Below are 55,844 nucleotides of genomic sequence, written 5' to 3' on the forward strand. Positions count from 1 at the left end.
TCAAATGTTGCTTCAACAAATTCAGTGTAGCAGGGCAGAAATTATCTCAAGAAATAACCTTTCACAACACAACATAAAGTCATTCCACCCCGTTCAGCAGACTGATCACAGGCACGTGTCCAACTTGGGACCATTTTTGAAAATGACTAATTTCTATCAACTACTGCTCAGTAAACATTCTCAGTGAGACACAATAAGATACCCAATAACACCTCTGTAACTCTGTGTTATGTTAAAAAAAATGTCCTCTGTCAAAACACATGCAGTGGTTTTGGCTAGTTGAGCGCCTGGTTTCCAGTTTTTCCATGATTGCTCTTTGTTTGAAAAGGCCCAGTTCTCCTGTTTTTTGACCTGGTGAAGGAGCAGACAAGCTTGTGTTATCTCTCTGACTTCATACCAACCTGACTGCCACTATCTTTATTGTATATTTTATGCATCGTTCTTCTGGTTTCATTGTAGGATGAGAAGCAGCAGGGTCTGTCAGATGAAGATCTACGAGCAGAAGTGGACACCTTCATGTTTGAGGGCCATGACACCACCGCCAGTGGCCTCTCTTTCATCCTCTACTGTCTGGCCTGCAACCCAGAACACCAGAAGATTTGCAGGGATGAGATCATGCAAGTTCTGGAGGGCAAGGACACCGTGGAGTGGTAGGCTCATGAGTTGAAAGTATTGCCATTTGCAATGCAAGTCTGTGCTAGTTGGTCTGTGTCACAACAGCTGGTTTCAGTGTGATTTTGGCCATCATTGTATTGTTTAAGAGTATGGACAACTAACAACATATATCTGTATTATTTTAAGGGAGGACCTCAGTAAACTTCCATACACTACAATGTGCATAAAAGAATCCCTCCGTCTTTACCCTCCTGTACCAGGAATATCCAGAATTATCACCAAACCCATGACTTTTTTTGATGGAAGGACTCTGCCAGCAGGTTTGTTGTCAGTGTTTTCAGGCAGTTCATGTACATAAGACAGCATTCTGTTGCATAGTGTAATAATAATGTTTACCTCACTGGTACAAGATCAACTATTAACTTGTATTATCTGAAATTGTTTTTCATAATGCACCTTTGGCCTATAGACAGGTATATACAGTATATAATGTACATTTCTTCCCTGTAAGCAGTTTTAAAGTTTCATCATTTCAGACACATTTTTTCCTAAAGTTATGTGAGTTTGACTGTTTGAGCACATAGTGAAACATTGGCCAACAGTCAATGTCTGAACCACTGACTTGTTGGTTATTCATGCTTTAAGTGGTGGTGGCAGCTTTATGTGTCTCACACTAAAATATTTTCAGTTTGTATCCATACACCTTGTATGTGTCCTGTCTCTGAACAATCCCAAACTAAAACACACGTTTTTCTTCTTTTTTGTAGGTAGTCTCATTGGGATAAATGTGTATGGGATTCACAGGAATGCAGCTGTCTGGGAAAACCCTGACGTAAGTCCAGTTCTGAGCAAATCTGTGAGAAGTGAAGGCTCACCTTTGCCAACTCATGTGCTGTGCCATCCATATTCATGCTACCTGCACTCAAAAGACCAAGATTCCTTGCGAATAGAACATGCAAACACAAATTAATGTTCCGTTCGATGGGGAAATTCCGATAGGCGTATACATGGCCAATAATTCAGGTTAGAAAAGGAGTAACCCAGGGGTCATATTCGGGTTTTTAAAAAGGGTTTCAAAGGGGTTATTGGTGTTTACATGGCCATGCGCAACCGGGTTATTGCTGATATTCCGGTTATGAAAGGGTTACTTTACTGCATGTAAATGTAGTGACTGCCATCTGTTCCTTCCATCTTGTTTCAACACAGGTCTTTGACCCGTTGCGTTTCCTACCAGAGAATGTTTCCAAGAGGTCACCTCATGCATTTGTGCCTTTCTCTGCTGGACCAAGGTTTGTCTCCACCTGATAGCACTGGGGAGGGAGGTTCTTACCTGACAGCTTCTCAATGTCTTTTCATTTTTCTTACAAAAGTCTGTAACGTGTAGATGTTTAACTGAGCACCAGCCCCCTTTCCACCAATCCGGAAACTGTTTTATTAGGATTTAGAGGAGATGCTTTTTTAGTCCTCTGAGTACGATATCCTGCTTGAGTTATGTGGATTATTCAATGAAGTCAAGGAAAGTAATTGCAGACTGGAGTCCACAAATAGAAAGAGACTTAACATTTAATTGAGCTTCCAAATATGGTAAATCAGCAACTTTTCAGTCATTCAGCATCTTTTGTCCCTTACCGTGGATGTTTATACTTTGCTCTGAGATGTTCTGTACATCAAAATCTGCTTGGAAAGAGGAAAAATTAAACAATTCTCATTCATGCACTTCTGACAAACCTTAATGAGATGGACAAAAGTCATTTCTCTCTCCTGATTCAGTTTAAAAGTAAAGAAGTTGTCAGAACTTATTTGGTGAAGGTTATAGCTCGTTAATCATGTGCTTCATCATATTGACATTACTGCTGGGTTGTTGACATATCAGTTCTAATATAATGTCAATCCACAGTGATAAATGAGAATCTGTTACTGATTACATGTTACTGTCCTGTTGTTGCTTAAAAGCATTTTTTTGTTTTGTTTTGTTTTGTTTTCCTCCCTCAGAAACTGCATTGGTCAGAACTTTGCCATGAATGAGCTGAAAGTGGCGACAGCCCTGACACTGAAGAAATACGAGCTGATGGAAGACACCACTCACAAACCCAAGATAATTGGTCGGCTGGTGCTTCGCTCAATCAATGGCATCCACATCAAGATCAAATCTGTTGATCCACAAGCATAAAGAGAAATCCCTGCAGGAAATGCAGTCGACCTGGAAGACACATTATTGAAACAAGGGAAATCTGAAGATCTGAAGTGTCTTCATTTTTAATATTTTTAAGTTTTAATGGTTCAATGAGTAGAATTTAGCGTGATCTATTGGGAGAAACTGAATATTCAAAGGGATGCTTTCATTAGTGTATAACAACCTGAAGCCTTTTGTGTTTGCTGCAGCCTGTAATGTCACTGCTGGATGCCACTAAATCTACACACAGGACCTTTAAGTCTGCTTTTAAGCCTATACACTGAAATTGAATCACAATGATCAAATGACAAATTGTACAGTTTTTTCTTTAGCAACTATTTTCAATGACTGATAACTTGATGAAAAACTTGTAGTTTGTGATCATTTTCTCACACTGGGAGAGATTTTAATGAGACATGCCTGCACTTTATAATGAAAAGGCAAGAGGACCTGCAGAATATTGTGGCAGGAAATTTGTAATAAATCAGTTTAAAATAAATGTTTGAAAAACAACATTTTCCTGTCTTCATTTGTAAATGCAATATGCAATAAATGGAGCAGTTCTCAGCTCTGAGCATGTTCAAAGAGCCCATAACATTATCTCTGCACTTTTTGTTCCATAAACAGTGCTTAAATTTTGACAGAGTTTACTGTCACTAGGTGAAAAGTCACATTTGAACAGTCGTGAAAGTGATTTACCTGTGCCACATGAACTCATTCACAGCCAGGAAAAAGGCATCCAGGTCAACGTTTATCTCCAGAACAGTTGCAGGACTGTGCAGTACACACTTAGAATACAGGCAGTTATCATTTGTGGGTCAAAGGTAATTAAATTTTTATTTACAGCCATATGATTACAAAATCCACACGGCCACGACACAGTGTTGAGTAAACAGTCCAGTAATTGCAAACATAGAAAACTTACAAGGCCAACAAAACATGTAAAAGTCAATATACCTGATAAGGCCAAAGGTCAAATAAGAGCAACATAATGTTTGGACAGCGCAAATGGCTTTTATCTGCAGACGAATCCAAACAAATCACTCAAAGCTGATGCCACCACATTCATGGGATGCCACAAACAGACTTTGGACAAGTTAAAGTTGTGTGCAACAGGCCTGTCACTGTGACTCAGGGAAATTGTGTGGTGCCTTTTTGCAATGATAATGAATAACACAACCAATAAAAAACAATTAAGAGGTAAATGATTCCACCTCTGTCAGGTCACAGTCCCTGACAAATCTGCTGGTAACCTGAGAAGCCTGGCCAAGCTTCTTTATCATACTTCTTTTTACGTGGCTCTTTGTGGGTCTCTGATAGATAGGGGGCTGTGACAGGGATGGGGTTAAGGGTGACAGGTTGATAGCAAGTTTCTACCCACGTCCATGACATCCATTTGTTCAGCAGGTGTATTTCCCAGCATCTGCTTTTTTGATATATATAAGTGTGATTGTGGTCCTTGTAGTGAGTCTCTGTCATGTTACTGGCTGTAAAAGTCAAAAATATCTGGACGGCCCAACTATGTTCATTTTTCTTGTAAAACCATCTGAAAGAGTTTGAGTTACCTGTCATGTTGACATGGTATCACAACTTGACATCCCAGCAACAATGGAAGGTGATTTGTGTCTGCTAAAATAAACCTTGTTTTCTGTTTTTACCATCACTTTCTCCTGTTTCACCTGATAATTGTTTCTTCACCTGCTGTCTATTTTGAACTCAATATAATTTTCCTTTTTTTGCTTGTTTATCATCAATGTTCTCACTGATGATAAACAAGAGGAAAAATTAAACAATTCTCATTCATGCACTTCTGACAAACCTTAATGAGATGGACAAAAGTCAAAAGTCATTGTTGCTTTTATGTTAAACACTGTGTGTTGTAGTTTATGCATGGGTGGTGCTGCACAGATAAAGTTTATTATCATGATTGCTATTCCTCCTACATTGTGGTTCACATGGATTTCTTGACCTTAATTTCACACCCTGGTATCTTGGTTACCATTTCATAAAAAAATTCTTATCTTATCTATCTTATCTACCGCCTTGCTGCTGGACGCACATTATCATTTGACTGGCAGGACCGAGCAGATTCTCCGCCCACTTACACCTTACGTAATGCCCACCCAGCTGAGAGTTTAAATTGCGCTTCACTGGTCAGCAGCAGCCATCTGTCTGCAGAGGTTGTCCTCCAGTGAGAATCAGGCACCGTCGCAATGGGGTTAACTGAGGATTTTTTGAAACTGCAGTTGGGCTGGCCTCGTGTGCATCACTGGTTTGCGCTGCTTTGTCTTACTGCTGTCGTCTATAAGTTAATTGTCTTGCTCGGCAAAAGAAGGGCCGCGTTTCTTAACTATGACGTTTTCCCAGGACCACCCACCCACTGGCTTTTTGGAAATATAAATGCGGTAATTCAGTGGCTCAGTAACACATCAGCAACTTTACGTTAGTTAGCCTGCACGATGCAAAACTTGATTACTGCTCATTAGAGGAAGGCAGTTGGCAAACATCAGAGTTCAAGCAAAGGCACAGTCATGCCCATTGAGTCATTCACAGTGAAAGGAGTTGCAAAGCATGCAGGCCTCATGATTGAAAGGTTTTTGTCTAACTTCCTGTGTGTTTATTTTTACTTTCAGCTTAAACAAGATGGGACAGGCATGGACTTGTTGGTGAAATGGGGACAACAGTATCCTTATGCCTTCCCAATATGGTTTGGTCCCTTAACTCCTTCCCTCTACATTCACCATCCAGATTATGTGAAAACCATACTGGCAACGGCAGGTGTGTGAGCAACTATTTTTGTCTTTCCTGAAGTGATACACTATTATAACATTGCAGTCAATTCAGTGCTTTTTATAGCCTCTTATGTTTAAAGGACATACGTTTTTACTTTTGACACCTGCGTTAGTACTTGTGTGTTGTTGATATTTGTTTTACACACTGTTCTTTGTCCCCTGTGGTTCATTGGTGTACTGTTGCTATGACTTTACACCATAGGGATAAAAACAGTATCTACTTACCTATATAGCAATGATTCTGATGGGTTTATTGGACATTGACTACACTATTGCAGCTAAAGGTCAATGTAACAACATTTTCATTTGTTTGCTCCCTAACAGAGCCAAAAGATAATCTGTCATATTGGTTTCTTGAGTCCTGGATAGGTAAGACTGCCTTGTCTGTCTCCTGCTGCATATTTTGGCATTTTGCAGAGTTGTTTGTTTAGCTGCTTTACTCACACACAAACTCTTCATTTCTGTCTTCAGGGGATGGCTTACTGGTGTCAGGAGGCCAGAAGTGGTTTCGTCACAGAAGGCTCTTGACCCCAGGTTTCCATTATGATGTTTTGAAACCATACACAAAACTGATGTCAGACTCTGCTAAAATTATGCTGGTATGTGAATGACAATTCATACTAAGTACAGAAAGACCATAATGGTGAAGTAATGTGAAAGAATATCGGCTTAGACTGTCTCCATGACATTTTGTGTCAGAGTTGGTGAGTGCATTGGAGTTTTTCCCGTCTCCTGCAGAGATGTCACATCTGTTCTCTCTCTGTTTCCAGGATAAATGGGAACGTTATGCAGATACTAACAAGTCCTTTGAATTGTTCGAGCAAGTCAGCCTGATGACACTGGACAGCATGTTGAAATGTGGCTTCAGCTACAACAGCAACTGTCAGACCGAGGGGTGAGTCCATGCAAACCTTTTCCTGCCATTTCAGTTCTGTATGTTCTTTACTGCTTCAGCTGTCTGAATCATGAGTGGAGAAAATATGTCTCTGAAAGTTTGCCTGCATTCTTATTTCAGTGGAACAAATGCATACATCAAAGCAGTGTATGAGCTCAGTAATCTGATTATCATGCGGCTCAGGAACTTTCCATACCACAGTGACTTCATTTTCTACCTCAGCCCACATGGCTTCAAATACAGGAAAGCATGCAGGATCGCTCACAGTCATACAGGTAAAACCTGAACACATAATTTGATTAACAGCAATCCGAAACAGTTGGCAAATGGCAATCATACTGGATTTTATCAATTTGCAAATACTCATCTATTATCTTGTCTTTTAAAGTGGAAGTCATCAGAAAGAGGAGAGAAGCTCTAAAGGAAGAGAAGGAGCTGGACCGCATACAAGCCAAGAGAAACTTGGACTTTCTGGACATCCTTCTCTTTGCAAAAGTATGTTCAGTGATATTTGCTCCAATCTACTGACTTTCAGAAAATTCTTGTTGAAAACAACACACTGACACCTGACTCACCTCAACTGGTTTTCTGGCATACGAGCCTGTCCAGTGTTTTCTCACCAGATAAACAAGATAAGATAGTTTTATCAAATGTTGATTAAACAAAGTCAGTGTAGCAGGGCAGAAATTATCTCAAGAAATAACCTTTCACACCACAACATAAAGTCATTCCACCCCATTGAGCAGGCTGATCACAGGCACGTGTCCAACTTGGGACCATTTTTGAAAATGACTAATTTCCATCAACTACTGCTCAGTAAATATTCTCAGTGAGACACAATAAGATACCCAATAACACCTCTGTAACTCTGTGTTATGTTAAAAAAAATGTCCTCTGTCAAAACACATGCAGTGGTTTTGGCTAGTTGAGCGCCTGGTTTCCAGTTTTTCCGTGATTGCTCTTTGTTTGAAAAGGCCCAGTTCTCCTGTCTTTTGACCTGGTGAAGGAGCAGACAAGCTTGTGTTATCTCTCTGACTTCATACCAACCTGACTGCCACTATCTTTATTGTATATTTTATGCATCGTTCTTCTGGTTTCATTGTTCCGTACTTATATTAAAAAGTTCTTCACAAATAAATAGTGACTATCTCTGGTTGTTGTAGTTGTGGCACTTAGCATATAGTTGTTTAATTCTCATTTATTTTGATGTTTTTGTCTGTAATTCTTCCTTCAGGATGAGAACCAGCAGGGTCTGTCAGATGAAGATCTACGAGCAGAAGCGGACACCTTCATGTTTGAGGGCCATGACACCACCGCCAGTGGCCTCTCTTTCACCCTCTACTGTCTGGCCTGCAACCCAGAACACCAGAAGATTTGCAGGGATGAGGTCATGCAAGTCCTGGAGGGCAAGGACACCGTGGAGTGGTAGGCTCATGAGTTGAAAATATTGCCATTTGCAATGCAAGTCTGTGCTAGTTGGTCTGTGACACAACAGTGTGATTTTGGCCATCATTGTATTGTTTAAGAATATGGACAACTAACAACGTATATCTGTGTTATTTTAAGGGAGGACCTCAGTAAACTTCCCTACACTACAATGTGCATAAAAGAATCCCTCCGTCTTTACCCTCCTGTACCAAGAATATCCAGAATTATCACCAAACCCATTACTTTTTTTGACGGAAGGACTCTGCCAGCAGGTTTGTTGTCAGTGTTTTCAGGCAGTTCATGTACATAAGACAGCGTTCTGTTGCATAGTGTAATAATGTTTAGCTCACTGGTACAAGATCAATTATTAGCTTGTATTATCTGAAATAGTTTTTCATAATGCACCTTTGGCCTATAGACAGGTATATACAGTATATAATGTACATTTCTTCCCTGTAAGCAGCTTTAATGTTTCATCATTTCAGACACATTTTCCTAAAGTTATGTGAGTTTGACTAATGTTTGAGCACATAGTGAAACACTGGCCAACAGTCAATGTCTGAACCACTGACTTGTTGCTCATTCACACTTTAAGTGGTGGTGGCAGCTTCATGTGTCTCACACTAAAATATATTCAGTCTGTATCCATACACCTTGTATGTGTCCTGTTTATGAACAATCCCAAACTAAAACAAGTGTTTTTCTTCTTTTTTGCAGGTAGTCTCATTGGAACAAGTGTGTATGGGATTCACAGGAATGCAACTGTCTGGGAAAACCCTGATGTAAGTCCAGATGTAATTCTGAGCAAAGAAGTTAAGGCTCACCTTTGCCAACTCACGACATGGTGCACATTATTCATATAATCAGTGATAAGAGTATATAAAAGTATATATAATATGAGTATAAAGTATATAAACATATGATCCCTCTCTGCTGTGCTGGCCCAGCACACTTTACATACAAGTGAAATGTGTGTAAAAGGTGACTGAGTCATGAAATTGGTGAATAATTGATTAATTTATGATTCAACCTGGAGAGGTTAGCGGGCCAGCACCCGGATGATAAACGCCACAATGGCATTTGTTCTTTCCATCTTGTTTCAACACAGGTCTTTGACCCGTTGCGTTTCCTACCAGAGAATGCTTCCAAGAGGTCACCTCATGCATTTGTGCCTTTCGCTGCTGGGCCAAGGTTTGTCTCCACCTGATAGCACTGAGGAGTCATTTCTCTCTCCTGATTCAGTTTAAAAGTAAAGAAGTAGTCAGAACTAATTTGGTGAAAGTTATAGCTCGTTAATCATTTGCTTCATCATATTGACATTACTGCTGGGTTGTTGCCATATCTGTTCTAATATAATGTCAATCCACAGTGACAAATGAGAATCTGTTACTGATTACATGTTACTGTCCTGTTGTTGCTTAAAAGCATTTTTTTGTTTTGTTTTGTTTTGTTTTCCCCCCTCAGAAATTGCATTGGTCAGAACTTTGCCATGAATGAGCTGAAAGTGGCGACAGCCCTGACACTGAAGAAATACGAGCTGCTGGAAGACACCACTCACAAACCCAAGATAGTTAGTCAAGTCATACTTCGCTCAATCAATGGCATCCACATCAAGATCAAATCTGTTGATCCACAAGCATAAAGAGAAATCCCTGCAGGAAATGCAGTCGACCTGGAAGACACATTATTCAATCAAGGGAAATCTGAAGATCTGAAGTGTCTTCATTTTTAATATTTTAAGTTTTAATGGTTCAATGAGTAGAATTTAGCGTGATCTATTGGGAGAAACTGAATATTCAAAAGGATGCTTTCATTAGTGTATAACAACCTGAAGCCTTTTGTGTTTGCTGCAGCCTGTAATGTCACTGCTGGATGCCACTAAATCTACACACAGGACCTTTAAATCTGCTTTTAAGCTGAAACACTGACACTGAATCACAATGATCAAATGACAAACTGTACAGTTTTTTCTTTAGCAACTATTTTCAATGACTGATAACTTGATGAAAAACTGACGAATGACGAAAAACTCAGCTTTAAATAAATGTTTGAAAAACAAGATTTTCCTGTCTTCATTTGTAAATGCAATATCCAATACATGGAGTAGTTCTCAGCTCTGAGCATGTTCATAGAGCCCATGACATTGTATCTGCAATTTTTACTCCACAAACAGTGCTTAAAATTTAAGAGTTTACTGCCGCTGGGTCAAAAGTCACATTTGAATAGTCATGAAAGTGGTTTACCTGTGCCGCATGAACTCATTTATAACCAAGAAAGAGACATCCAGGCCAAGGTTTATTTCCAAAACAGTCGCAGTACTCCTCTCCGGGAACCATCACCATACCATGGTGGAGAGGTTTGTGTGTCCTAATGAAGCTGAGGGATATGTTGTCTGGAGCCCAGTTCTCCTGGTAGGGTCTCCCATGGCAGATTGGTCTCAGACAAGAGTCCAGACTCAGATTGTTTCATACAGACCCTAAGAAAAAATGTGGAAGAAGAGGTGATACCTGGCCCGGAGGAAGCCCGGGGCCCCCATCTGGAGCCAGGCCTGGATGGAGGGCCCATCAGCGAGCGCCTGGTGGTCGGCCTTGCCACGGAGCCCGGCCGGACACAGCCCGAAAAGACAACGTGGCACCCTCATCTTCATCCTGTGGGCCCACCACCTGCAGGAGAAACCGCTGGGGTCGAGTGGCAGTGAAGGCCGGGGATCTCGACGGACCAGACCTGGACGGCAGAAGTTGGCTCTGGGGATGTAGAACGTCACCTCTCTGTGGGGGAAGGAGCCAGAGCTTGTGCGTGAGATGGAGCGCTACCAGTTGAATCTGGCAGGGCTCAAAAACAGTCCAAAGGCGAACTAAAGAACTAACAAAAGTGAGCAAAGTAAGAACAACTCAAAAATCAGCCAAAAAACTGGGGAATAACAAAGCAGAACCAAAAGCGACTATGAAAAAACTCACAGTGATAAATTCAACAAAGTCAGCAAAAGACACTGGAGGCAGGAGGAACGGGACAAGAGTTGAGCAAAATAGCTTAGGAGCGAGGTAGGAAACGACTGGTAGACAAAGAGAATTGTCTGGCACGGGGGAAGAGCATGAGGTGCCTTAAGACGCCGAGTTGATTAACAGATGACCTGCAGGTGTGTCTAATGATGTTCGCTCCAGGGCGATTTGGCCCCGCCTCTGCCCCACTCCAACTTGCTGAGAGAGAGTGAAGGAAAACAAAGTATCAGAAAAATAAAACACATGATGAACCGAGACCACAGCCATCACAACTATGTTCATTTTTCTTGTAAAACCATCTGAAAAAGCTTGAGTTGCCTCTGTCATGTTGACACGGTAACATGACATCCCAGCAACAATGGAAGGTGATTTATCTAAAATAAATCTCATTTTCTGTTTTTACCATCACTTTCTCCTGTTACACCTGATATTTGTTTCTTCACCTGCTGTCTATTTTGAACTCAACTTAATTTTATTGTTTTATCATCAGTGTTCTTATTATTTGCTTTTATGTTCATCACTGTGTTGTAGTTTATGCATGGGTGGTGCTGCATAGATAAAGTTTATTATCATGATTGCTATTCCTCCTACATTGTTGTTCACATGGATTTCTTGACCTTACTTTCACACCCTGGTATCTTGGTTATCATTTCATAAAAAAATACTTATCTTATCTATCTTATCTACCGCCTTGCTGCTGGACGCACATTGTCATTTGACTGAAGGGACCGATTACATTCTCCGCATTTATCTGCAGACAAATCCAAATGAATAACTCAAAGCTGATGGTACCACTCATGGGATGCCACATACAGATTTTGGGACAGTTCAAGTTGTGTGCAACAGGTCATAAACAGTGATAGCTGGAAGTCTGCAGTCAAACCTCAATAAAAACTGTGACTTTTATGCACAAATCACCATCTAGTGGCCTGTAGGGCAAATACAAAACACTTCAGTTGACATAATATTGGCCCAATACCTGTGATTGAAAAGTTTCATTGAGTAAAACACTTTATCACACTTCAACGGGTTTTCAAAATAAAAAGCAGCCCTATGTTTTTTTAGAAACTGGCTTCATGTCTGGATTCTGACTTTCCTGACTTCTCACAGCAAAATATCGTATTTAAAAGTATTGTTTTGTCATTTGTTAATAACAGCATTATCAAAGTACTACAGGAGTGAAAAAAAAAAAGTTGAAATGTGTTTAATAAAAAAAAACAACAGTACATATAACACATCAAAAATGGTGCTGTCTATCTTAAACTAAAATTCATTTTCCTTGTTTTTATTGTTTTATCATCAATTTTATTATTATTTGTTTTTATGTTCAACACTTTGTGTTGCATTATATGCACAAATGGTGCTGCATAGATAAAGTTTATTATCATGATTGCTATTCCTCCTAAATTGTTGTTAACATGGATTTCTTCATCTTAATTTCACACCCTGGCATCTTGGTTATCATTTAATAAAAAAAAAGTGCTTATCTATCTTATCTACCGCCTTGACGCACATTGTCATTTGACTGACAGGACCAAGCAGATTCTCCACCGCTGAATATAGCTCAAATTTGCAAAAGGATATTAATTTTTAAAACATTTTAGAATTGTCGTCTCAGTTTCTTAAATTATCCTAAAATGGCTAAGCTACACGAAAACTGATACATTTGTTCTTAATGACAAAAAATGTCCCATTGAAAACCATTGAAAATGCCATTTTTGATCCCACATTTATCTTAACATAAACTAATACATAAGTTAACATTTCATTTTGGATTACAAGCTTTAAATTTTTAATTTTTATAGTTGCCTACCAGATGGCACTACTTTTAACCCTTCAAAGCATGCAGCAAAATTTCACACTTGTTACTGTTTTCTGCGAGGGTGCCTTGCCACTGAAATGATTAGTGTGTGTCCCTTTGATGTTGGATAATGGTGTTTGTGTGTAAAAAGAAAAAAAAAAGTGTGTGTCCAACTTCAAAAGTCTTTTCTCTTAGAGCTTCTCAATGTCTATTCATTTATCTGACAAAAGTCTGTAATGTGTAGATGTTTAAGTGAGCACCAGCCCCATTTACACCAACCCCGTAACTGTTTTATTAGGATTTAGAGGAGATACTTTTGTTAAGGTTGTGAGGAAGGCAAGGACCTAGAATGCAGAGGGAGTTTAATAAAGTTTATTGATTAAAAAAAAAATGGGGGGAAAATGCAGCTCAGGCAGACAGAAAAGAAAAAAACAATTCACTGTGGTGGGGGCTAGCACAACTCACGTGAACAAACCAAAAGCACTGGAGAAGACTACCGCATCAGCTGAGGAAGTGTGGCAGAGACAAGGAGATACTTCTGTAGCAAGACACAAAGGGCAAGACTGAATCATCTGGCACAGGAGTATGGGAGAAGCCAGCTTAAAAGGAGAGTCGTGATGAGGGAGGATTAGAGTCAGGTGTGTCGAGTAGCCACTCGCTTCAGAGGAGATCAGCCCCGCCCCTACCACACTCCAGCCCTGCAGAGATACAAACACAGAACCAGAGCAGACAGAAAACACAGCCATAACAACTTTTTTAGCCCTCTGAGCAAGATATCCTGCTTGAGTTATGTGGATTATTCAATTAAGTCAATGAAAGTAATTACAGACTGGCGTCTACAAATAGAACCAGACTTAATATTTAATTGAGCTTCCAAATATGGTAAATCAGCATTTTTTGTCCCTTACCATGGATGTTTATACTTTGCCCTGAGATGTTCTGTACATCAAAATCTGTTTGGAAAGAGGAAAAATTAAACAATTGTCATTCATGCACTTCTGACAAAACTTAATGAGATGGACAAAAGTCATTTCGCATGGCTGCCGTGGGGTGAAGTGTGTCTCAAAGCTCTGGTCTGCTGGCTTAGTTATTTGTCCGTGGTGCCCATGTGTGCATGAAAAAGCTACTTCATCTCAACGGTAACGTAAAGGACTATCTGGGCCTGTCACTTTAGAGGTCTATTTAAGGACTAATCACTCAATTCATCGGGATCAAACGGCTGCTCCTTTGCCTTCACAATGAATCAGGAGTCTGCCGTGTTCCAGTCCATTGCTGATGGGATGCAACAAATTCAAACTGAACTAAAGGGGATGAGAACAATCAAAACTGACCTAATCACACATTTTGATGCCAAAATTGAACGCATCAAAGGGAGTCTTAACAAGATATATGTCTCATTATCCACACTTGGAGACCAAGTCTCCGAGCTGGAGCGGAGGGTCGGCACAAACGAGGATGATCTACAGGACATCACTCAGCGTGTCAAAATGCTTGAAAAAGACAACGCATACCTGAAACAACGAGCCGAAGATGCCGAAAACTGAAGTCGGGCCTCCAATCTCCGTTTCATCCATATCCCTGAGAACGCGGAGGGCAATAATATCCTTGGATTTATTAAACACCTGATTGTCCAGCTTTTTGGTCAGACCAACTTCCCCACTCCACCCAGCATTGAACAGGCACATCGCTCCCCAACTTTCACCAGACAAAGCTCCAGTGCTGGTCCAAGGCCGATCCTGGTTAAATTCTCCCACTTCCAGGATAAGCTGAAGATCCTGAGGCTCTCCAGGGAAAAGAGGGAGCTCCTGTTCAATGGATCTCGAGGCCACATATTTCCGGATTTCAGCGCCAACCTCGTTCAGAGGCGTCGGGAATTCGATGCACACAAGAAGAAACTACGCGACATGGGCCTCAAATACTCTCTTCTTTTTCCCTGCACGCTTAAAGTGATCCACGAGGGTAAAACGAGACTTTTTCGCACTCCTGATGAAGTTGATGTTTTCCTTGGAGACTTCTCTGCTACCTCACCGTAATATTGAACTTATAAAATGACAGTCACTTTTGTTGTAATGACACTTATTTCTCTTTGAACTAAACATTTTACTTTGCTGGTTGTTGTAACTTATTTTCAGCAGGCGTATTGCCGTCATGAACTTTGATTTTGTGCTAATCTACCCACTTGCAGATTTATTTAACCTGTCATTATCTACTAGTGCACTCCCATTATCTTGGAAATGCACCAAGGTCACCCCAATTTTTAAAGGGGGTGACCCGCTTGATCTTAATAACTATCGCCCAATTAGTATTATTAGTTCTGTTGTTAAGATTTTTGAAAAATTAGTTTTTAATCAATTGTCTCAACACATTTCTGACTATAATATTTTGTCTCCATGCCAATCGGGCTTTAGACCCAACCACTCCACAACCACAGCTTTACTTAAATTTACTAGTGATGTGCTATCAGCACTAGACAGTGATAAATTCACTGGTGCAGTCTTTTTAGATCTGAGCAAAGCTTTTGATATTGTAGATCATTACCTGTTGCTGGACAAACTATATACAATAGGACTGTCTCGTCATGCTTTACTGTGGTTCAACTCCTACTTACATAATAGACGTCAATGTGTGAATTGCGGAGGAAGTCAATCTGATTATCTAATCATAGAAAGGGGTGTTCCACAAGGGTCATCTTTAGGGCCACTTTTGTTCTCCATATTTATTAATGATCTTCCTTTATCCTCTTCTGGCTGCCATACTCAACTGTATGCCGCTGATACAGTCCTCTGCACATCAAGCACCTATATATCAGAAATTGAAACATGCTTGCAGTTTGATTTTATTAATGTACAGGACTGGCTCAGCCATAACAGATTATCATTAAACAAAAAGAAGACAAGTCTTATGCTGTTTGGTACCAGTCATAAATTAGCACAACACTCTGCTGAATTGAATGTTTGCTTTAATGATGGTATCCCTCTTGAAAAAGTGGACACATTCAAACACCTGGGTCTTTGGATCGACACTACACTAACATTAAAGCCACACATTGAATCTGTAGTAAATAGAATAAATCGTAATCTCAATATACTTCATCATTCCATAAACTGTTTCACTCCTCAAGTAAGGAAAAGAATCTCCACCCAACTGCTACTACCAATAATGGACAACGCTGACACCATATACCATATAAAATACACCAGAGAAATATCTACATTCTCTTGATGTTGCATTTAACAGTATTTGTAGATTTGTGTTAAGATGTCCCTACAGAACCCATCACTGTATCATGTATCAAACCCTTGACTGGCTTCCACTTAACAGTAGGTGACGATTTCATTGGCTACAGTTTATTTATAAATGTGTCCACTTTAATTATCCACTGTACCTAAAACAATATTTAGTCCCCTACCAACCATCTTACTCTGTCAGACACTCACATCAGCTGTTTTTTTCTGTCCCAAGAACCTCAAAAGAAATTGGTAGATGTGCTTTCATATATAAAGCCCCCTCTGACTGGAATAATTTACCGCCATCTATTAGATCTGTCACTTCCCTCCATCTGTTTAAGACTTCACTATTATCCTTGTTTCAGACCCCCTGCTGTTGTTATTAGTTTTTTTTTTTTTTTACTAATTAATTAACTACTATTACTATTTCCTTTTATTAATTTTTACTTTTCTTTTTTTTTTTGTTGCCCTTGTGATCGGATAAGGGGCTGATGGGGTATGGTGGGGCGGGCGGGAGGGAGCTGTTGTGCACACTGTAAGTGTATGTTTTGTGTTGTGTGTAAGTGGTTGTATTGTATTGTTTGATTGTTTTGATGTATAGGACCCCCTGGAAGACGAGATGATGCATCTCAAGGGGTTATCCCTTATCCCTTAATAAACTGCCTGACTCTCCTGATTCAGTTTAAAAGTAAAGAAGCAGTCAGAACTAATTTGGTGAAGGTTGTAACTCGTTAATCATTTGCTTCATTATATTGACATTTACTGCTGGGTTGTTGCCATATCTGTTCTAATATAATGTCAGTCCACAGTGACAAATGAGAATCTGTTACTGATTACATGTTACTGTCCTGTTCTGTTATTGCTTAAAAGCATTTTTTTATGTTTTCCTCCCTCAGAAACTGCATTGGTCAGAACTTTGCCATGAATGAGCTGAAAGTGGCAACAGCCCTGACACTGAAGAAATATGAGCTGATAGAAGACACCACTCACAAACCCAAGATAACTGCTCAGCTGGTGCTTCGCTCAATCAATGGCATCCACATCAAGATCAAATCTGTTGATCCACAAGCATAAAGAGAAATCCCTGCAGGAAATGCAGTCGACCTGGAAGACACATTATTCAATCAAGGGAAATCTGAAGATCTGAAGTGTCTTTATTTCTAATATTTTAAGTTTTAATGGTTCAATGAGAAGGATTTATCATGATCCACTGGCAGAAACTGAATATCCAAAATGATGCTTTCATTAGTGTATAACAACCTGAAGCCTTTTTTGTTTGTTGCAGCCTGTAATGTCACTGCTGGATGCCACTAAATCTACACACAGGACCTTTAAGTCTGCTTTTAAGCTTATGCACTGACAATGAATCACACTCATTACATTTACATGCAGTCAAGTAACCCTTTCATAACCGGAATATCAGCAATAACCCGGTTGCGCATGGCCATGTAAACACCAATAACTCTTTTGAAACCCTTTTTAAAAACCCGAATATGACCCCTGGGTTACTCCTTTTCTAACCCAAATTTTTGGCCATGTATACGCCTATCGGAATATCCCCATCGAACGGAACATTAATTTGTGTTTGCATGTTCTATTTGCAAGGAATCTTGGTCTTTTGAGTGCAGGTAGCATGGATATGGATGGCACAGCTCTGGCTCCATTTCCTATTTCTTCATGTTCTCACCTTCCATGAATGAAGAAAGTGAGACAGAATAGTGTCAAGTACTGGTGGTGGGTCAGCACCAGCCCCGGGCTGGTCATTATGCGCCGTGCTGCTGTTGTTGTCGCTGTTTTTGGACACAGAAAGAAGAAGCTGAAATGAAATGCATTGCGTCATGACGTTGTCCGTGCGTCGCTGTTTTAATCGGGATATCCCAATTGATTACCCCTGTTTGCTCACGCATGTAAACAGGTTATTCCGAATGTTTCAGAAACCGGAATGTTGACCATAACCCGAATATTGACTGCATGTAAACGTAGTGAATGATGAAATGACAAACTGTGCCGTTTTTTCTTTAGTGACCATTTTCAACCACTGATTACTTGCTGAAAAACTTGTAGTTTCTGCTCATTTTCTCACACGGAGGGATTTTAATGAGGCATGCTTGCACCTTATAATGAAAAGGGAAGAGGACCTCCAGAATATTGTGGCAGGACCTGTGTTATAAATCAGTTTTAAATAAATATTTGAAAAACAAGATTTCCCTGTCTTCATTTGTAAATGCAATATCCAATACATGGAGCAGTTCTCAGCTCTGAGCATGTTCATATAGCCCATAACATTGTCTCTGCATTTTTTATTCTATAAACAGTGCTTAAAACTTAACAGAGTTTACCGCCACTGGGTGAAAAGTCACATTTGAAAAGTCATGAGAGTGGTTTACCTGTGCTGCATGAACTCCTCTATAACCAGGAAAGAGACATCCAGGTCGAGGTTTATCTCCAGAGTAGTTGCAGGACTGTGCAGTACACACTTAGAATACAGGCAGTTATCATTTGTGGGTCAAAAGTTATTCATTTTTTATTTACAGTCATATGATTAAAAAAATCCACACAGCCACAAGGACGGTCAGTAAACGTGTAACGCCTCGTCTACCACTGATATCAAACCCAGACGATTGATTAACCAGTTAAAATGTTTCACCTGTTCATCACGTTTTTCTGCTTCTGTGCAAAGACAAAGTTCTTATGTCTCATGTCAGTTCAGAGCAAACAAAATATGAACAATATAGTGTATGAACTTCACACTACATGACCATTAAAATGTACTAAATCCAAACCTTTTCTATTTTGCAGCAAAGCTGCTATTTGTTACTGTGTTGCCATTCCTATTCTGCTATATTCTGTTGCTAACTAAACAGTCCATTAACTGCAAACACAGAAAACTAACATGGTCAGCAAAACACTTAAAAGTTAATATACCTGAAAAGGCCAAAGGTCAAATATGAGCAACATAATGTTTGGAGAGCAAAAATGGCTTTTATCTGCAGACGAATCCAAATTAATAACTCAAAGCTGACAGCACCACTTTCATGGGACGCCACATACAGATTTTGGACCGGTTTAAGTTTTGTGCAACAGGCCATAAACAGTGATAGCTGGAAATCTGCAGTCAAACCTCAATGAAAACTCTGACTTTTATGCACAAGTCACCATCTAGTGGCCTGTCGGGTAAATACAAGACACTTCAGTTGACAAAGCATTGGTCTCATACCTGTAATTAAAAAGTTTCATTGAGTGAAACACTTGATCACACTTCAACAGGTTTTCAAAATAAAAAGCAGCCCTGTGTTTTGTTAGAAACTGGCTTCAGGTCTGGATTCTGACTTTCCTGACTTCTCACAGTAAAATATTGTATCGAAAAGTACTTGTTTTGCCATTTGTTAATAACAGCATTATCAAAATACTACAGGAGTGAAAAAAATGTTGAAATGTGTTTAATAGAAAAAAAACCCAGCTTTACATCCAACACATCAAAAACGCAACTCCATGGCCCACCCTCTCCATGTAGCCTGTCACTGAGGCTCAAATGCTCAGTGCCAAGTCCTTTGTGTTAATTTTGCTCGCAACCGACAAACTTCTGCTTTTTAATGGCTGATTTATCAACTGCTAACTTAGTAATGGAGATGATATCGTGTGACAGACCACAGGGAAATCGTGTGGTGCCTTTTTGCGATGACAATGAGAAACACAACAAATAAAAAAAAGAACTGAGAGGTAAATGATTCCACCTCTGTCAGGTCACAGTCCCTGACGAATCTGCTGGTAACCTGAGAGTCAACAGCTTTAAGAAACTGATTAGATGAGTAGTGAAGGGGTGGGTTTCTTGCCCGGCCAAGCTTCTTTGGCATACTTCTTTTTGCGTGGCTCGTTGTGGGTCTCTGGTAGATAGGGGGCTGTGACAGGGGTGGGGTTGAGGGTGACAGGGGGCTGGGGAGCCTCTGGGGCCAGATCCACCTCTGGTGCTGGATTGGGGAAGGGCAGAGGAAGTCCTCCCTGCATAGCGGCACCTCCTGGTGCTCCAGTCGGCTGGTTCTCATGACTGGTGGGAGGCAAGTCCCCATAGAGACCACCACCCAAGCTGTAGCCATGGATGCGTTTTGAAGTCAGGTCATCAAGGCCTAAAGTGTTTTGGCCTTCTGATCTGCGTTTCTGCAGCAGGGATGACAAAGTATTCACATCATACATTTAGCCCCTGACGTTACACCTTTCATAACTTTGCAGGCCACAGACCTATTAGACTGCTAATTATCAAACTGTAATCATTTTTGATTGAAGCAGATCAGAACCACTCATTTTGAGATTACTGGTGCCATGCTTACAGAGTGAGCTGCACAGGAGTTATTTGTACTTCAACACAGCACCTTAAACTGCTTAGCGCACAGTAATACCTGTAGTCCGAAATACATGAACTACATCAGACATTTGGAAATGACAAGACCAGAGCTTACCTTGATGGGGATGACAGCAGTCTGCACCATATTTCTAAAGCGTCCCACCGAGGGGTCTATATCCTCTGCAAGTATTAAGAGTGTTTCAATTAAAATATATATACTCAAGCCAAGAGTAAACTTGATTGACTTGAGTACACTTAAAAAGTAGCTGAAATGTGTTTTCCTACTCAGTTACTGTTGTAAAATACTTTGGTTTGGGGTCAGTAAAAACAACAAAGTTGTTTCATAGCATGATTGATTCTTTGTGTTTCCTTCAATACGGTCTTCACTTTGATTTGTACCTGGGTTAATGATGGAGTCCTCCTCATTGAAGGTAACCCTGGAGTTCCTCCGTTTCCTCTTAGGCCTCTGGATTTCCAGGTTGCCCTCCTCAATGGTCAGAAGGGAGATGCGCTTGTTGTGAGCTGTGTTGAACTCTGTCAGATTCTGACAGGATACAAACAAGAAAACAATGTGTGTCATGTGGTTGCACTGATATCAAAATATTACTACTTCAAAGCACGACAGTAAACCAGACTGAGTAGGAGAATAACAGCTTGCATCATAAAAATCAGGGAAAAAGTTAACATAACTAACCAATTCTTGATTAGACATAAACAGGTCTTATAATCAATAGATCATATGTTCCTCAAATCTTTGTGCAATATTACACCTCATAATCATATCTACTAAAATAACTTAGAAGGATGACAAATACACTTCAAAACATTGTTAAGAGTCTCTAGCAGTTTATCTAAAACAGCAATTTATGGCTCGAAGGGCAATAATTAAGACACAAGAAGCCATTCTATTTCCCTTTCATATAGTTTATCAAGAAACTAAATGTAACATTACCTCCAGCTCTGTCTCTTCCTCTGGAAGTCCAAGCAGTCCTTTCAGCTCCTCATCCTCTCCCATCTTACTGTCTCCTGTGCCAGCGGTGCCTTGGGTTTGGGGTTTCTCTCTGATGGTGTAGGTCCGCGTTGAGGCCCCAAAAGATATTGTCGAGTCAATGGGAACCTGCTGAGGCTTGTGTGCCTCCAGACGGATGTGCCCGAGGAAAGTACCGTGTGCTAAAGCAGCGTCAATCAAATAAGGTTTGCTTATGTTAGGATAGGCTATACTGTAGTTTTAGATTGTTCCGCTATTATGGAACTGAATCAAACATGATTCAGTATCAGTGGCAATGCCTGTGTAGCTGTCACATGAATCCTAAGAGATGGAGCAATAGTAAAAGAACAATACTTCAAGACGGCTCTGTGGCTCCAAACAGAGCAAACAAGTATAGTGGAGGAAATGATTCAACTTGCCATTATTTTCCATTATTGTAAATGTAATTTATTATTAGTCACTTCTGTATTTTAATGTGAGGTTATTTGCTATTTTATTTTATTTGACTTTATAAAGTCAAAAATCGGTACCTGGGCTGCAACCAATGATTATGTTCATCATCAGTGAATGTGAAAATGATTTTCTCAATGAATCGCTTTGTCTACAAAATGTTTTGTCCAACCAACAGTCCAAAATCCAAAGATCTTACATTTACAGTGACACAAAACAACAAAGCGGATATTTAAAATGTTAACATTTACGAGGCTGGAGCCAGATAATACAATGCTCACCTTGTTTTCCTTGGAAATCCTTGTCTATCAACTTACTGATTACTCAAGTAATCATTTCAGCCTCAATGTGTTACTATCTGTACATAACTGTTACGAGTAAAAATTATTTTTTGCAGATCAGTGTCATTAGTTTTTCAGCCCTTAGCATGTATGCCAAATCTTTATAGATACTGGTCCTAAATATAAAGTTAGTATACAAGTGTGATTGTGAATGAGGTCTTACTGCTGTTGAGGTCTATGAGAAAGAGCCTTTTCAGGTGTTTGTGGTAGACCAGGGCAGCATGGACACGAGAGCATGACTGATGATCAATGGTGAAGTCACACCAGTCAGGGTTCCTCCCAAACAGGTAGTACTTCTTTTCATCTATGATCAGTTTCTGAAGGAAGAGACCATTTCAGTGAATAATGGTCATGAAAACAACTGATGAAAAGGTCTGTGAACAATCTGCAGTGTCTCTGTGCCCCAGAGCCATAACTCAACAGTGTTGCTTCCCACTGAAAAGCTTAAATCTCGGGGCTGATGCTGCTCTCGCACCGTTTGAAGCCATGCAGCCATAGAAAATCCCCAGTGTAGAACACATGTGGGACAAAGTGGACTGTCAGGCTCGTATCTGGTGCATTCAACGATCTTACCTCCCGCAATAACAGCCATTTCGTGCTTTAACACAAGTATACAGTAACGTTAGACTGATGTCCTAGAGTAAAGATCCCCAAGCTTCCAGTTACCTCCATCAGTTTGTCTCCCTTCATCACGTCTAGATGGAGCCCCGGGGGCGGCTTGCCTGCCCTGAAGGAAAGCAATTTTGTGAACAGTTAAACACCCCACATTCTACATGTATGCAAAGTTGATCTTTTCAAATAATGAATTAATGTCCTAGCTTTGTTTCTGTGGTGTTGCTTGAAGATTTGTTCCTAAAAACGAGTGCTACAGTCAGCTAACTTAATGGCAACATTTACGTCGTCATCTATTGCAAGAGCAATGCTATCACATATCAAGGCTAAACATGTTAAATGTCCCATCCACAAGGTGCTATCTATATCGCTGAACGTCGTATGTCCATAACTGGCACTCTCGAAATTGAATATATGAAGCATCTTCCGGAAATAAACGCTAAAAAGCACCCTATCGCCATTTGTTAGCTTGCTAGCTAGCTTAGTTGCTAACGTTAGCTACAGTGACTACAAGCTTCTCTCTTCGTGTGGATGAGCGATATACAATGACGAAAGTTGCTTTTGCTCCTTTGAATCAGATATCACATTACAAAGACAAAGTTACAACTTATGCATGTGCATTTTCTCACCATGATGGACAATCAAAAGGAGGTGGACCCTCTTTGCTTGTTTTAGTCGCCATCTTGCCTCATCTTCTCAAAGCCAAGCTGCATGTTGGGTAAACGTCATTTTGGGTTCTTGGGAGTTGTAGTCTTCCAATCCTAACACGTTACATCCAAATCAGACCGCCAAATCAATTCAGTATAATCTATTATGCCCCTAACTTAAACCAAAACAGCGTCATGTCATGTTCTCATTTTGCTGACATGAAGTGAGAGAAATCACAGTGAACGCAAGAGCAACTTTGAGGTCCCTCAACAACCACTAGGGGTCAGACCCTTGATATCTGACTCAAATTAGCTATGCTTTTTCATGTTGTTCTGGAGAGCTAGACAACCCAGGTTATCAAATATCTGCTGCACCTAATGAGGTGTTGTGTATTGTTGTATTTCTGCATTTTCTCTACACAAGTTTTGTCAAGGTTGCATCGTCAGAGGCATTACTGAGTTGGATCATGGAAAGGAGGGGAAAACCCTCAACAAGTTCAACCAATGAACCAGGCTAATCTTTCAAACTGCTGCAGGGCTCATTAGGAAAGTGTTGTGGGTTTTGTCAGATGCTGTGAGGGGCTGCCTCATCATGCCACAGAGGTGGGAGGATGCTTTGTTTATTCGACAGTGCAGATCGGCAGAAGGAAATGAGGGTGCTGTCTTTTTCTATCTCAGAGAGAAACAGGGTAAATTCCCAGTATGAAGGATGTGTCATGGGCTGTGAAGGGCACTGGGACGAGGATATATTTAGAAAGAAGGGTATTTAAAGGAAGGCAGTGACTGAAATCAAATGTCCCCCAGAGCTCAGGGAACCCTTTCCAGGCTCGGCTGGGTGAAACACATCTGTCCTTCCTGTCAAATATCATCAACGCTGTGTGAAAGACTGGGGTATATTTTTCTCTATTCAGAATTGTGTAATCTGTTCACACAGTTGTTATGTGATACAATAACTGTGTTTGGCCAGACCAAGCAAGAGCAAGCTGTCAATCTGTTTGACGTGCTAAAACAAGGTCAAGTGGTCTTGAGACATTTCCTTATAAAGGTAAAACAAGGTCAAGGTCTTTCTTTGGGTGACAGCAAACCAAGGCTATGATGCAATCAATTAAATAATAGAATGATAACTAATTTCGTACATGTTCTTTCACAACTTCACACGATTACAAGGCATAACATAAGCCTGGCCTCCATCTGAGAATGCAAGCATCGTGCAAACTGCTCCTGTAACTTCCTCATTCAGTTCTGTGGTTTTTGACTGAGAAAGCATCCCCCTTTTATGTTGCTCTTGCCATTTGCTGCCTGCCGTCATTTTTGACTGCAGCACACAGAGGCAGCAGTGATGGCAGGCACGACGACTTTGCCACTTCAGCAGTTCATGGCATCATTGGACAACGCTTGTCTGCCAAAAATTCTGCAAGTGTGCTCTGGAGTGTATTTCCAAGGTGGGTCTTTTGTTATTTTATTCATTTTGACTTGAAACTGGGAGTCTAGATGAGGACAAAGCTGAAGAGATTCGAGATTACCCGAAGAGATGAGATTGCTACAGATCGGAACATGTCTGGATTTCTGTATTGCGTCTGTTTGTGCATACACTTGCATCAATATAGCATCTACGTTTCCTTCCTTTCTTAACCCCAAATTATTATTGTCACCAAATAAGGCAGTGAGCATTTGTTTTAATTGAAAAGTTTGTATTGTTCATGATTGGTGACTAGAAATATTTCATCTTAGAGAACATAAGATTGTGTACCAGAAAAGAAAAGTAAGAAAACGTGATTCATGCTTCAAATGTCTGGTCATTGCTAAACTTTGTTGCCGTTTTTTTTGTTCCTTCTTTACCCCATTTCTTACTTTCGGTTTCAGGGTCCATATATGAAATTTCAGGGAGTGAAGTGTGTTTTTCTACTGGGGATCTGATAAAGGTCATAGGCACTGAGCTCCTGTCAGTTTGCTGTGAAGACATCAGCAACAATAAGAAGTTTGAGCTGCCTATCAGCCACACAGGTCAGTTTGAGCTCTGGACAAAACTCTCATGAGAACAGGAAATTTTTGCTCTGTAGCTGACCACTTCCACTTGTTGCTCTTTCTCAGGCTTGTTCAAGGTTGTTCCAGAGGAAATGCCGTACAATACAGTCGAGGAAATGGTGAGCCTGAGGCCTGTGGGCCTGGAGTCCTGCCTTCCCTTCACTTTCACCTGCCGCTCCAAGATGACCTTTGACAATTTCACACTGGGGGCCGGGAAAGCTTTGACGGTGCTGTCCATCGAGCGGCGTGAGGGTGAGGAGGATCAGATGCGCTGCCATGTTCAAGGACAACAGGAGACCTCTGCGGAAGTGTGTATCCCACTTTCTTGCCATGGGGAGTTCTACGAATGTGAGAGTGACGAGTGCTTCACACTGCGGGAGATCATGTCCTCGGCCACCCTGCGCAGTCGAAGGTTTCGCTTCATCAACACCACCAAGTGTGAATGTCCACTTGTCCTCACTCCAGTGTACCAGGTCCACGCTATCATGAACAGTGAGAATAACCTACTATTTTATTTCTCCCTTAAAAACATCACACAATCTCACACAATCAGAATCAGAATCAGAAATCAGAAAAAGCTTGATTGGCAAGTACGATTTGACACATACAGTACGAGGAATTTGCTTTGGTGAAGTTGGCGCGTGACACATCTACTAAAAAATACTATTAAAAAGTAAAAAATATAACAATATAGTCAGAAACACAGTCAGTTTTTTCCGGAAAGAAATCTGAGCACAAACTGTCATTTGTGTGCAAATAACTTATTTACTCAAGTACTGCACTTAAATATAGATTATGAAGCAGATTATAAACTATTTGTAATTAAGTGTTCCCATTTATACTACCTTATACCTCACTACATTTGAGAGGCAAATTATTTATACCACATTTTCTTCTCAGAGTAGAATTCATATTTGTTACCCACCAGAGTGGAAATATCAATGCATCAGGAAAAAAAAAAAATCCATGATATCTTATTGCTGTATATAGTGCAGCGATTCTTCTCGACTCAATGCTGGGAGGGTGTGGACGACCAGGTGAATGAAATGGAGTGAAACTAAGCTGGATGAATATGATTTATGGAGGGAAAATAAACAAGCAAATGTTTGTTGACGTTAACGTGCTGATCTTTATTTCACTGCAATTCAACTTGGAACCCTATTTTTCAACTGTTTCCCTGTCATTAGCTGCATTTCCACCAAAAGTACCCGGAACTTTCAGTCCTAGGTACAAATTTTCAAGGAACTAAAAAGTTCCTTCAGCCCATTGTTGCCTGCTTTCTGTCCGTGCTCAAAAGACATGCGAATGTTAGGCAAATTAGTCCAATGGCATGCGAAAAAGCGTGGCTGTTTTTACACGTCATTCTTGTGCATGACTATATGTTCATCTTCATCCATCTGTTGCATGCTTTCTTCTGGAACTCCATGTTGATGTGTTCAAGTACACTGAGCAAAAAACAAGCAGGTTTTCGGCTGCAGATTTTTAAAAATTGGGGCTGAAATAAAATGCTCAGAGTACTCAACCAATCAGAAATGTGCAGCACTGCAAGCCCCACTCCCAATGGTCCTGTACTTTTGGAAAACACGACCATCCCAAGTGGGAACTTGTGAAATTAATTCAGACCCTGGTTCAAGTACATTTTGATGATGATGATATTGCTGTACATTTCCTTAAGTTTGAGTATTTTTACATTGTTCCTTTTGCTATTTTTACCAATTGTACTTTTGCTTCTCCTTCCTCCATCCTGAAAACGCATTCTGTACTCTGGTTTTAGTTCATTTCTTTTAATCAAGTGCCTCTACTACATTTTCTAACACAATTTCTCCCATTTTTTTGTACAGTGAGGAAGAATGTACTGAAGTTTCCGTCCAGCTTAGAGGTGGATGTGGTTGATGTCACTGAGCTGTGTAAGGATGTGAATTTTGTGAGCCCACTCAGTCTGACAGAGGTCCACTCCAGGCCGGATGAATCCTTCCCTGCAGTCGTGGAGCTATTGGAAGGCCCAGAGACCCGCTCTCTGTTCAAGTGCAGCTGGTTGCCAGGACTTAGCCAGAGCGGCCACCTGGTTTTCCACAAGAAAGGAACCTCGGCCATGATTTTATTATCCAGCTTAAAGACACGAAAGGCACAGCAGTACTTCCTGGTTTCTCAGGAATATGGTGGACGATTTCGGAGGCGGCCCAGAGAGTTCAATTCAGTATACGAGCTGTATGTTGCTTTAATCCAAACACCAGGTCTGATGGTCAGTGTAACAAGGAACTGTGAAGAAGTCGAGGAGGAGGGCCTGCCTGCTCTCAGTGTGGGCGAACAGCTGGTGGTTGTTTCCTGTGAAAGGATGGAGTTGCCTTGTGAAAGCAGCGTAGGACAGAAGCAGTCCGTCGAGGCTCTTCTGTGTCAGCGACTCCAAGAGCCTGATGATGGGGATGATGATGATGAAGAGGAGGTCAAGCAGGAAGATGAGAGAGAGGAGATTTTTCTGCCTCTGTACATGCAGGGTCACTTTGTGGAGGTGCTCGCTGATAACAAGAAGTACAGTCTCAGGGACCTGGGTAAGGCATTTAGTTTGCCGCTGGATATTAAAGTGGTGAGCCGTGATAATGAACTGGAGGCTGATCCACTTGTTGGGTTTGCATGTCTCAGAGTAGAGGGGGCTATGTTGGAGCCCACCATCCAGGCAAGCTTTCCAGACACACCAGACCGCTGTTTCGAGATCCCAACCCAGTGGCTTTCTATGTCTGTCTCTTTTACCAAGGACCCCCTGCCATGGCCCAACGGCCAACCACCTAAATGCCATGTGGATAAAGTCACTGAGGTGACAGATGCGTTCTTTTATGAATTTCGCAAAAAGGGAAATTCAGATGCAGCTCCTCCTCCTCGACCACCAAAGAGAAATCTGTCATCTTCAAAGTCTTGCAAAAAAACAGCAAAATCCTCAAAGAAATCATCTAAGGCAGATAAGCCCAAACATCGACCGAACAAAAGCGTCCCAACCGAGGAGTTAGCCAATTTGACTTTGAATACCAAACGAAGGCCCCCAGCTCCCCCACCTCCGGTAAGTATAGCGTCTCAGCTATTTAGAATCTAGTGTGGTTTTATGTCTTGTCTCAAGTTAATCAGAAAAGCAACACAGTGCAACTTTCAAGAAATCTAAAACTGGCGAGATATACCAAACTATGCAAATGTTTCCTCTTTTTTTCTTTTTTTTTTCTGGTTAAGAAGGCATAAAACTGAATGCTTCTTTCTCTTTGTCTTACTGTGCAGGGCATTTTGGATGATCAGCCTCCACCAGTCGTACCCCGAAAGCACTCAGGGGCTGAAATGACAACTGGCAAGGCTCTGCCAAACACTTATGTGGCAATGGAGGACAAGAAAAAGGGTGAGGCTCTTTATTGCAATCTGTATCACAATTCTATTTCTATCACTGTTACCAAATTCCACGAAGAGACACAAAACCAGCAGTGCTTTCCAACTTCCCCTCCCTGTCTGTGGCAACAGAAAGTCGAAATGATTAAAGCAGTTCACAAATATAGTTTGTTTTTGAAAGGCAAAGAAACTAAGAATGCAAATAAATAATGCATTTGTTTGGTACTTTTTTCAGCTGTGGATTAACACACATTTAGTGCTCTAGGAAGTATTTATGACACCAGGACAGTGCATGTTAGATCGACTCATTTTGGCTAGGCTTCGTAAACACCACTGGATCAATTCATTGTTGATTGTTGTCTTTTCATTGCATTTGCTGGCACTAAGAAAAATACTGGATTGATGATTCGTTCCCCTCTTTTCCCCCAGTGCCACTGTGCAGTGTTGCAGCAGATGTGGACAGCGACCATGACTATGAGACTGTGGATGAATCTTTGGTGACAATGATGAAGGTGGCGCAGGAGAATGTGATGTTCTACTAAAAATGACGTTCTACTGCAACAGAAAAGTATCACACATCGGCAGAGGGAACTGAACAGTAACTAAAACAATGCCACACTGCAGTTATTAAGCTCTCATCTTGAATGTTATGCTAGTGTACCGCGGCATAGTGTTACATGAAACTGTGCTGTGTTGAAACTCTGTGGTTTAATTTCATGCTCAAAATAACTGGTTTAATGGAAGTTAGATATTTCAGTTAAACATGAAATGATTCAGCTATTAATTCCTGACAGCATACTGCATCTGTGAGGACCGAAAAGGTGGTTTGGAAGATTTATAGGATGCCATGGAGCTTTTGGTGACGAGTGAACAGCAGAGAAATGTTCAGACGAATGGGTTGTGCTTTCAGGGGCTGTCGTTTGTGGTTGTATATACATTATAGTGCAATACTAAGCAGTTACTGCATAGAGTCCATCCTCGAACAAAACAACAGCAACACTCTACATTATAATACAGTCCAATATGAAATGACAAACAACAGCCTTAAAAATGACCTCAGCTGAATCAGTACCTTGTTAGCTTTAAACAATTTACTTTTCCAAGCTTCACAGATGTAGCAATGGATTACCTTTGATTGTACAAAGGCATTTGATGTATATTTCAAACTCTAAACAAAAACAGCTCAAACTAATCATGCAGACAGGCAACAGTTCTAATCAGCAGAAACTCTCTAAGCTGTCTATGCAAACTAATGATCTGAGGAGTACAAAATGTGCCACATATTGTATCAAAGTTTTTTTTATTTATTCATTGAAAGGACTCATGGGCGGACAACTTCTTTCAAAAAGAAAATACAGGTTTTGCACCTTTTTTTTTTGGCCATGGGCCATTCATGTTGCAAGACTTGCTGCCAAAGACATGAGGAGACAACGCAGCAGTTTGTTTTGTGTGCCATGTCCATTTCTTTAGGGTCGACAGAGAAGACTCACGTTTTCACTCAGGCACTGCTGAGATCTGAGAGGTCGTGAGTTACGTAATAGCTTTCAGTTATAAAACCTATACTAATGACTCTCAACATGTCTAAATTTATGCAAGCAACCCCAGTGGTGCGAGGAAGGCGAAGGCGTCTAATCATCATTGTCTGTCGATTTGTAGTGGTCTTCGTCAATGGTGGAAAAGATGTGGCCTTCATTGCTCAGGAACTCCACTGCTTGCCTGTTGGAGAGAAATATTAATAGTGTTTTTGAAGGTCTTTTTTTTTTAATTTGTGTGTGGGGGGGGTTGCATTGACGTCAAGCAATTCAAATTAAACTTTTCAGCTTCCTTGACAGTCCGACACGCCTGGTTTGTTTTGACACATATACAATTCAAACAGGAACAATAAATCCATAGGGAGAGAAAATTAACAAGCAACTTTTTTGATTGTAACGAATCATTTGTCATTTTTCAAGCAAAATGGCAAAGATTTGATGATCCTCTCGATGGTTATCTTTAACAAAAGCAGTCCAACGGTGAAAAAGCACCCGATGCACATCTGTGATCAAGACAGCTTATCTGAACAAACAGTTTCAACAACCTGAGATAAACTGTCCTCAGCTCAGTTTCTGTCTCTTGAGCGGAACTGACAGAGAAGCTCATCAGACCACAGTGCGAATTACACATTCGGTGTCTCCAAAAGCCTGATAAAATTGTCGATTCGGTGTTCTGCTTTTCAGTTTAAGGGTTCCTGTGGGTGCAACACTGTAAAAAATCTCACTGTCCAAACTCACCAGAACATCACAATGAAAATGTTATTCTATGGCGGGTTATTGTGTTAGGGCTTAAAGCGGAACATCTCTTACTTGATGACAGGCAGACTAATGCCGCTGAGTCTCTGCTTTAGGTCCTGAATGCTGATGCCCTGCGGGAACGGGCAGCTTCTTATCAAACTCAGCACCTTGTGAGACGAACAATCACGTTAGAACATGCAAACTGAAAATGCGGATGCATCCTTCAACTCAAGACACCTCTTTGTGAACACATGACAGCCATTTTCATGTAATCACATTAAGTCAGGACAGGAAGTATGAGATGATGAGCATTGTGCAATGCAACATGATTTTCTGTGCAAATGTGAAAATAAAGCTTTTGGCCTGATAATTTTATATCTAATCAATGCTCGTGTCCGTTTCATTTGTTGAAAGCTAAAAACTGAACAGCTGAAATTTTTATGGCTTTCTGCATTAGCTGTCTTTAAATATATTTAATAAATTAGATTGATTAGCATGTTGTGTATGTAACAATAGGGCCAACCTTTAAAAGAACTGTATTCTAAAAGTCTGATCATAATATATCACTTAGGCTCACCTGATTCTGGTTTGCACTTAACCCATTGTTAGTCATGTCATTTGCCCCTGCGTAGCTCCCTCTCATGCTGTCCATGCCGGGTCGTGACATGGGGGTTACGTTAGTGCTCATTCCTACTCCAGCACCAGGCTGAAAGAGAAGCAAAACTAGCTGGCTTTCACAACTTTCCAGGTAACAGCACAAAGCACATCCTCAAAGCTAAATACAACAGCAAATTTGACTAATGTGTGTTCAACCGTGGAAAAAAAAAAAAAAAAAACCCAGTGTCATCGCACACTGAAGCCAGATAACATCAGATAAAAGTTAGGAAAGTCAGCACTTGTCAGCTTCACACTGATGTTTCTGCCAGCTTATTTTTGAGTACTGAGTAGACTTTCTCAATACCAACTTAAATGAAGCTTTCTTTAACATATTTCTAAGAGCTGGTGGCTAACCTGATTTCCTCACTTAGGGTTTTGCAACATTAAAAGCAGCTGGTCGACATTTCTCACCATGGTCTGAGGTTTGCTGAGAACCATATGTGCTTGAACAACCTCCAGCATATGTGAGGTGATTTCATTCATGTCCTCCAGGGGCCTGACGCTGAACGCCACAACAGACCTGTGGTTCTGAGAAAGGAAGACAGACACGCAGCCTCAGTTAATTTTCAAATGGCTGAGTGCACAGAGGAACTACGGGGTGTGAAAGAGTATGTGAGACCTCTCTACACATCATTTTCACAGCGAACTTTATTGCATGTATATCAAGAGAAAGAAACAAAACATATTGGTCAGTAATATCAAAGCCTTCTACAATGGAGCAAAGTAACATTCAGACACACCGCACACCAAATCGTGTGCTACAATGTGAATAACTCTTCCAAAGGATAAAACTGCAAATTAAATTACACACAGTCCTGCAGCCTCACAACAGATCATAAAGCCAAGCTCCTACTTGTTTCTGGGTACTATGGAGGGGATTTTAGGACAGTAATCTCACCTGAAAGGAGCGCAGATTGCCCGAGACTTTGACATATGTGCCTGGAGGCAGGACGGTGCTGTCCACACTGGGGTCCTACACCAACCAAAACAACAGTGTTACCAAGAGGCTTCATTTGTGGAGTTTACCAAACAACAATATGCTACAGCTTCTGAGCAAATGTCAGTTATTCAACGGCAATATGTTGAGTTAGTTCACACTTAAAGCAAAAAGTCTTGGATTATCACCACAGTGTGTTACACTTGCGCTGCATTCTTAAATGGGTATTTTACTGCTGGAAAGTTGGTCTTTTTATAAAACTGGGCTGTCTATTCAGTAGAAAGATGACCAGAGAAAACAGAAAGAATGGCTGTGGTATTTTCTTTTGCTCAAAAAGTAGAAAACCACATCGCTTCCACTGTGAAGGAGGTACTGCGAGCTGTGTGGTACTTCGTTTTGGCTCGTCCGGCTTCAAGCAATGGTAGCCTAGACATACTCAACTGAACGGAAAACCACCAACACTGTGGCCTTCTCGGGATTTGGTTTTATTTGTCACACATTAATATTTAGACAAATGGTTAACACTTATCTCACAAGAGATTAATACAACAGCAGACGATTAAAAATAGTTTGTGCGTGTAAAAGCATAAAAGCCTCCTCACTGACCTCTGTGTCGACCCACTGCTTGACATCCATGGGGGCACCTGTCATGTCATCGACCTTGTACTGGATGTTGGTCATGGATTTGTCTGTGCTCCTGATGACCCCCACAATTGTAACCTATGACACAGAACATGAACTATTATCCAACAGTGAGACCAAAAGTTACACGGTGACATTCTTACAATAGGTGTGTTAATTGTGCTGCAGCGTTTACCTCTTGAAATAATTATTATTCAATTACTTATTTCAGCTCTACCGGCAACAATCCTGATACTGGATTAATGAATTCTCAAACAAAAAGGATTTGGATTTGGCGCTTCCTTTTTTATATACTATAAACAGAGTATCTCTGGGTTTTAGACAAAACCGGCTTAAAAGCAATCAGCAACGCAGTATTGATTGCCTTAATTCTTCTCTCATATCTTCCTGTAGAAGCCAAATCCAAATAGTTTCATAAAACAAAAAAAAGATCAACTAACAATTATCATAATTAGTGTAATTAGTCTCTGCCCAGTTCAACTCTCATCCCACTTGACATTATTGAGTTATTTTCACATTCTGCCACCGTGCTGTCCTTCAGTTTACCTGCGCAACTTCCACATCGCCTACTCTGAAGGCCTCATCGGCCTGGGAGGCGGACATCAGCTGTGAAACTGTGCAGGGGATGATCTGCGTGGCACGGCTTCTCTGCAAAACATACACACACACAGGTTGACTGCTGTGCCTCACCATTCAACAGGAGGTGATGGTCAATCAGTGTTCAAGGAAAATAATAAAGAAGGACGAGTTATTCACACTGCTCTCCGTGTAGTTAGCCGCTCAGTTTCACAGGCTGTCAATCTGAGTGATGGAGGCACCAGTATTTTGTCATTTAGCTGGTGTTTCTTATGTTTTCAGGGTACATTTTGTTTGGCTTGTAGTTCACTCAATAATTTATATGCATGCAAGTTATGTAAATGTACGTAAATGTGTTGCTACTTTTTTTGACAAGTTTCTGATAGCCGTGACATATGAATTTATTATACTATAGCCAATGGTTAGTACACAGCCTACCGATGCACAATGAATAATCAGAGGAGGTTTGTAAACGTTTCATTTGAATATATGATAACATTAGATATTATTAGCCACATTAGCAGCATCTGGATCAAACTAAAAGGAAGAGACAAGGTGTGAAAAGATTTCATTGACAATATTTATTCATCAAGGTCATGTGATGATGATGATGCTGTGTTTTGTGTCTGGCATCAAGCACTGCAACATCAGTATTATGACTCTTCCTTCTTTTATCGTTTCCTTGTCCGTGTTCCCATCAGAACACATAATTATGTGTACTTATGTGTAAATGGGAGAGAGTGTCAAGTGAATGACAGACTGATAAACCTAATCTATTTAAGTATAGAAGAGCAATTAGGGATAATGTTGTTTTGATGGCTTATTGCTATGCATCTGTTTCGAGTTTCCAGAGGATTATAAAGAAGTTGTGGTGCAAACAAACCCCTTTCTTCTCTCCTCCCTGGGACAGGGAAGGTGATGCAAAGCCTCCCGGTGATTGAGTGTAACCTCCAGCCATACCCGACTCACTGTAGCCTCCTGAAAACGCACACAGGCAGTGACAGTTGAGATGAGGAGACGTTTATTCGCCCCGCTACCCATTCGAAACACTTTTTTTCACCAACAGACGTTAGCATCAAAGACGCAACAACAACAATGACCCCAGTGAGTAGACAAGCTAACGTTAGCCAGAGCCAGAAGACGTTAACAAGCCGACGTGACCACTTTATGAACACAACAGTGTGGGTATTAAACTCACCCTGATTCCACATGTTGCCACCTTGTTGTTAATAAACTCAAATGTGAAACGCTACAGACACCGCAGAGAAATCACAACAAACACGCGCAGGTATGGTCTGTTGACTTCTTCCTTGTGCTGTCCCGCGCGCCAAACTCAATATTCAACGCATGCGCGCAGCGGAAGTCCCGCGAAACCTGCACGATAGGCTCCGGGTGTTTGAGCCCTGATTCTGGCTTGTCAGACCGTCATTGCTCTGTTTGTCGATACGAATCCCGAAATGTCGGAACTCTAGATCTCAGCAATGACCCTAAAATACCGTTAGCGCTTATCTACCCGACATTTTGGCTCATGCAGCTTATTGAGGAGGTACACGGCTTGGAGAAAGGAGTGCCTACAAGGCAAAAATCGGGGCAAAAGTGCAATGTCAAGGGAGCAGAGCGCCGAGTTACAGCTTTGCTGCCTTCAGGTCCTGTTGGAAAATTGAACGTAGCGACGATCTATTATATCTACTGTTTTAAAAGTTGATCTGCTTGATTAACACCATACTATAAAAAATCAACTGGAACGAGATATATCTGCTTTCTGTAACAATTTCAAAGAAATGAATTCTTTACCGGTATAAGTCCATGAATTACATCCTTTCCTACACGAATTGCGGGCATCACCCAAAGGTAGCATACGCGCCACAGGGCTTGTTCGGCCTTTTTATGTTCAAAGACATATGGCATTTAGAATTTGAAACAAACAGAAACACCGACTAAAGAACTGTTAAGGTGGACTTCTGGTTTTATTTTTATCATATATAAAAATAGTTCGTCTGCAGGGTTATGGCAGTCCTGTGCCCTGATTGGTATGGCTGATGTCTTTTTATGGCCTCTCAAATATGTAGCCTATAAATAAATATGGTCCATTACACTGTTTCAATCTCTGAATTAAATCTTTGGAGTAATTCCACATGACAAATACGTGTTTGCCTTGAAGCCCAGTGGTTTACTTTTTACTAGTTTTCAGGCCCTCCTGCCAAAAGTCTGTTAAAATAGCGTCTAGGCTATTTTATTTAAAAGTTAAAGGTTAACTTTAAGCCATGTACAGCCTGTTAGTCTTTCAAAGGAAAGCTGATAATCTTTGTTTTGTATTTCACATTTGAACAACAAACGGAACTTGCAGAGAAATGGACCACCTTCATGTCACGCGTCATGAAAATCTATATCTTATCTTGCTTTGCCTTTTATAGACTTACCTCTCGCACCTGGACATGACTTTTGTATCTTTGCTTTCTTCAAAGACTTCATCATGTTCACAGTGAGGCTGCTCCTATCTTATCTGCTTTTCAAAGAAGCTCTTGCGCTGTCAGGTAGGTATCCAAAATAACATAATGTAATATACAACCTTAAAATGCTTCTTGAAGAACTCCTTTCATAGTGCAAAGAAAACTTCATGTGCGCAATTACGCGTCGTTTTCATCCAGGAAACTTCTGGCACATCACGGACCAGCATTGGGACCCAACATACAAACTGACCGATAATCCTCAGCTTGTGTGCGCATCAAGCGGTAATCAGCCTGCAACCAACGCGGGGAAGTTTGGAGACTATGTCTGTGACTCGCCTTGGCACCTTATTAACTCCTCTGTGTATGCTATGAAGGATATTCTACCAGACCCGGACTTCATCGTATGGACAGGGTATGTGCTTTAGGCTGATTGTGACATTTCTTCATGATCATTGACTTGAGTCCCAAGTAACATCGACAGAGAAAAAGATGCTTCATGCTTCATAATCTCATGCACTAGGGGCACAGCTTGAAACCACTGTCCCACTCAAACACCATTGACAAGGCCTCCGTTATAAATCACAGTATAATTCTCTTCTATTTGGTGGGAACTTTCCAACTGTGGAACCCTAGAAATCATCATTATCCTCAGTTTGTTTTGCTTCTCAGAGATGACACACCACATGTGCCCAATGAGGAGCTGGGAGAAGAAGCGGTGCTCCACATTATCAGCAACCTTACCGACATCATAAAACAGGTGTTTCCAAGTAAGTGTGAGGTCCAGTGACATAATGTACATTTAAGGGGGGGAAACATTGGATATCAACACTTTTTGTAGTATAGATATATTCATATTAATGACAAAATCTTTCCATTTACTGCTTTCCATAGACACTAAAGTGTACTCTGCCCTGGGCAACCATGACTACCACCCCAAGAGCCAGCTTCCTGCAACCCCAAACTACATTTATGACCAAATAAAAGAAATGTGGGTGGACTGGTTGGATCCAGGGTCCCGAGAAACATTTAAAAAAGGTGGATAGAGCCTCCTGTGATACGCTGAGATTTGTTCTTTTAATATTAACAATAGTTCCTTCATAAGAATGAATAAATCACCTCATAAATAAAACACAAATTATACATGTTAACGCACATCCCATTGTGCTGTGCATTCTCTGCAATATTTGTCCTCACATAGGTGGATATTACACAGAAAAGCTGCTGAATCGAGCAGGTTTCAGGATGCTGGTCCTCAACACAAATCTCTACTATGACCAGAACAAGCTGACGGAGAACATGGAGGACCCAGCGGGCCAATTGAGCTGGGCGGACCAGGTTCTTACAGAGGCTGCCAAGAACAAAGAAAAGGCAAAGAATCTCGTCTATCCTGACTTCTTTTAATTCGCTCTCATGCTCGAGGGCAATAAAATATTCAGTGCACAGTAATTCCTCTTTTAAGGCAGGTTGCCAGGGTAAACGGGAAGATTACTTTCAGTTCAGTTTTTAGTTGAGTAATAACCTCATAATAAAGAGGATAACTCTCACAACCAGACGCTCCAAAAATCTGAGCTCTGGCTGGCCAATTTAACTTAACTAAAAGATGAACTGACTGTTTGCTAACTCTACATTTGTTTCTCTGCCAGGTGTACATCATTGGCCACATTCCTCCAGGTTTCTTTGAGAAGAAGAGAAGTAAGCCGTGGTTCACAAGTAAATTCAACAAGCTGTACTTGGACCTAATTCAGAAGCATCACTCAGTCATACTTGGACAGTTCTTTGGCCATCATCACACTGACAGCTTCCGCATGTTCTACAACTCAGAGGGTAAGATCAGACTGTTGTGGTACTGCTGATCTCTTGACAGTGATGCACAGTGACTGTCCTGACTGACCTATTACGTTTTGCACACAATACTGTGGTAACCAGAGGTGATGCCCCCTTTGCTGCTATAGGCTCTCCTATCAGTACGATGTTCCTCGGCCCAGGTGTCACACCGTGGAAAACAACGCTTCCTGGAGTCGTGAACGGAGCCAACAACCCCGGGATCCGTGTCTTTGAATATGACACGCAAACCCTCCTCGTCAAAGTAAGTGTTGATCTGTATAACTTACATTCAAAAATGTTTAGCGGCCTTTCTAAGATGGAATAGACGTCCTTTGTGCTTTTTAACAGGATGTGCGACACCCACAAAAGCGCTTAACACTTCTGTTCTGGTTTCTGTTTTCTAAACCACGTTTGAACATACTCAGGATGTGGTAACCTATTACCTGAACCTGACTTACGCTAATGCAGCCCGTGGACGCTGGGAGAAGGAGTATCGCCTCACAGAAAGCTTCAGACTACCAGATGCCTCCCCAGCCTCCATGCATCAGGCCCTGGCGCACATTGCTGATGACGACTGCTACCTACAGAAGTACTACGAGTTCAACTCTGTCAGCTATGACCTGACAGAGTGTGACAGTGACTGCCGTGTTGATCACGTGTGCGCAATCAGAGAGGTAGACTTTGACAGGTATGAACACTGTCTGGAAAAAGAAGGAACAGCAGCCATTTATGGTGGGTTGCTGCCAGTCCTCTCTGTGGCTGTAAGTCTGGTGCTAGCCAACTGCTAATCATCATCTATATCACAGATGTTTACAGTATATTATTATTTAAAAAAAAGAAACTGAAGATATTTGCAGAGCAATTGTGCAGTTAAAACATCTGTTTTAACTGACAATATTTAACAGTTACCTTTTAAATTATATGGCATCTATAATTCAAGTGAGTCATGCATGAGATGTACTTCAGCAGGGAAAAAAACAACCTTTGGCTTCAGCTATCTTTGGTGCAGCCTCTTTACTTTGGTTTATTGGTACTGCTTCATTATATTTCCAGTCATTAGAAAAACTATGTGCAATGCATGTGGTTCAGGGGGTTTAAGTACATGCCACCCAGCTGTTCTGGATCAAATCCAGACTTTTGTAAAAGACTTTTGTCTAATTCTACTATTTAATAAAATGTGAATATCAGTATGATTATGGCAGTAAATCTGTTGATTAATATCAATTGCACTTGATCATGCCCGTACAACTTGGAAACAACGCAACTTGTTACTAAACCCATCAGATAAAGCTGCATTATCTAGGTTCTCTAATGATTCCTGTACTCCCATATTACCATATAAAGCGTTTTTAATAACTCACAACATGACAAATAGTGGACTTTGAGCCAGCCGTGAAGACACATTTATTGAGTATGTGCTTGAGTGGTGTATTTGATTAACACATCAACAACAAGGTGGCAGTCCTGGGGTTACAGGTGTTATCGTTGTTTACTGTGCTCACATAATCAGGACCTGTTTAGCTGAAGTGAAAGGCTGCATGGCTGCATCCAGAGCTTTGCTGTAGTCTTGGAGGCCCACCTCTGTGCAGACAGGAGCTGTCAGCTTTCCCTGCTGGATGAGGCAGCACAGTTCATCCAGCATGGCTCTAAATGCTCTTCCATCTAAGGAGAAAGTCTCATTAATTCATTTTAAAAGACTTATTTGGGTATCTTGTTCTATGAAACTCAATGCCAACTCACCATTTGAATGTTCTTTCTTCCACTGTGTGACCCAAAATCCCCGAACCTTCACGTCCTTGAAAATGAGAGCACTCTGGAGAACAGGTTTAGAGAGTATACTGAGAGGAAAAGTGTCTCTATTAAAAGTAATCTTAAATCTGGGAGTCTGCAGGAGCTTTCATCTCACCACAGGGACAGTAACAGGCTGTTTGGCCATCCCTCCGTACGTCACCATAGATCCTCGAACCCTGGAAGGCATGGGAATTACAGCATTTTATGATCAGACTTTCTCTTCAGTGTCAGATATTAGATCACTACAACAAAGATCAGCATTCTCACTGTAGATGACGGAGCAGTTCTGTTGCGCTCTTGCCTCCGACTCCATTCAGTGCCAGCTTAGGCCTTGGGCAAGTCTTGTTAAAAGAAAGAAGTGAAACATGATTATATTGTATGTTTCTCCAGTGGCTAAAGCCACATGATAATATCTTTTTACCAGCAATCTGACTCACAGACCTTGAACAGTTCCTTAATCTCAGGCCGCCTCAGCGCCTCTTCTTTGATCACATGAGTTGCACCGATGGCCTTCAGCCTATCACTGAGCTGGGTGAACTCTGGCCTTTGAAAAGGATGAAGAAGTTCATTACGGTCATACATTCTAGCACATTCTAGCAAACACTCACTCTGTCTGTTACCCATGGACAAGACCCCACTATCTGCCAGGTGGCTTTCAGGAACAGATCGATGACCCGAGCCACTGATCAGGACTGAAAAATTTCACTTCCTGAAAATCACTCATACTTAGTCAAATAGAGAGCTGAAGTGTAAACCAGTCAGTTGCAGTATATACCCAGAATAGCCATTTCGGTTCATCGAAAATGACAAAGTTCACCTGTCTCTGATGACGTTAATAGTGTTTATTCCCCTTGCGGCAGCAATCTGTATTACAGCCTGGCCGACTCCACTGTTGGCTGCATTCTGGATCACAGAATCACCTGCAAGGGCAGCAGATTGAAGGACACGGTCACAGCTGCTACTGCACAGCATGCCATGTTTTTAGAGATATCTTAGGCAGGAATAATTTCCATATACATTTTTATGTCATCAGCACTCTAATCGGTTGTGTTGTTCTCATTATTTGTGTACCAGCTTGCTTGTTGATTAATGGAGCTTTGAAGGTGTAGGATTTGTTCCAGTGCAAGTTCACACTTTAAGTACCAGCCCATAAACCTGAACAAGGAAGTGGCTTTAATTCATTGATCGAAGTCAGGACTACTTCTGTAAGTCACCTGTGTTTTGTGGTCATTTGAAACACAACTGCTAACTAAAAACTAAAAACTGGTTGTTTCATTATTACTGAGAGTTTCTACAACCAGGGGGTGATGGTTTCATCAATCTGTTGATAAGAAAACAATGTAACCAATATTTCCTGGAAGCCGAAATAAAAGGATGTGTAAACCGAAAGTAAAACAATGTTCTGACTGTGTGTAGAAATGATTACCTGGCTTGAGATCCTCAAAATCAGAGAGCATCCTGAAGGCAGTGCAGGGATTCACCCCCAGCGTGGCAGCAGACAACAAAGGAATGTCATTCGGCACTGAGATGACATCATCCTCAGCTAGCACTGCCTCCGTCCTCCATGTCCCTGCTCTCACAAAAGCATAAAATCCTTAAGATCTCAGACAGTTGTGATCCTATGAACTCATTCATGTGATTCAAACTGTAATTTACCTAGACCAGCATCTTTTGGGATCACCCAGTCTCCTGTTTTGAGCGATTTCACCTGATCGCCCACCTCCACGACCTGGGCCACTCCCTCGTTGCCCCCAACAGCTGGGAGGTCAGGCAGGATAGCATAAATACCTGAAAAAACACTGTCAGATAAACAACCGACCTCAATACCGTACAAATATAAATACTGTGTTGGGTTTTTTGGCTGTCTTGCTCAGTGGTCTCGTGTGGAGGGAACCGACAAACCAAATACCTTGAATCATGTTGATGTCTGATGGGTTTATTGGAGCTGCTAGCATTTTAACCAGGACATCCTTTGCACCAATGGGGGGCAGATCTACATCCTCCAACCTGGCAACCAAAAAGACTAATGTAATTCTGTTCTTGTTATTTTTGTCATTTGATTGATTACCACTGGGTTTTATACTATTGGTTGGACAAAACAAGCTATTGAATGTGATAATCTTGGGCTGTGGGACATTTTGATGGACCTCTTTTACTGACATTTATATACCATGGCATATATACTGCTAAAAAGTACTGTTTGAAAGATTTCTGATAAATGATAATAATAATAATAATAATAATAATAATAATAATAATAATAATAATAATAATTAAATGTCATCTCTGTGTGGAATGGGCCACCCGTCAAATACCAGCGGGTACTTTTGTACTCCGACGTCAGAGGGCAGTAATGAGCTCACCACTGCTTGGCACACAATAATAAGGCGAAGAAGTCGCACTAGCAAACCTATTCGGTCAAGCGGCAAAAGGTGAGATTTGTGCGTTATCAGAAGGGTTTTCAAACAGTGTTTTCCAATTTAACAACTGAAAAGACTTAAAGAGTGAAGACTAAGAGGTTGGTTCGGAAAATGTACGTCCGGTTAACCGTCCCGCCTCTGTCAAACAGCGGCGTACAGCCCCTTCCCTGAGCCTTACTGTGGGATAGTGGGAGACGTACGCAGTACGGGGACGTATAAACGATATGCTTAATGTTTATTTAGATGGGGACTCTTACTTAACGACTTGAGGAGGGTCTCCGTGTTTTCTGTACTGAAGAGCCTTGCACGTCTGTGCTCGAAGTCCAGCTGCATGACTGAAGGGAGAAACATTAGCATTAGCCCTGCGCCTTGTAAACTTTAAGAGAGCAGCGACGAAGCTCCTTCTGCAGACTGTTTGGCTTCTTAAACACACTGTGTGAAGTGGCAGCCACATCGCGGCACGAGAGTTGACTTCAAAATATAAAAATCGATACCCCTACTCAATTATATTTGTCATTTGAAGGCTGAGTTTTGATAGCATCCCTCTTACTGTGCGGCCATATTGGATTTTACCCGTGAGGTTGTGTCATTGAAGATATAAACAGAGAACAGCGCCCCCGGTGGACAAGCACGGTAACTCGCCGCTATTGCTACTAGAACCACTATACCGCGCGATTTTGTTTCACGCGGAAAGCGGAACTGGGTATTGGGTCGATATTTCACTTCATGTCGTGCAACACTGTGAGAGTGAGCGTTTTTGTTGTTTCTCATTTACAGCCTGTGTATGTCCATGGTGGTCCAATTTTGTGGTGCCTCTACTCATGTATGTCCACACATGTACTTCCACTACATTTCAGGAAGTTAGTACTATAATACTGTCTGCAGCTGACCAAAATGTCGTTGTCTGTTTCTTTGTGTTTAGTCTAGAAAGTATCTAAAAATAGAAAACGCACATAAAAAGTTCTCAGTATTACAAGTTCTCACTATTACATCTTCATATGTCTTATTGCAGAAGAATAATGGTATCAAACTCAAATATATTCAGTTTCTATTTAATTGTGTTGAAACAACAGGTGCTCACATTTTACAATTTGGCATTTTACATTTTCCCGTTCCCTGGTTTTGCGCTTTGTAATACTTGCTGGCTGTGATGACTTAATTTCCCTGATGTGGGATCAATAAAGTCTTATCTTATTTTGTGCTCAATAAAGTCCTTTTATGATCAGTCTATAAGCCTATCCAAATTGTTGCCAGTTGTGTTTCTGTTGATTGACTTACCAATAAATCCATTTAAGTTCCAGTACTACAATATTGCTTTATCTTTTATTACACCACACACCTATTTGAAAGTTATAAGTATTTACCTCGACTTAAGATATTTCAATTTAAAACATATTTAAACTATGACTTGTAGAGTGAACTTCTCTCCACTACATAAGATGTTGGGTGCCATTCCCTATCAAAGCCTACTTTAGAAATGGTTTAAGTGTTTCAAAGAATGGCTTGCATATATTATAGATAATCAGAAATTAAAAGGGAAAACATATGGGTTCCAAAGTATTACAAAAATCCATGTGGCTGGCTGGTATAGCTTCCTTTGTAGGGAGCAATTCTGCATGAAAACTTTTACTTCTGATACTACCAATCATTTGCTTGAGGGGGATTTTGAATGCCAGATTTTTAGTCCTCGTGAGTTGTTCACGATCTATTGTAAGAGCATGAAGGAAAGAGAAAAAGACACATGATTATTGACATATTTACTAGGAAATGGAGCAGATCTTTACATATAGAAACATAATCACAGTAATACTTTGAAAAGCCTACATGCTGCTCATCATTGACAAACTAGCCATCAAGTCAAGATAAAAAGATCAAGATAGTTGTAGTTGCACGGCAGTCAATGTTGATACATTCATCAGTAAAAAAATGCACATTTTTTGGAAGTAGCTCAAGCCATTTATTTGTTAAGATACCACATCACTAATTAAATGGCTGATGGTCGCAAACAAGATGTACCACATAAAGCAAACTGGGATACAGACAGCTTTGATGTGCTTCAAATGTTACCCTGAGCACAGTTTTACAAGTCTTTGGATTTTCAGGGTATATCTAACCCATCTAATGCCCCACAATCATATCACAAAAACACACCACTGAGGGGTCAAACAGGTTTGTTGCAATCAGTGGTGGACTTTAGTTTCCAAATGATACTTTGAAAACATCATGAAGTACAGCAGAATATTGTGAACAATACAACACTTTTTAACTGTTATTAAACCTTTATCTAAACAGCGACTGAGTTTGCAGATGGGTTAAATCAGTGGTTTCAGGGATTTTAAAGAAAGTTATTCACAGAGACTGATAACAAAAGTCATCCGTTTGAAATCCCTTTTAAATGGAGAGAAAGTTAAAATGTTCAAGTCCGAGGATACAGTAGCACTGCAATCACCAAGTGGTAAATTCAACATAAAAATACACAGAAAAGTAAACCATTTCTATCTAATCAGAGCACTTTAACAATCTTTTCATATCCTGAGTGGAATTATCAAAACAGTGTTTGCTTCTGCAGCCTTTAAACTATAAACGCTACCTAATGGCAGAGTGTGAAACAATGTTTGAGTATTAAGTCATCAATGACACATTCTTTTTGTCATAAGCACTGATAGTCTGAAACACCACGTATCGGCCATGTGTTGAGATGAGACAACCCCGGATTATATACTACTAGCCCCAATCCCTTTAATAATATTCTACTACATCCCCATCTACAACGATTATAGAGGAAAAAAATACAATAATAGTGGAACATTTTCTTCACATCATATCATGGCAAGCTATGTCAAAGAGGAGAAAATAGAAAGATCATCATCACACTGGGTGCACGAAAGCGAACAAAGAGTCAAAAAGCTTGTGAATCTCAATCTTAACTGTTTCACATCATCTAATGTGCCATTCCTTTATGGCCACAATCGTAGTATTTTTCTTATAAAAGAAACTGTCGCACCACATTTCCAAACCTATTTTACTTAAGCTTCTTTGTCCTGTGCTTCACATCATGCGGATGAGCATTCGGCCCCTGCTTTGTCTAGAAAAAACACTCCTCGACTCCTTCCAATCAATCTGAAGTATTCCCTGAGTTTTCAGATCGGTAATTCCTGAGATGAGCCTAAGAGTGGAGGTATTTCCTTTTCCAACCAGCAACCGGCTGTGTGTGGTATATGAAAATCTAAAAAAATATAATTCAGAGTATGGAACATATATTCAAAAGAGATTAAACTGAATTAAAAAAAAAAAAACTACTTAATGCATCTTACACATGATTAGTGCGGAGTAACATTGCATTGGTTTTGGCATAGATAGATAGCAATAACAACGGGACTTTCTTCAGAAAGGCTCATTGTGCTCAAAAATTAAGAGTAAAAAAACAAAGCAAAACAAAAAAAAAAAATCATACAAGGCAAAGAAAATAAAACAAACTCACAGTTTATGTCAGTCCTCATAATACTATGTACCTGTACAGTATGTACTGTATACTATTACTCTTGTGTTGCAATATAGTACTGTCAAACTGCATTCATACTGCATTGAATTATTGTTAAGGACAATGATTTATCAGGATCATACGTACAAAGTAATACAAGTACCTTGATGTTAAAAATGTGTTACCCAAATATATTCTCACATCATGGAGCTCTGAATGACATTTGCAAGTTTTTTGATGTCTACCATTCATTGCTGAGAGGCTTCAACAAGAGCAGAGGGAGGAAACGGCAGCACTCTTGGATGAAAATAAATAAGTAGAATGATTTCTTCAAAAAGGCTTTAGAATAATTTTACATATATATTAATTGGGTGTAAAAGTCTCGTCAGCTTCTCCTGTAAAATGGGAGTAAAATGCTGATTAGCTAGCTAGTTCTACATGCTCCTCCGTGCAGGCTTGGTGTTCCTGAATTATTACCCTACTAAGGGTCATAGGGAGGTAATGTCTTAAATAACTACCTAGAAATGGATCACACTGGATATAAACAAAAACACCAGCCTTCCCACTGGTAACATCACGGCTGATTCTGCTTCATTTTATTCAAGTATCAAGAGGAGAGCTAGCTGGACCCCTTAGTAACTCAGTCCAGGTCAAGTATCTTATTAGAAGTAAAGATGTATCAGGTTTAGTATCACACTGGTTGGAATTCTATCAACTTGAGGTAATTAGAAAGCAGCAGTAGTTGACCGGTTAAAGGCTGAAAAGCAGTGTTTTGCTGCCCTCTCTGGTTGAGACTACTACTACACCCAGACTAATAATTAGTTTTCCCTGCTAAATAGTGGCAGGAGCTGTGATGGAGCTACATCACACACCCCAGTACAACAGACCACTCTGACCACATCCGGCTGTGATGTTGGGTGTGAGGTTCAAGAGATATGAACCTCTGACCATACCCCAGTTCAATGGCAATGCCATGTAAATAATGTAGTGCAAAAAGGATTTGATTTCATCCCAGCTCAAATCACAATCTCCATAGCTGTATTCTGAGGATATTTGGTTAACCATCAGCGGGTAGAGTGACGGTTTCAGTAGCAGACCAAACATGCACCAATGAGGTAGACCACCAGCAGAACGCTGGATGGAAATAATGACAAAAAATATTTCTGACCAAAAGCTGGAAACCACTTCTGGTCTGACATTCATCTGGCCCCAGGATTACTGGATGGTCAACTGCAATATTGGCAGACGCCAATACATTGCCTATAGCTATACCCTAAAACCCGTCCCATGTGTTTTCACAAACCCTCCCGTTCCCCATGCCATATGCAAACTAACATTCATTACAGAGGTACTAACTGTCACGTCTCTGCCTTGTCGGATAATGAGGTGTAACAGTCAGGAAGGAGACTAAATGGTAAGGCAGCCAAAGTGTAGCTCTATACTAAACACACAGAGTATTGCGCAAAAACAAAAGAGGTATAATGCCTGCAGGAGAGGCACAGTATCACAAAAGAAAACACAGATTCTACAAGGACTCATTGAGATAATCCGTTATATGGCAATGCTCACTACAATCTCAAACCCCTAGAGGAACAGCAGTGATTCAAACATTTAGAAAGCGTCCTGAGTGCAATAATACAGCAGTATTCCTGAGTGTTACACCAAATGCAAACAAACAAGCAAACAAACAAAAAATCAGCAACATTCTTCATAAGCTTTTCTTTTTAACCTGAGGTAGTTCCAAAAGCAGCTTCAATGGGCGGACGGGGTTTGTGTGTCCCATCTCTCCATCAAAGCAGTTTGATTGGCCTCTGTGCTGCCCCGGCGTCACTGTTGCCCAATTTCTTGTTTAATCCGAAGTCTCGGGAGGCGGAGTCGAGTGGCTGTGCTCCTCCTCATCTCCTTTTGAGGGGGACGGTTTTCCCTGAGAACCTGGCGAGGACTGTTGTGCTTTGATTGGGCAGTTGGCAACCATGTGGTCGATGCTCTGGCAGAAATGGCACTTCTTGGGCTGGGGTGGCAGCTTGCACTCTTTGGCATGGTGGTCCAGGCCTCCACAGTTGTAGCACCTATGAGAGCAGAGCGCATTTGGTCAGATGTAATGTGTGCTTAAAGTTGCAGTGGTTATTATACATTTCTTGGTCACTTGGGGGCAGCAGAGATGATTGATTGATTGATATGGGCCACAGTTGCTTTTGTACACATCCTGCAGAGCAACACTACCCATGTAGCAATCTTAAAGGCACAGCTTCATATTCTGCCTCATTGAAAAATTCAAAACTGCTGAATGCAAAATGTGTTATTTCACAACAGCCTTCGAGTGTTAAAGTGGATATAAAAACATCTAAATGAAGTAACAATGACCAAAAGCACGTTTTTGTGTGGAGGGTGGCTTTAAATTGCACCTGTTTGACACTAGGTGGCAACATTTCATCTGGATTGACTTGCAGAAAGGTTGCAAGGGCATTCCAGGTCACACCATGTTGCTCTTTGGAACAGCAACATCTCAAAACATGGCACGCTAGTAAGAAATCTTCCTTTTAGCAACCTTTGGGGAAGCAGAAGTGTCTGGAAGGCTTACAGAATTGCAAAAATGAAGAGGCAGGGCTCCTTTTTTTCCGTGGACCGGGTATGATTACCATGCCTCATGTTATCATCAGGTATCGTGAACAGCTTGTCCTATTTGTCACTGCCAGAAACTTCCCGCTGCACTCTGTTGCATCAATGTAAAACATTCCTTTCATCAGCATTGAACTTTAGAAATGAACACCATGAGGGGTCAGCAGGAGCCATCAGGGGTGCCATCAACCACCTCTGTTTGAACATTGGCTATAGAATGGCCACGCGTGCAGGGGCGGAAGACAGATGGGTGGTGGGCGTGGGGCGGTCGGCCTGTGCCACTGCAGACCCCCTGCCGCCATTGTAGCAGCAGATGAGGTTTGAACGGGCAGCCGCCGAGGGGTCAGTCCGTCTTTGTGGCAGTGGCCGTTGGGGTGGTGTCAAGGTCTATGCCGTCACCGAAGCTCCTTACATCAGCGTCCACCAGGAAGCAAGTGGAGGGAAGGGGAAGTGGACCCTTTGTCTAAAAAAGCTGCAGTAATGACCTCTGAACCCTGCCCTCCTCCCCAGTCCTCTAACCCCCACCAAGCTCATCCCTGCCCCCAGCCTTCTTGCATTTACTCATACACTGTTGCCATGACAACAGTGACCTTTCACCCCCTTGCCCAGGCTCTTACATCTGTTATCAATTAAATGGACAGGAGCTTTTTCCCCACCCCTAGTCATATGTATGTATATTACTCTCACACACACACACACACACACACACACACACACACACACACACACACACACACACACACACACACACACACACACACACACACACACACACACACACACACACACACACACACACACACACGGTCTATAAAATGTACAGAAAACTGCTGCTCACTCACTTTGCAAGCAAAACCCAGAACTAAGAAGTGGAATGAAACTTCTGTCCTAATGATACCTGAGTATGATCTAAGGTTCTAAGTATGATCAATCAATCAATCATACGTGAACCAATAAAACACCGTCCAGTGTTGCATAATGAAATACGCTCGAGGGGAACGATATGTTATCAATGGATCAGTGTGGCCTAGGTGGAGTTATTGAACCAGAGCGGGCCTCCCAGGACTCTTTGAGGCGGTAATGATCTCTGTTCTCACACTGACTACTCTCTGGCTCTAATCACAACTGACAGGAGGGTGAAGTTGATACACCTCTAACCCTGTGCTATACTGCTATTCAAAGATTTACCCCCCCCCCCCAAAAAAAAAGAAAAAAAAAAAGTCAAGGGCCCCCTCTGCTTTTTCTTCTTTGGAGGGACATTCTCATGAAACCCTTGAATCTCCAGGAGAAATGTTTCCTGGATAACAAGATGCATTTGCAGATTCATCATTACCTTTTTTTGGTCAAATCATGAGAAGAGCTTTTGTTTTTGAAGGCTTGTGTGCAGGTTCAGATCAAATGAAAATATAATTGCTTTTACAGTAATGAGGAATGACATGCCTATGGCTATTTCCATCACATAGTTGGCTACATTTTTAACAATCTTAAGTAAAATGCATCATTCTCTATAAGCAGAGAACCAACATTATCTATATTAATGTTTATGTGGTTAAAAGTGTTATTTTTAGTTTTAGGTTTTGGAGTTATGAATCACATTGGTAGTGGAGGGTTAGGAGGAGAGAATCAGTGGGTGTGAATTCTCCAGGGGCCAGCAGATTTAAACAGTTATTGATCCAGGTCACACGTCAAGCCTGCTGGTGTGACCCCTGCTAGGGCTGGAGGTGGGGGTTGGGGTCGAGGAAGAGGAAGGGAAATGGGGAGAAACTAAAACACCATCGTACCTCTGATCTGAACTGGACACAACAATGACAACCATGTTTGTGGAAGGTAGAGAAATAAAGCCTCTCAAGGTCCCTTTGATGAAGTACAAAATCCGTCGCAATCCGAGATGCAGAGTTCTCACAGGACAGAAGACGAGTTGCTACACTTGCTACGGTTTCCTCTTCTCAATACAAATAATCTTTTTGATCTAAAGTTTAAATGGGTGTTTTGTGTGGGGTCCTCGCCTCCTGATATTGAGGACGATTGCATGCATGCAGCAGAGACAGGATGTGTGCCATCACACTCGTGAAATGAAAAATTTCAGTTTACTACGTACTCAGTTTACTACACTAATAAATCATTCACATGTCTTTCCTGTTCCTTCCTCTGCCCCTGCTTACCTATCTCCCTTCGAACGGCGCTTCTGGACCTTCTTGCCTTTGGGTCTCCTTTCACTTCCCACACAGTGGCTGCCGCCCGGCCCAGTAACTCGCTGCGACTCCAAGCCCTTTGAAGACTTCTTGAAGGTGAACTCGACCATCTCACCTTCCTTCAGGCTGCGGAAGCCTTCCATGTGCAACTTGCTCTGAAAGGCAACATAGGAAGAGGATTCAGCATCGAAATTATTGTTTGGTGTTTGGGGAACTCCAGTTTTATATTGACTTAAGCCTTAATAGGTACAGCAGGAAGAGTCAAACCACAAAGGGATGAATGAATCTTTTCCCCATCACAGACATGTAGCAGATCACATATATATAAGTGATAATTAGACTTTTTGTCATATCACAAAACCAGTGACCAAATCATCTCCATACTGAACCTCAGGATACTTTGACCTTTGAGAACAACCCCCAACCATTCTTCACTGTGTGATACCATCACAGCCAGAGAGCACTTATCAGGTACCTGATATTTTAAGGTGATCATTATGTCCCACCTGATAAATAAACAAGCAACACAAAGCTGGCTGCTCCGACTCTACATGCTGCTCTGCATTAAAGGTAACGATGCCTTGAGGCTGCTTTGTCTTTTTGCTTGTGTTTGAGTGGTAAATCTGATGAGGATAACCTTCAACCCATCCCCCCCTCTGGAGGAACAGCATTCCACACTGCTGCCCCCACCCCATCCTCTTCCCACCCACATCACAAAGCTCCACACACTGACCACCACCACTAACCCTAAACTGCAGGATGCAGGGGTTAGTGCTATGGTTGGGGGTGGGGTGAGAAGGCAGCGTGGCTTCTCTGGGAGGTTGGGGGTCAGGGTGACATTCCTTGGATAGTTGTTTGGCAGAGAGATGTGGAAGATAAAAGTCATGAGAAAACACAAATGATTGATATTGGTGTTTGAATATGTGGCATCTGCTTTTTGTAAAAGACACTCGATGATTTCATGTAGGAGCATGTTTGAGGAACAGTGGAGAGGCGTGTAGCTTAATTAATCAACAATGGGGCTGGAGGTTTGAATAAGCTGAGAGCAAACAGTAACTCAGCCTCCTGGTTAGCTACATTTTCACTGAAACTATGTTCACCGCAAGTGAACTGTGAGGAGGCTCTTCCTGATCAGCGTCTTGCCAGAAACATTTCCGATTCCAGAGAAAAGAGAGATGAAGGAAAGGATGGTGTGGTGCGGTTTTGAGGATAAAACCCAGAGACTGGCTAACACAACATGGGAAACCCCTTTCTAAAATTCCCTTGCTGGGAGTGTGAGATTAACCTGTCACAACTATAGAAGACTGTTGACACAGGAAGAAAGATCCATGATGTAGCAGGCTTGTTTTGATAGACATTAATCCCCTTTTCTTTCTTTCATTTCGGAGTATAAAGTCACATCCATCTGCTAATTACGAACAACAGTCTGCACTCTGCCTTTGCCAAAACCACCAGGAGTCAAACTGAGCTTCTCAAAGCAAAGTCTGGGGTCCGCTTTAAACCAAATCCAACAGGAGAATCCTTAAAGACAATTTCTCATTTTAAAGATACAGGTAGTAAATCTCCAAAACACAGCTTCAGATTAAATAGCCAGTAAAGACTATTTCACTCCACCAAATTGACGCTGGAATCACAGTTAGTAGTTCTAGTGAGCTGCACACTGGTGATGCCCTGAATGAAAGAAACCAAAAGCAAACAAAAGCACCATCTTCTCTAATCCTGCCACGCTCACCCACAGTTGAGCATCTGCCACAAACTCCTGAGCAGCGAGGACATATGATTGGTGAGCCCTGACATTTGAGTGGCAACATGGATGTCCGCAGAGCCCCAATCCCATCAGGCCTCTCTGCCCTGGTGACCGTTAACCCACTTCCTCTCCCATGTGTGACCTTCCCCACCCCCATAACGGACCCTCAGCAGCCACATGCCCTACATCAGGTTATATACACATATACGCACACACGCAGGTGCAGATAAGGATTTGGCCTTTAACTTTAACATGATGTTGAGGTGTTATTAGGCTGGTCTACTGTAAACTGTCCAGAATGCATCTGGAAGCCAAGCGAGGCAGAGAAAGACATCAGAGCAGCGAGGGACAAAAGCGGGACTGCTGCTGAGACAAAGAGGGGCTCGGTCACGGCCGAGGGGTGCTTCATTCGGATGCATGGCTCTATTGTCCACCTGCACAAAGGCCAGAGGACCCCGGGAGTTAATTTTCCTTGACATGCAGTCACTAATTTTGGGGCTGAGGCCTTTTACATTGCCATAACCCCTATACATCCATCATTGACACGCGTGTGTCTACCTTTTCTAGTGACTGAGAGGAAAGAAAGTCATTGGTCCTGCATTTCTTGCAGATAAAATGAGAGTACAGTATGCAGTTTTTGTGTAAGCAGTGAGCTTCACAACTCCCCTCTCAGTTTGTGCTGCCTTTAGAGCATCGGGAATAATATTTTTATATTTTCATGACAAAGAAATGATTTTGAACACTGGGTTGGATTTTTTAAGCTGCATATAAAGTCAGTTGGCATTAATAAATCCACCTGTTCTTTTGCATTTTCCTATAAATCTACCGGAGAACCTGTAAGCTCCTGCCCCCGGTTGAACAGTTGAAGTTTTGGTTTGCAATATGATTAATCAACTTACCAACTTCCTGTGCATAGTCAAACAATATTTCAGTTGCAACGGCTGCACAGAACAATGGAGCCTCTCTATATGCATCATCATAAGCAGAAAGCAGCAACTGAAAAAAAGAAAAGCGAGGAGCCACTGCTTGAGTTTGAAAACTGGCCCCAGTCAAGTGTGAACGCTTAAGATCATTTATAAGACTTAAGTGCGGGTGATACAGTGACTTTATATGATGTGCACTGATCGCAAAAACAAGTGAAATCGCTGAAAATAGAATTGCATATGGTCTCAGACTATGGTGGTGTGTCAGCAACGAAATGTACCTAATATAAACCCTGAGAGCTTCTTCATTCTCTAAAGCTAGCATAACAGTGCCACACACACACACACACACACACACACACACACACACACACACACACACACACACACACACACACACACACACACACACACACACACACACACACATACACACACACACACAGAGCGGGGGTTGAGCAAAGAGTCTTTAATCACTTTATGGCAGGAACCTTGAGGTGAATGAGCAGCTAGTGGGGACTCCTCTCATTCACATGCTAAGCCTTTATCTTATCAGACAGCAATGGGGGCACTCACACACGAGAGGTAGGAGGAGATATGCACCCCCACCTCTGTATGAAAAGGTGAATGAAGGTTTTGGTTAAACCTGGGTGAACTGAGAAGTTCTCTTTATCTCTTCGGCCTGAGAAAGAAACAATAAAACCCCAACAGAAGAATGAAAGAGGCATGTGGTGAGAAGAACTGAGAGATCAGAAGAGCAGAGTTGCAGTTAAGCAACAAGTAGGACAATTTTCACTGTTCCCAGAAATAAATCCATGAAGCACGCTCACATAAATATATGTCCAGTGATGGTGTTAAAATGAGGGGCAAAAAGCATACTTTAAACCTTAAAAAATGATCAAAAATCCTGATTGAGATGGTTTGCCAGTTCATTGTGGTCAATCTGGGACCCCAAACGGTTCGAATAATTTAAAAAATATACTTTTGTCAACAATAAGTGGCAAAATGTGGCATCCACTCATCATATTCCACACAAAAACAAAAAATCGACTGTGTTCAGAAGATGATCAATTACACATTTCCTCCCCCTGTAAAGACCAAATTTCGTGCAGCTCACACACAGCGCTCACTATGATCTATATTCAGCACTGACGTCAACCTGCTCGAGCTTTTTTCTTTAATTTCTCCGACGCGTCTCTAAAAACCACGAGGGAGGCCCGCAGCTCTTCTCTGGCTGCAACACGTGTTCCCCTGAGGGATAAACACCCACCTCACAGCAAACAAAACACCCATCTAAACCAGTTAAAACAACCACATATTACTATAACTTTCACACGAAATCGCCTAAGACTGGAGTCTTGCTTTTATTCTTTTTAACGCACTTAGTTTTGTCTTCGTTTCCCACAGCCTGATGAGTCATAGCTGTCGAAGACAGTGACTAGGCTGGGGGAAAAAAACTAAATTAAATTAACTAAACGTATTGGAAACAGGAGGGATGATCTCACTCCTGCTGTGCGTTAAGACATTTCATTTGATTGAAGGGGAAAGGTCGCACTTTCAGGACTTATTGAAAGTTGAGATGCGCAAGTTGCTCGCGTTAAGAGGAAACATCGGCGCTGGGTGTTGGATGGATCGTAAGCAGAGAGGAATCCTACCTGATGGACGAATACATCGACCGGTTCGTCCAGTGGCACTCCCTCTCGGTTGGTCATGGACAGGAACCCGAAGCCCATGCGGACGTTGAACCATTTACACATTCCGACCCCGTGGAAAGACGGTGAATCCTCCTCGGCGCTCGGTCCCTCGTCCTCCTCGGTCTTACACACTCCTGCAATGAAAAGAGCATGTGATCACCAAAAAGATCTATAAATCTAAATGTACCGAAGCAGAACCGAGGATGCTTTAGATGCATGCAAAAAGTTCAAAAAGGTTTGAAAACTTTTCTTCTCTTCCTCTGGCGTTGCTGCATCATCACATGGATCAATGAAACCGACACACCGGTAACTGGACAAGGCTGCGTTTCTGCTGAATTTCTGAGATAATTTCGCGAAAGCTGCCGAACACCTTCTTACTAAGTGCCACGAGTTTGTGCAAAACAAGTGATCTCGGAGGCTGCGTGATGTCAGAATTTCTAACGAGCGATTAATGCATTGATGGACGCACGGACTGCACATCACGTGTGTGAACAATGCCTTAAACTGTCCCTCTGCAGCTTCAGTGGCAGTCCAGCAAAGACGACTTAATTAACTCACTTTATAAAGGAGGAAAAAGGCTAAGTGCGATTTATTGCGTTACTCAACCTTGGAATTCCTGGTTAGAAACGGAGCCCATGTCTTCAGTTCTGCCTTGAGTCCAGATTAGCACCCAAGCTACAGTATCCCTTTTTCCAGCCCCTCAAGATGGGTAATCCTCGCAGATTGCCACTTTCATGCAAAATGCAGTGAAACGCAGAAACTGCGCAGCGAGAGGGAAAGCGGGAGAGGGAGGTAAACAAAAGGGGGCTGGCAACCTATTCCCCCTAAACAATGAGGGTTGAGGGGGTGGGGGTCACAGGGTAGATTTTTTTTTTTTTTCCTGAAGACCCCCCCCCCCCCTCCTCTGGTAAAAACATTTCAAAAAC

General features: G+C 41.4%; 8 protein-coding genes across 9 annotated transcripts in view; 4 read left to right on the forward strand and 4 right to left on the reverse strand.

Annotated features, from left to right (window-relative positions):
* The window catches only part of LOC139333602 (cytochrome P450 4B1-like), a 6,865-nt gene extending 3,562 nt beyond the window's left edge, over positions 1 to 3,303 (forward strand). Inside the window, exons 8-12 of the mRNA XM_070966135.1 lie at positions 460 to 650; positions 802 to 935; positions 1,383 to 1,447; positions 1,822 to 1,904; positions 2,608 to 3,303. Of these exons, the coding sequence (XP_070822236.1) occupies positions 460 to 650; positions 802 to 935; positions 1,383 to 1,447; positions 1,822 to 1,904; positions 2,608 to 2,785 (651 nt within the window). The 3' untranslated portion in view covers positions 2,786 to 3,303. The remainder of the gene's footprint in view (positions 1 to 459; positions 651 to 801; positions 936 to 1,382; positions 1,448 to 1,821; positions 1,905 to 2,607) is intronic.
* Positions 3,304 to 5,001: 1,698 nt separating this feature from the next.
* Positions 5,002 to 9,883, forward strand: LOC139333625 (cytochrome P450 4B1-like). The gene is made up of 12 exons (XM_070966183.1): positions 5,002 to 5,193; positions 5,422 to 5,566; positions 5,905 to 5,949; positions 6,052 to 6,179; positions 6,351 to 6,475; positions 6,596 to 6,750; positions 6,864 to 6,970; positions 7,710 to 7,900; positions 8,042 to 8,175; positions 8,621 to 8,685; positions 9,012 to 9,094; positions 9,368 to 9,883. The coding sequence occupies exons 1-12, from the start codon at positions 5,002 to 5,004 to the stop codon at positions 9,543 to 9,545; spliced, it is 1,548 nt and encodes a 515-aa protein (XP_070822284.1). The 3' UTR covers positions 9,546 to 9,883.
* A 7,184-nt stretch (positions 9,884 to 17,067) lies between these two features.
* On the reverse strand, positions 17,068 to 23,369 carry ppp1r8b (protein phosphatase 1, regulatory subunit 8b). Of its 2 annotated transcripts, XM_070966184.1 has the most exons (7): positions 23,290 to 23,369; positions 22,715 to 22,775; positions 22,212 to 22,365; positions 21,222 to 21,439; positions 20,669 to 20,813; positions 20,385 to 20,449; positions 17,068 to 20,085 (listed from the first exon to the last, which is right to left on the reverse strand). In XM_070966184.1, the coding sequence occupies exons 1-7, from the start codon at positions 23,340 to 23,342 to the stop codon at positions 19,732 to 19,734; spliced, it is 1,050 nt and encodes a 349-aa protein (XP_070822285.1). In that variant the 5' UTR covers positions 23,343 to 23,369; the 3' UTR covers positions 17,068 to 19,731. The 2 variants fall into 2 exon arrangements, with proteins under 2 accessions (XP_070822285.1, XP_070822286.1); XM_070966185.1 differs by lacking the exon at positions 22,715 to 22,775 and having other exon boundaries at positions 23,290 to 23,350.
* Positions 23,370 to 24,646: 1,277 nt separating this feature from the next.
* themis2 (thymocyte selection associated family member 2) lies at positions 24,647 to 29,249 on the forward strand. Its single transcript, XM_070966687.1, has 6 exons — positions 24,647 to 24,749; positions 25,171 to 25,311; positions 25,399 to 25,824; positions 27,174 to 28,384; positions 28,594 to 28,708; positions 29,125 to 29,249. The coding sequence occupies exons 1-6, from the start codon at positions 24,647 to 24,649 to the stop codon at positions 29,235 to 29,237; spliced, it is 2,109 nt and encodes a 702-aa protein (XP_070822788.1). The 3' UTR covers positions 29,238 to 29,249.
* A 518-nt stretch (positions 29,250 to 29,767) lies between these two features.
* Positions 29,768 to 35,112, reverse strand: rpa2 (replication protein A2). Its single transcript, XM_070966690.1, has 9 exons — positions 34,976 to 35,112; positions 34,661 to 34,755; positions 33,748 to 33,849; positions 33,166 to 33,279; positions 32,521 to 32,595; positions 32,034 to 32,150; positions 31,543 to 31,671; positions 31,038 to 31,132; positions 29,768 to 30,411 (listed from the first exon to the last, which is right to left on the reverse strand). Exons 1-9 carry the CDS (start codon positions 34,986 to 34,988, stop codon positions 30,324 to 30,326), a joined length of 828 nt encoding a protein of 275 aa, XP_070822791.1. The 5' UTR covers positions 34,989 to 35,112; the 3' UTR covers positions 29,768 to 30,323.
* A 1,107-nt stretch (positions 35,113 to 36,219) lies between these two features.
* smpdl3b (sphingomyelin phosphodiesterase acid like 3B) lies at positions 36,220 to 38,839 on the forward strand. Its single transcript, XM_070966951.1, has 8 exons — positions 36,220 to 36,311; positions 36,426 to 36,639; positions 36,897 to 36,994; positions 37,119 to 37,262; positions 37,426 to 37,595; positions 37,871 to 38,051; positions 38,180 to 38,313; positions 38,477 to 38,839. Exons 1-8 carry the CDS (start codon positions 36,251 to 36,253, stop codon positions 38,837 to 38,839), a joined length of 1,365 nt encoding a protein of 454 aa, XP_070823052.1. The 5' UTR covers positions 36,220 to 36,250.
* A 589-nt stretch (positions 38,840 to 39,428) lies between these two features.
* Positions 39,429 to 42,847, reverse strand: mecr (mitochondrial trans-2-enoyl-CoA reductase). The gene is made up of 10 exons (XM_070966689.1): positions 42,520 to 42,847; positions 41,752 to 41,849; positions 41,499 to 41,630; positions 41,269 to 41,412; positions 40,660 to 40,762; positions 40,284 to 40,386; positions 40,110 to 40,183; positions 39,958 to 40,018; positions 39,792 to 39,864; positions 39,429 to 39,713 (listed from the first exon to the last, which is right to left on the reverse strand). Exons 1-10 carry the CDS (start codon positions 42,714 to 42,716, stop codon positions 39,550 to 39,552), a joined length of 1,149 nt encoding a protein of 382 aa, XP_070822790.1. The 5' UTR covers positions 42,717 to 42,847; the 3' UTR covers positions 39,429 to 39,549.
* Positions 42,848 to 47,592: 4,745 nt separating this feature from the next.
* lin28aa (lin-28 homolog Aa) lies at positions 47,593 to 55,555 on the reverse strand. Its single transcript, XM_070965896.1, has 4 exons — positions 55,525 to 55,555; positions 54,880 to 55,052; positions 50,525 to 50,709; positions 47,593 to 47,812 (listed from the first exon to the last, which is right to left on the reverse strand). The coding sequence occupies exons 1-4, from the start codon at positions 55,553 to 55,555 to the stop codon at positions 47,593 to 47,595; spliced, it is 609 nt and encodes a 202-aa protein (XP_070821997.1).
* Between the last annotated feature and the right edge of the window lie 289 nt (positions 55,556 to 55,844).

The sequence above is a fragment of the Chaetodon trifascialis genome, chromosome 7 (assembly GCF_039877785.1).
Source record: "Chaetodon trifascialis isolate fChaTrf1 chromosome 7, fChaTrf1.hap1, whole genome shotgun sequence".
Lineage (NCBI taxonomy): Eukaryota > Metazoa > Chordata > Actinopteri > Chaetodontiformes > Chaetodontidae > Chaetodon > Chaetodon trifascialis.

What these genes read in the sequence shown, in the direction of transcription:
- LOC139333625 (XM_070966183.1), top strand. Translation starts at nt 5,002, where the DNA reads ATGGGGTTAACTGAGGATTTTTTGAAACTGCAGTTGGGCTGGCCTCGT. An exon ending in ACTCTGCTAAAATTATGCTG is followed by an intron (nt 6,180 to 6,350) that starts GTATGTGAATGA and finishes CTCTGTTTCCAG; the next exon opens with GATAAATGGGAACGTTATGC. An exon ending in GATCGCTCACAGTCATACAG is followed by an intron (nt 6,751 to 6,863) that starts GTAAAACCTGAA and finishes TGTCTTTTAAAG; the next exon opens with TGGAAGTCATCAGAAAGAGG.
- ppp1r8b (XM_070966184.1), bottom strand. Translation starts at nt 23,342, where the DNA reads ATGGCGACTAAAACAAGCAAAGAGGGTCCACCTCCTTTTGATTGTCCA. An exon ending in CCTTTTGATTGTCCATCATG is followed by an intron (nt 22,776 to 23,289) that starts GTGAGAAAATGC and finishes GCTTTCCTTCAG; the next exon opens with GGCAGGCAAGCCGCCCCCGG. An exon ending in GGACTCCATCATTAACCCAG is followed by an intron (nt 20,450 to 20,668) that starts GTACAAATCAAA and finishes TAATACTTGCAG; the next exon opens with AGGATATAGACCCCTCGGTG.
- themis2 (XM_070966687.1), top strand. Translation starts at nt 24,647, where the DNA reads ATGGCAGGCACGACGACTTTGCCACTTCAGCAGTTCATGGCATCATTG. An exon ending in CTCTGGAGTGTATTTCCAAG is followed by an intron (nt 24,750 to 25,170) that starts GTGGGTCTTTTG and finishes TTTCGGTTTCAG; the next exon opens with GGTCCATATATGAAATTTCA. An exon ending in GGTCCACGCTATCATGAACA is followed by an intron (nt 25,825 to 27,173) that starts GTGAGAATAACC and finishes TTTTTTGTACAG; the next exon opens with TGAGGAAGAATGTACTGAAG.
- rpa2 (XM_070966690.1), bottom strand. An exon ending in AGCAGTGGGTCGACACAGAG is followed by an intron (nt 32,596 to 33,165) that starts GTCAGTGAGGAG and finishes TGGTTGGTGTAG; the next exon opens with GACCCCAGTGTGGACAGCAC. An exon ending in TCAGCAAACCTCAGACCATG is followed by an intron (nt 31,672 to 32,033) that starts GTGAGAAATGTC and finishes CTTCTCTTTCAG; the next exon opens with CCTGGTGCTGGAGTAGGAAT.
- smpdl3b (XM_070966951.1), top strand. Translation starts at nt 36,251, where the DNA reads ATGTTCACAGTGAGGCTGCTCCTATCTTATCTGCTTTTCAAAGAAGCT. An exon ending in CCGAGAAACATTTAAAAAAG is followed by an intron (nt 37,263 to 37,425) that starts GTGGATAGAGCC and finishes GTCCTCACATAG; the next exon opens with GTGGATATTACACAGAAAAG. An exon ending in CGCAAACCCTCCTCGTCAAA is followed by an intron (nt 38,314 to 38,476) that starts GTAAGTGTTGAT and finishes GAACATACTCAG; the next exon opens with GATGTGGTAACCTATTACCT.
- mecr (XM_070966689.1), bottom strand. Translation starts at nt 42,716, where the DNA reads ATGTGGCTGCCACTTCACACAGTGTGTTTAAGAAGCCAAACAGTCTGC. An exon ending in AGACATCAACATGATTCAAG is followed by an intron (nt 41,631 to 41,751) that starts GTATTTGGTTTG and finishes GTGTTTTTTCAG; the next exon opens with GTATTTATGCTATCCTGCCT. An exon ending in ATTAACGTCATCAGAGACAG is followed by an intron (nt 40,387 to 40,659) that starts GTGAACTTTGTC and finishes TCCTTTTCAAAG; the next exon opens with GCCAGAGTTCACCCAGCTCA.
- lin28aa (XM_070965896.1), bottom strand. Translation starts at nt 55,555, where the DNA reads ATGGGCTCCGTTTCTAACCAGGAATTCCAAG. An exon ending in TTCTAACCAGGAATTCCAAG is followed by an intron (nt 55,053 to 55,524) that starts GTTGAGTAACGC and finishes TTTTCATTGCAG; the next exon opens with GAGTGTGTAAGACCGAGGAG. An exon ending in TCGATGTATTCGTCCATCAG is followed by an intron (nt 50,710 to 54,879) that starts GTAGGATTCCTC and finishes GTTGCCTTTCAG; the next exon opens with AGCAAGTTGCACATGGAAGG.